Here is a 60,337-nt window from a genome sequence, read left to right as displayed (position 1 = left end):
AGGTTGAAGCTGTTTGCTGTCATTAGTGTATCCCTTCTATTGAACACCATCTTCCACTGAAAATCAAGTCCAAACAGCTGGTGGAAAAACAAGAGACAGAAGGAAAACAAGGCTGAATTGTGAAGTATATGGATGATTTTTCTTATGGTATTAGAGATGACCAAAGTAAAAGGAGTTTCTTTTATAGTTCTGATGTATTTTAAGAATTTTGCACCACAGGCTACATTTCAATTACAGGATCAGAGTGTAACAACAGATGGGACATGACACTTAAAACCCTCCAGTTTTCCAGACAGGAAGTCTCACATCAGGATGGCCACCCATATAGGACAGGGTAAGTAATGTGGGCTGGGGGCCTGATAAGGCAGCAAGAGAGTTAAAAATAAGTGTCTGTCACAGCTGCATGGACTGCAAACTGGAGCTTTGGGCAAGAGAGAACTGCATGCAAGAGTTGGATCCACTGGGATAAGTTGGGATCTAAAGCAGCACCATCTGCAGTTTGTCCACCAGAGACAGTCACTGAGCAGCACAAAGACAGAACAAAGACAAGGAGGCAGATGTGGAGCAGAGAGTACACAAGGTGGTGGTGAGGCCAGCTGTGCTGCCAGGTGTCACAGGGATGCTGAGGTGCATGGGACAATGGGCAGTCTCTGGAATGGACTTCCAAAGTGCATGCAGACACCAGAATGGAAAGATAGTTGAAAGAGAGGCTTTTTGTGTCACTCACTGATTGTGAACAGATTGAGTTACATTGAGTCACTCGCTCTTTTCTGCTTATATCCTCCATCATTTTCTGTACAGTTTAGATTATATTTAGAGTCATTAGAAGATTTATGCATTGTTTGTCTCATTCATACTCAGTTTAGACTGGCCTGATGGGATTTTGGCATTGGTTAAGAGCACCAGTCATAAAATCCAGCAAGAAACAGGAAGAGACAGATAGAAAGCTTGTGGATAAATATCCTGTGTTACTGGGGGGAAATAAAGGAAGAAAGTGCCTGCAAGTATTTAATTAATTAAGACTTAAGATGCCACCCACCAGCCCTGTTCTCTGTCACCTGGCAAAGGCAGATGGCATCAGTGCTGCCTGTGGGCAGTGTGCCCAAAGCCAGGGACATACTCAAAGATACACAGCACAGCCTCTGTGAAACACTTTGCTCCCCATAGCACAGGGCTGTGTGAAAGCAGCCAACATCACAGCAAACCAGGATGAGCAGGACTGGTAGCCTTTAAAGCATTTTTAATGGGAAATGGTGTCTGATAAAGACATCATCTTTCTGGCATGTCATCATAGAAAAATTGCTACAGGCAGCCAGCTTACCAGAACAAGCAAAATATCACAGAAGCTTTACTGAATTTTTCTAAGATTGTTTGTCAACATCCTCATCCCCATCACCTTTGAAAGGGCCAGCTGAGACCTTGCCTGATTCTAATTTCATAATTAGGGATATTAGGAATAGCTCTGCCAAGCAAGGTCTCATACCTAGGCAGAGCTGGGTAGAGATAAAAGAGATAAGTGAAGAAGATAAGGTTTGACAGAGAACAATTCTGAGTTCTAGGAATCTAATTTTGCTTACCAGAATCTCTTCAGCAACAATTTTAGTTGCAGTCTGAGGGGAAAGGAGATGGAGAGGACAAGACAGAAACATTGTCTAGAATGAGCAAAACACTGGGAAAAAAGGAGGAGAAAAAAATAACCTAAAAGCTATATTAAACAGTAGGACCCAAGGGAGAACAGAAAAAAAATGAGATTGTTAACAGAGGAAACTGGCTGGCTCCACTGAGCAAACGTTGGTAAACAGAAAAATTTAATTCTGCAGGATTAAACAAGGCATTAAACTGGTTGGGGGAAAAAAAAAAACAAAACAAAAAAAACAACCCAACCAAACCCAACAAAAAAACAATAATCACATGCTCTCAGAAATAAGTCAAGTGGTTTTACTGACTTAAACACTCAACTGGACTAAAAAAGCTCTTTACTAAAGCAACCATAGGAAATGTATGCAAATTGCTGAGAGCACACATTATAGAAGAATGCACATTGAAGGAGGTATCCTCTGCTGATGCTAATACTTGTCTCTTGATTCAGGCAGCAAGTTTAAATGTCTGCAGCCACAGGCAACAGGATGATGCAGAGAAGAACCCCATGTGTCTTGGATTTCATCCATCCATATCCTTCTGGGCACTTAAAGAATCAACCCTTAAATTTCTCTAGCCATCCAGCCGGGTTCTTCCTAATGCGGTGATGGCAAAGAACATTTTCCCCTAGCAAATGGAAAATAAAATCCAACAAAGGTTATCTTTAAGACCTGCCCAAAACTGTTGAAAGAATTTTTAATGCCCCTGGAACTCAGGCAGCTCTCCTAGCCCTGAAAGGGATTGGCACCACCATGGAAAGATACAGGGAAGCTGTAACCATGTACCACATGTCCCATGTGGAAATGGCAATAGTCACTTCGGGAAATTCTGTGAACAATTCCAGGGTCTAGTTCTGCACAAATTCCACTGGCACAAATGTGGACCAGCTCTGCCAATGTGGCAGTATTATAACTGAGACTCACAGCTTGAAATCAAACCTTGGCAGAGTACTGGCCCAGATCTGACATAGATCAGCCTCTCTGTTCTTGCTGATGCTTTGGCACAAGGTGGCTGAGGAAGAGTTGATGCTACCCATTCAGCTGGAGTTTGGACCCAATGCATTCCTTCCTGAGTGCTGCCACTCTCATCACATGCAAAGTCTTGGTGCAAGAAAGCTGCAGCTTGAGGAGAAAGGTTTCAACACACTTAAAACTCTAGCAAAAACAGGACATTTTTAATCTTGAAGTTCTTTTTAGCATGAGCTGTATGCTGTTATGTTGTAGAGGGTGCCCCATCAGACGCCAGCTGTGCTCCTGACACAAGCCTTTGCCTTCCCTGGGTCACAGCACAGGCTCATGGCACTGGTCTGCAGCTGGGAAGACCCTTCCCTGTCACCAGAGCACTTTCTCTTCTGCTGCAAAGGGCCATCACTACATCCAGCACAGTTGCAATGGGGAAGCTGGAAGTGTTTGAAGTCCATGACACCCTCCCAGGAAACACGGCTTGCTGAACACACAGAGCTGTGAAAAGCACTGCTGAATGTGCCAGCATTTAGGGCTGAATCAGCTGCCCAGCCAGCATCAGTTGCCTGGCAGGCATCACAGTAGAGCCCCACAAATCAGACTTGCATGAGTGCCCTGGGGCTGGTTGAGTACAAGAGGATTTTTCCACCAGAGTTGCACAGTATGGAAGTAAACACTTTCAACCGGCAGGAACCTGGAACTGGTGCACAAGCTGAGCAGAAACAGAGCCAGACTGAGTTTACATTGTAGGACTCTCCTCCACACCATAGAGATGTTTTCCATCACAAATGAGATGTGGGAGGTGAACAAGACCTGAGTTTCTTGGTCCTAACGACACCTGTCAAGGGAGGTATGTAGACACAGAACTTCTGTGCCACTGTTCCCGTACAGAAGCACAAAAATTCACCTGAATATCAAAGATACTTTGCCTTCAGGGACATTTCTAGCACAATACTTCAATTTTTTCCTTAGGTTCAGTGGTACCAAGACTCTTCACTGACACCTTCCACAATTTATAAATTAGCAATAACAATAAAACAAGGCAGCCATTCCTGGCCTGAACCTCATGCCAGCAAATATGATATTCACCTCTTAGCCCCTTAAAACAAGCATCCTGTATCTCTAGTTCAGACACAAAAGCTGCAGGGTACCAGCCCTGTGCTTGGGGTATAGGATCCAGGGGATACTGTGGAAGATTGCCCCTATTCTTTCCTGCAGATGGGACAATTGCCTGTGACTATGGTGGGAGAGAGGTTGTCTTCACCTCTGCAGGAAGCCATCTCCCAAAGTTAATGACGGTTTCTCCTTCCAATTGCTTCACTGAATACCAGAGCAACACTTGCTCTTGTAACAAAATGTCACTTGCTTTTCAAGTACAAATTAAATGAGCTTTCCTGAGAAAATAATTGCCAGCTATTAAAAAGCTACTGTTGGAGCTTGAGAGGACTATTAAAATACAAAGAGAAATGTACTACATTCTTCCTGAATTGATACTTCAAACACAACCTATTTTTGTTTTGAAATGTGGCACTAGAACAATGACCAGTTGCTTTTGTAAAGTTTCAGACTGAGAGCTATGCAATCGTTTTCCAAGAGCAGCATTTCTATGTTGTTCATGAAAATAGTGGGGAAAAAAAATCCACAGGTCAGTCAGTCTCTGTCTTAGTCAGCAGAGGAGTCTCAATCCATCTCTCATCAAGTCCACTCTGGGGAATGTCCTGCTCAGGACCAGAGCAGACACATCTGCTTCTGCCAGGGAGTCATCCCCAGGGAAGAGCCCCCATTTTCCTAACTTCTACCTTCTTAGTCCTCATTACAGCCTCCAATTTTACACCAAACAGAAACTTATGTTTTCTTAAAAACATTTTTCTGTTTTTAAAAACATCTTTTCTGTTTTCTTAAAAGCAGATTTTAAACAAGTATTTTCTCCATAAGAGTCAATTCCTCCTCTTGCCATTTTGAGTGCTACTTGAGATAGAGCATTTTGAAGGATCAGCTTTGTAATATCCACATGCACAGGCAGAATTGCATCAGTAACAGAGCAGAACTACCTCAGGTCTCTTACCTCTAGCATGTCCAATTGCCTCAGACCCATAACCTTGAGAATTCCCAAGAAAGGCTGAGGTAGATTTTCTCAAGCCATATTGTGCTGAACTTACACTGCTGCACTCTCCTTTTGTTGACTTTAAGCATCTGTTCTTTTCTGTCATCACTCTGTCTTGATAAAGGTCTGGATGCGACAACTTCCAGTGTACTCCCATCTCCCAGGAACATGAGGTATTAGAGCACAGTTTCATCTTTGCCACAAAACCTTTGCAGCACATGTTGGCATGAAAGACTACACCATTCACTGATACTACTTACCCCTCAGCCTGAATTACAACCAGGTACTGTGAAATGCTGCCCTAATTACGCTGTCTAGAATAGCTGGGCCACTGTTCATTAAAAGAGAAGTCAAATTACTGAATCTCTGTCTCTCTCATCAATCTCTGTTGGTTGTTATTCCGATGACCAGGTCAGCATTGAGACTGCTAATGAAAAACAGAACCTGGGAGATGGCCTCACCAAGGACACAGCTGCTCCCCCACAAGTCACAACCTCAAACACACTGGAGACGGAGACAAGCAAAGCAAATGCCACTGGAAGCACAAACCCTCATGTCAGAAAGCAGAGGTGAAAGACTTCACAAAACAAATGGTGAGAGGGAGATGCAGCAGCCATCTACTTACTGCGAAGTGTCCAAGGGGTAGTTCCGTCTAAAGAAAGGGCATCCTTCAGGCTACTGTGAAAAAGCCACTCTGGGAGCTCAACTCTGGCACTGGAAGGGCAGTGCCAGCCAAGGCAGCCCTGCTGGCACCAGCTGCAGCAGGGTGGCACAAACAGCAGCTGTGTCCAAATAAGGTGGTGGTGATTCCAGTGTCTGACCAATGCAGGTCATATCCATGCCTTGGCTTAGTAAGCCTGCCTGAGAGCTGACCAGAGCCCCAGAGCAACATCATTTCTCATCCACATGCTAATCACCAAATAACGCCAAACTCCAACTTAATCAGTTTTGTTGATAAAGCAAGTATATATTTTTTAAATCTCAGAAAACATAACAACATACAAGAGAAAATTCTATTCTATACCCCTTAAATTATACTTCCTCAAACTGGAAAACAGGATGAAGAGGATCTGGTCTCCAGACCAGGGATCCAGAGCTAGAAAGCACTATAATTAGAACCAGGACTGAGATTAAAGACCCCAGGTTGTTAGCAAAACTAATTAGCTAATGTCATTAGAAAGCAACAGAGAATAAGCAAGAGCCAACTCAGACTCTACAGCAATCTAAGCAAAGGACAGTTTAATAACTGTACTTACGATATGTTTTAAAAGAAAATCACTTTATGGAGTAGATTTCATCCTGGGCAATATCCATACATCTTGGACTTGGCAAAATGGCTTGGAGAAGAGGGTTTCATCATAGTAAACACAGCTACTTCACAGCAAGATTTATTAATACATCCAAAAGAAAGAAAGAAAATCATTTTGTCACACTATATACAGATAATACATACAGTGTTTTATACACATATTACATCAGTTTTTACACAAGAAAAATATACATAAAAATGTAAACTTTTGTATACAAAAACCCTTAAACAAATTAAACAAGGACCAGATAACAAAAGGAGACCAATCTATTATCATTTAATTGATTTTTTTTTTTTTAAATGGTAATACAGTACATTCATTGAGAAGTATGAGGAACATGTGAGCCAACCTTTCCTATTTAAAGGGAAAGTACAAACACAAGCTTTCCTCCCCGCCCCTGGAATGCTGTCCGTGCGCCTCCAGCACTAGAAGCAGTGGTGCGAGGTGCCACTGCTGCCAGGGACCCTGAAGGAAGGAGCCCTTCTTCTGGGGCACCTCTGTGCACCACACTCTCCCCAAGCGACACATCCACAGAAGCAAGCTGGGCTGGGCTGTTTGTGCGTATTAGCCAGGCTTCCAGCTAATACCATGAGACGGGACGTGGCAGTGCCCGTTTGTATGTTCCCTTTAAGCAGTCATTAAGTGGATTAGCGTTGCTGGAGGAAGTTGCTTATTTTTCCCAATGTATGGTATGCTGAACACGTGTGTCAGATATGAGAGGGAAGAAGGAAGGGGTGTAAGAGACTGCTAATCCTTGCTACCATGCAGTTACTTCAAAATCAGGTACATTTGCAAGCTACAATTCACTGGTTCAAAATACACTGCCTCACCTTTGCTTTCCCACTGCAACTTGTTTACATTTTAAACTCTAGTGACCGAACAACTGTATGAGGCTCTTTGTTACAAGGCTGTTTCTGATATCAAAGCATGATCAAGCTACTTTTAAAATGACACCAAACACAAACTTCTCGCAGAGAGCCTTAAAAAGAGAGAGCATTCCCTCTAAGCACTTCAGATTGCCATTTGCCACCTTCTTTTATTAAGTCTAGGGTAAATATATTTACCCTGAACTGCAAAAAAGATATTGGTTGAGCTTCTGACATCTGTTCTGCTCCACTTGCAGATAAATATTTTTGGGAATTGGAGGGAAAATAGCCAAAAAACAAACCTAAATTTTAAAACCTCAGGCACAAAATAAGAAGGGTATTATTTAACGTGTTGGTGAAAAAACAGTTGCAGAAACTTGAACTTGTTGGAAACAAACAGACGATAGATTCCAATGAAGGCTTCTCACATTAAATAAGTTAGACGGGTTACAGACATCTTCAATAAAAACATCCATCCTCCACAAAGTATGTTAAAATGAAACACAATAGTGATGCACTGGTATTTCTCCTAAAAAGGACAGAAGGACATGAAATCTCCTTAGTGATATCAGTACTATTGAATGTAGGAGGTGAACAATGATTTGTACAAAAGTAATGAGGGGAAAAGAAAATCATCAATCATTTATTATAATTGGACAAAAGGGGGATGGGGCAGAATGCAATTACTCTATGCCTCAGAAACACCTGAAGGAAATAAATACTCAGAAACTCGTGTTTCCATTTCTTTCACCTAAACAAGGGTGGGAATAAGGGCTTGTCTGCTTGCTTTTGATTTTTGTTTCTTTTTTTTTTTCCTTTTTAAAATAACAACCCTTCTAGTAAAAATTCAAAAGACAATTACAAATGGCTTTAGATAATTAAAAGTCTCCTTTTTAAAATAAAACTTTGATAACACATTTCTCCATTTCTTCTATATAATGCAGCTTCAGTGAAAGTAATAAGGGACAGCAATTTGCAAAAAAAAAAAAAACTGTGGAAAAAAATTGCCAACCAAGTTTTGTAACATATACACATGTATATGCAGGACATCTACACTCTATATACATATTTAATATAGGTATGCATGAGTATATATCAGGAGATAACCAACAGGTACATTCTCCACATACATAAACTGAAATAGCGTAATAGGCGTGTGCATATCAATCTACATTATCCACACGCAGTACACAGACATACCCATACACACGCCCCAACATATGTATCATAGAAGTCATGTATGACTGCATGAAAGCTCAGATGGAACAGTACACCAGTTACCTTTTTCTAACAGAAATGCAAGGAAGACAAAATCCCATGGCTGAATTGTGGCCAAGAAAAAATGTGTCATAGCCATATTGAAAACATGGAATCCAGTATGGCTTGATGACAGAACTGGAGCAGCATTCTCCTCTGAAACTGAAGCCTAAGATACACAGCACTTCAATGTGACTGAGCAGGTTGCTGACAGCTGCTTTCTGCTAAAAGGATACAGAAGCTCCATTTAGCCAGAAAACAGAAAATAAAACACTTAAGTCTATAATTTACTTGCATAAGCAGTATTACCCAATACACAATTAGATGCAAAGTGCTAGCATGTTAATGGTCAACTCTGCACTCCATTTAAAAATCTCTTTTATGGTAAAGTGTAACAAACTGTGTTTCTTTTGATATGTTTGATGACAACCCCATTGCTCAGAACAGAGCACAGGGCTGCCTTCTGCTTACTTATGGGAAACACAAAACAAACTTCTTTTTTTCTCTCTAGGGTTGAAAATTGGAAGGCAGTATTTGGTGGGTGCAGTTTTCTCATTTTCACCATTTAAATATAATGCTGGGTTAACCTTTTAATATGCTAGGAAGCTCTGCATCAGATTCCATGAAAAGTTTGTTTTCATCTGCAAATCAATCACAGTCCTACTGAATCACAATTGAAGCTGGGGAAGTTTGCATAAGTTCAAGCAGATGTTCAGGGCCCAATTCAGCTACCACTCCAGTCACCAAGAGAATTTCCCTCATGCATAAGCAGAGCTGGATTGGGCCATTACAGCTGATTGCTGCTAGCAAGAGAAACTGCAGAGATGCAGGGACAAGGAGGAGCTGGAATGGAGACAATGGAGCAGAGAAGCAGAAGAAGTTGGCATTTTGCAAGAGGCCTCAACGAGACTAAATCTAAAACAAAAGCAGAGACATAGCAAGGAAACTCCACTGCGAGGGCAGAAGTAACACAAACCAATGGTGGCCAAGCTCAGATCAGTCTCTGAGTCATCCAGACCCCTCAGAAGAATTTAAAACAACTTGTCTGGCACAAGTGCTTACCTGTTACACATCTGTTACGTGGCTAGTCCCTCTCTTTAGCTCACACACTCACTCATGTTACAGCTAATGTACAGGTGTGTGATACAAGGTATATTCCACTTATCAATCTGTATATGTGTATATAGAGATTTAGATTGATTGCATTCATACATATTTATTGTAACTCACGAGGGCAAGTCCACATTCAGCAAAATGCTACCATTATCTCATATACAGATATATCTCTCTGTACACAAAAATGGGTCTATTCTCCTCCACAAAGGCAAAAGATTTATGCTCCTAATTCCCATTACCAACAAATAAGCAGAAGAAAAGGCCTCTGACAACTTCCACCTCCCTACCCTTTGGCCTATATGCATATGTGCCAGAAACAAATTGTGGGGAGAAGGAAAGGGAGAGGGATGCCTGGGGGAGCATCAACATTATTATATGGAGGGTAATAAAAAACAATTGCAAAAAATTTCAAATTTCTGTTCAATTCTAGAAGCTCTGTTTTTCTAAAAAGGTTTTTAAAGTCACCAGGATCATCATAAAAGTGATACTGTACGAATAAATAACAATTAGGCTACTTTCTCCAGCCTAAATAGAACAATATGAAGAGTAAGCCAATCTGAAGAACGTTCCTGACTTCTCACAATTTCAAGTAAGAGCTCTCATAAAGAAATCTTTCTTCTCCAATTATGAAAAAAAGGTAAGTGGTCACAATCAAATTCAAAATTTCACAGCCTAAATGAAACTCCCTTGACTGAATGCATATTTTGTTCTGCAATCCCACAACAGCAATTTTGGGGCAAAACTGATACACACAAATATCCTCAGAAGAGAAGAAAAATCTATTTTGGAGACAAGATCCTTTTATGGAATGGAGACCACTGCACAAACAGAACCCCTTACAATCGAATTGGAAATCATAAAAACGCTGATTGACAACATTTTCCAAATCAGATCATAGGAGATTCAGGTATTAATTTGCAAAGATACAGCAATTCTCATGCCTCTCCATCCCACTGAATGCAAACCTTCCCATTCAGTTTGTCCTGAAAAACTCCTTTCTTCCATCACTCCTCCCCCATTTGTTTTATTTAAAGGCTGTCTTTGGGAGCTTGGTATTTTCATGGCATTTTAAACAGGGCTCAAAGCAATTCATTTGAAAAACAGTAAAATTGACATGATATCAGAGTTAGCCTTATAACAGAAGATTATATAGTAGAGAGTTTCAGTTATTTATATAACAGTGAGGACATAACAACCCCCTACTAAATAATCACATTTCTACAATACATTCCATCACCTCTTGACTACTTTTCTCTTTACAAAACTATGACCTACATACAATATACACATTCGTATCACACATACATCCCCCCCAATGCATATTTTTTGTGTGTATATATAATACATACATGCACACAAGCAGTCTAATTCTATTTATAAGTCACAGTGGGAATTCCTTTGTGAGGAAAGGAGGGGAAAATTCCTGAATAAGACACTGTAGATTCCTAATGTTCCAACTTTTCAAATTCCAACTCACAGAGCTAACTGGAAATAAATACATTAAAAAAAAGAAAAGGTCTTACAAACTTGGTTCACAACTCCCAGCTACAGTAGTTGGATTTTTAAATTTGATCTATTTACCCTGTAACTAAATTTCTAATCATAGGTACAAACCACAGATAAATTATTGCAGAATGTAACACTCAAAATTTAAAAAGAGTTATAGGAACAATAATATAAGGGTTAAAAAGAGTTCTATACTTGTTGATACAGGATACCATTTTATTTTATTTATATATATATATCTATATATAGATATAGATATCTGCAAGGTAGCAAAGAATAGCTGTACACCTTGACACGGCAAAGATCCAGTGTAAAAAGGTGCTTCACTAGTTTGTTTTTCCAAAAAAGCTTGTATATAATTTTATAGCTATTAAAAACACATATGCAACATAATTCATTACACTCAATACAGCTTTAGTATAAAACTTATAATTTATGAGGTGATGTTAATAGCATAAATTAATATACCATTTCTCTTAAAATCTACAATAAGTATTCTGAAAGCTCATTGGGGAAGGGTATCTTTAAATAAAAAGTTTAAAGCTGAGCGTGATGAAAAAGATTCTGTACGTTGAATTTGAGATGAGAGCCCCGAGAAGAGAAAGCGTCCGTAAGCCAGACACTGTTGACTATAAAACTGAACAAAGATTTCTCCTTCTTGCGCTCTCACTTAGGTGACGCTCTACTTAAATTATTATTTACTTTTAAAACTATTAACTTTTTTCTTTTTTCTCTTTTTTCTTTTTTTTTCTTTTTTTTTTTTTTTTTTTTTTTTTTTTTTTTTTTTTTTTTTTCTGTTAACTGCCCTTATTTCCACAAGGAATCCCTGAGACATACCCAAAACTGTACAGTGAAGGTCATCACTGTTCAGAGAAACTGGTTCAACCCCTTCTGGTAGGATGTAGCTATTTTGCATGGGAATCAAAATGTCCATCACTTCAGAATGAATCTATTTGCACCAGAACCAACTACACTGTTTAAGATGCAGGTTAGAGAGTCATTTCAGGGTAAATCAGTCCACTCCAAGGTAGAAGCCAATGCCATTGCAGTTAGCTACATCAGAGCAATCTGCACCAAAGTTAAAGTTTTCCAGAGGATATCTGGGAACGTTACCTATCCAGAGTTCATCTCTGTGGGCACCAGCTGACAACAACAGAAAGCAGGTTAAACATTAGCATTGCTGGACCAAGTTCAACATGTCTATGTGGTCGACACGTGGGTAACTCTGGACATCTCACTGTGTGTGCGTTTGGGGGACTAGCAAGAGGAAGAGGAGGAAGAATGCCTTGTTCTACAGCAAGTAGAACATGGTTTTATGGTCAAAAGCCCAAGTTTCATCCTATTCACTTTCAGACAGAATTTTATGACCTAGAGTAGACTGAAAAGGTGCCAACACTTACTTCAAAGGAGATAGATAAAGAAAGCCTTTTCTAACTATTGCTGTTATCTTACAGCCATGCTCACTCCGTCCTTTCATGCTTCCACTACATTACCTCATTCCACAGTAGCTACAGAAGGAGCAGAGTAAAACTGGGGAAAACAAAGAACTCAACAACCATAAGAAGTACCAGACAGCAAAAGGAAAATAGTCACTACTGTTTGGGTTTTTTTTTTTTTTTAAGAGGCTGAATACACAAGTGAGAAAATTGTTTTAAGATGCATCTTTTCTAATCCTTCTTGTCCCCCAAACTTTTTTTTCCCAACAACAGTGCTTTTGTCTAGTTTTAAAGACAAGACTGAAATTTCAACTGATCAGAACTAAGGTCTCTTATGACCAGACTTCTCCTGAAGTCAAAGTTGAAGTTTAGTGAACACAAATACAGATTTTTGTCATCAACCCTCCTTACTTTTATTTGGGCTTGAACATATTAAGAAAAAGTAATTTAAATTTTAATTCATTACTTTCTACTGATACACATCTCAAATGAAGAGGAACTTCTCAGAAGGTAAAGTCTTGCTAAAAATGCCTCTGTATTCACTGCTAGCATGTGCACTCCCATGATCAATGTTGTACCCTTAGCACCTACTTCATGACATATTAGCATGCTGTGAAACATCTCCCTACTCACTGATCTGAAAAATACTTTGATCTATTGCACTGTCATTCCAGAATCCAAATATATGTTACGAATTGCAGAAATCGCTCCTCCTTTTCATTTTAGAGTCAAATTCACTCAGAACCACAGATGACTTAGCAGCTGGCATAACTTACATTGGAAAAGTGTCTAAGAATGGGAAAATAGAAGCAAGAATGATGAAGAATGTGGAGTGGAAGGAAATAAAGGAGGTATGAGAAGTAGCCCACAAATCCCCATCATTAAATGTTACCCAGAAGATCAGAAAGACCTTGTGATCAGAAGGTGAGAAAGACCTAAAGATCTGGCCAGCACACTAGGCCTGAACTATTCCTTCAGTTACTATTTCTGCCACCTCTGGACCTTGCAAAAGGTCTGCACAGGAGACTCCCTCACATGCAGAAATACAAAAGGAAAAATACCCCAGTTCCTCCAGGGAAGATGCCTGGACAGTCACACAAATGTCTCACTGCCGAAGGTCACTGCAGGTAACTTTTCTATTGTTTGTCAGCTGAAAGCACCTCCTACCACTGTCCTGCAAGTCTTGAAAGGTTAATTGCAGGTAGCTGCTCTTCTAAATATTTTTCCCTCTGCCCAAAGGCTCATACTGTTGGAGAATTCATGAGTGGATTTAGCTCACTGCAGCACAAAGACGGGAAGAAATACTCGTGGAGGCCTGACAATGCCTACAGGGATATGCACCAGCAAGGAGGCTGCAGGAGCTCAGGGAGCAGCTGGAGCTCAGAAGCAGCATAGGTGGCCACCAGGGCCAGCTTCTCAGGGAAGAAAACTGCCCACTGTCTATTGTACACCTTTGCAGGACTCTCTTGGCAAGCAGATTCAATCCCAGAATGTATTTACATATGGTTACAGCAAGATGAAGCTTCAAACTCAATTTCGCTACTGGTTTGCAGGTTCAGTCCTAGGTCTTTTGCCTTGGCCATACCCCTAGAGCCAGTGACAGCTCACAACAGAATATCCTAATTTTTCAATACTCATCTTCCCTTGGCTTCTCTTTGCTGTTAGGTACAATTCCTCTTTGACAATTTCTTTTCTCTGATTTTTGCCTAGCAGGCAATAAGGTTCTCAGGGCTTTCAGTGCTTTCCAAATGAGAACTGCAAATCCCCATTTTCAGTTGGAAATCTAGCTGATGCCATTTTCCCCACAGTGCCTAAGGCAGACCTGCAACTGTGCTACCTCTCAGCATTATCAATTTAATGCCTTTGGGCTCAGCAATACATAGAAGCATGCTACTAATGAGAAGGGATGTAAGCAAGAACCTGGAGGAACTGGAAGGCAGGAGGAGACAAAGTTCTTGTATCATAATTATGAAGCCAAAGAACAAATCAACTTTGAGGTATCTAAGTGCATATGGTTTCCCTCAAAGCTGGTGTAAGGTCTTCCTAGGTGAAAGGAAACATCAAAGCATGTCTTAAAGAATGCCTTATACACCAGGAGAGCATGAAGCTACTCCTGATAAGCCTCTGTACATTGTCAAAATTCATCTTGTGTTAAGTACTTTGTACAGAGACTAATTGAGGTGCTATTATTGCCAAAATTATGTAAATCATATTCTATTCTAATTTTTTTTCATTCTTTAAACCTCCAATCTTATGTGAAGAAATTAACTTTTAGGTTCAACTAGCCTTATTCCATTTGTCAACATATAAAGGGCACAACAGGTACTGAGCATCTGAAATTGCTACACTGGCTCTTTGGTGAAGGGGTGACAAGAATGCTAATTGCTATAAGAGCTGATACTCAAAAACATTTGAGGGGGCATGGAATCTACTCAGGAACCACAAAAATAACAGCCTCGAGGACCACCTTAACTAGAGCAGCAGGATTTCCCAGAGGAAGAGGTGTGAAATATCTCTGACTACACATACCTCTCAATTAGATCTCCCGCGTCCAACAGTAAGACACTGATGCACTGAAGTCAACAGATTGTGTGGGTGTAGGAACCCACCTGGAATGATCCACCTTGTAAAGCTAAGATCAAGACCCGTAACTGCTTGGCAGCCATGTAACCATGAAATTAGTGGGAGCAAAAAAATGAGAAGTGAACCAGGAAAAGGCAAGAGTGGTGGCCCGTTTCAGAACACCGCGGCAGACAGGACAGGGAGATTCCTATTTCAATTGTATACAAACTGAAGTTTATTTTTGAAAGTGCAGCTTTATTGCAAACTTAGTTTGCTTATGGAAAAATGTAATGCAGTCAGTTTTCAGGGAAGAGTCGTCAAGCAATACACAAAAATTGAAATCTAAGTGGGGGAAGAGACTTGATGTCCCAAACTACTTTAAAGAAATGCAGGTACATAAAGGCCATTGATTTCAAATGGTAATCATGGACCTGCATAGCTCTGACAGCTTTTGAAATTCCCTGTCTAGATCAATGCACAGATTAGGAGCTGGGCTCTGTTCTGAGTTAGACCAGTACAAACTCACTGTGACCTTAGACTGGAAAGCTCCTCTGTAATTTATACCAACACAACCAAGCAGAACTCGGCTCTCAGTTCCTATCCTCTCTTTCCCCCAGCATTTGCCAAGAAAGAGAAATAAGATGTGGGGCAATTATACTCTGCACTAGCTGCAGCTTCATTAGAAGTTTGATGGGCACAAGAACCATTTCAAGACCAAAGTCCTGAAACCAATACATAGAAATTAACACCCTCTAAAATTACATGAATACACAAGCAGATTAAGGAATTAACCATTTGGTATACCAGTTCTCCACTTTTTTTCAGTCAGACATCCCAGCACATTGAAGAAGGTATATGAACACAACAAAAATCATCTGCAAATCAAACACTTGTCTCCTCAACAAAGTATGGGTAACACAATATAAAAATAAATAAAAGCCTTGACAGATTTGCCTCATTCACAATATCACTGGGCATTCCCCAATCAGCAGGACAATCACAAGCAGGATTTCATAGGCTTCAATGAAAGTTTTTATGTGATTTAAAAACATTTAAGTGTTACAAACATATTTAAATCACCACTTAAAATATTCGGCTTATATAATTAAGATCTATTTTACCAAGTATGAAATAATGACTTCATAACAATAGAAGCATGAAAATAATTTTTGTTTTTTCCACCCACATACACCTGCAATTTCAGAAAAAGACATATGCATCATCCATACTCTTTTATATTTAAAGAGGACAGATCATTCAAGAAAAGAGGGATAATATGATTGCTACAATAGTAAGAAGACACAAGACCTATCCCATTTAAACTCTGTTCCTTAGGAAGATGGAAGGAGAGGTTTGGGTCAGATATTTTGGTGTGTGCCTGACTGCTAATGAAATGAATTTCTATAGCAACTAAACTTTATTCAGTGATCCTTTGCTCAGAAAGTTTATTAGGCCTTCCTATTACATGTGCTTGGTTCTCTTAATTTCCTGAAATAGACCAGAATTCACACAGGTAGAATAAAATCCATCATCTACAGTACAAGACTGAAATGTAGAATTTTCTACTTTCTCTCATCTGCATCTCTGAAACAAACCAAGAAGAGTAGAGACTTGTACTAAACAGGAGCTACTTTTACAGTCAAAGTCAGAGTACAGTAGCAAGTTTGAGCCCTAGAGAGTCATAAGCAAATTCCTTCTTGATAAGGAGATGTTAGTAAACACCTCAGAAATTCTGCTGCTATTATCTCTTGGTTTAAAGAATGGTTTAAAATAATTATTATTTTAAGAAATCTAAAACCTAGCTGACTCCTTTCTTTAGGAATTGCAATTACTACCAAAGAGTGAATACTGTCATTAGCAGGTGATCAGCACAAACAAAACCATCCTGCAGACAGAAGGAATTGTTACCTATTTTGCATTAGTGATTTCTCTTTTGGTTAGCCATGACTGCTGATAGGTACCTGCTAGTTTCTTACATATATTCAGTTTCCCAAACAGAGCATCAAACCCTACAAGTGTTGGAAAAACTATATGGCTCTCAGGGGATTAAAAACTGTCCAAGAAAGTCTCACTAGTTTGAAACTTAAAACGGGTGTGACCTAGACTTGTATGGATGGGCAGAAAACCAACCTAATTCTTCTTGTTTCAGCTGGGAAATTCCTGTCAGCCTGTCAGGCAAAGAGTTCTGGACAAAGACACATTTGAAAAGGCAAATCATCAATGCTACAAGGCCACAGTAATTCAGCAAGAAAAGAAATTTCTCACAGGAATCTTCTCTAATCCATGATCTATATTTCAGTCCTTCTGTTGCTTTTTGTTTTCCTGGGCTAACTTCATAACAGCCTTGAAATTTATGGGCAACCAGTCAACTGATCTCTTTGCTACTCAATGAAGTACAAATCATGATAATAAAAACCAAAAATCAGCATGCAGTAAGAACAGTGACCAGTTCTGGAAGGGGACAACTACTTCTTCACCAAAAGAAGAAAAGGAATCACTGCTCCCTGCACCCCAAACTCACACATACAGAGGAGGTCAAGAGACTGTTTCAAGAAACTGCCAAACTCATCCTTGAATCATGATCTTGATTTAGGACTTCAGTGCACCACTCTCAAATCAATGTATGCAGCCAAGTTTTCTGTGCCAAATGCTACCTTTGGAAAAAGAGTAAATTAAAAAAAAAAAAAATCAAGAGACTTCTGCCCACTGAAAAACCTTCTATCAGATGCTAATGGGATGGCAAGCACTGATCCAAACCCTAGGGAACAGTAACATGCATCAGTGATCTGAGGTATCTTCCCATTTCTAGGTCTTACTGCTAAGATCATTTACATCCAGTAACTGTGCTGTAACCTTAAGGAATTACTGGGGAACAGTGAACCTGCCTGCAATAAATGAGCACCGGTGCCTAACAAGCACATGTGAATGCTACAGCAAGGTTCACAGAGGGCTAACCCTGGTCAGTACTGAAGCAGGGGTTTTCTTCTCAACCCCCTCTTAAAAAAAAGGGAAGAGATGACAGACAAAATAAAGAGAAAGGAAAAAAGGAAAGATAGAAAACACAGGTCCCCCATCTACCTGCAGGGAGCCAGGCAGACAAGCTCAGTTGGAGGTGGTGAAGGGCGCAGATGCGTTATTGGTACTGGTAGCGGTGGCACCGGTCACTGCGAAGCCCGTGGGAGGAGCTATGGAGCTGTGGCTGGGCTGCAGGTCCTTGGGAATGCCACTGTGGGAGCTCAGCTGGTGCCCAAAGGCTGCGCTGAACTGAGGGAGCTGTTGTTTAGGGGAGGTGGAGCCCATGAGTTCAGCGGAGGCAGGACCCATGCCACTGAAACTGGTCTGCGGTAACCCCGGAAGCACACTGGAGCTGTTGGGGGTCACAGTGGCGAAGGCAGGCTGTGTGGTCTCTGAGTGCGAGGTGGTAGGTGGTGTGGACAGGGAGGTGGACAGGAGGTGTCCATCTGCACCAAGAAGGTTGCTAAACGGAGAGGGGTCCCCAAGATTGACAGGAAGATTTCCCCAGTGAGTTCTGGGGTTGACCACCCCGCTAAGTGGCACATCCAGCTGTGTTGGGAGCAAGTGCTGTGCCATCATGGGCATCTCTGCTGAGAAGGTAGCTGCCAAGTTATCACCAGAAAAGGATGTGGTGTGAGGGGATGTGATATGGTCACTGTAGGGAGACGGCACATGCTCACTATCATAATGGCTTCCATGGGGTGAGGAGTGTGAATGGTCACTGCTGTATTGCTGTCGTGAGGTGATCAGGTCATCTGCCTTGCTCAGCAGCTGGGCAGGGTGGGGCCTCTGGGAGGCATGGCTGCCATCATGAAGTCCATGAAACTGTCCCGGGAAGGCTCTCTCCCCAAGGCCACTCTGGCTTATCAGAGTGGCAGAAGTAAGGCCAACGTTGGCTGGGGCTGAGAACTGCCCCTGGATCTGCCCTGCCAGGGGCGTAGGTGGGTTGGACAAGGTAGCAGAACGGAGCAAGTTCTCATCCAGCTCCAGACCGGAGAAATTATCGTGTACTATACGCCCATTCAACAGCTCCCCCAGATCCGTGTTAACATCTCGACTCAAGGACTGCATTCCTGGAGCTCCAGCACCTGTAGAGAACACCCCTATCGCTCTATCTGACAGCTCCTGAACTGGCACACCATCTGTTTGTGTAAGTACTCCAATGGTACTCAGGCACTCAAGAGAAGTTACAGCCTGTAGGGCCCGTTCCAGTTCTTCAGCCTCTTCTGTGGTTGGAAGAAGATCTCCATTTTTACCTGCAGAAACAGGGACACCACCAGTTAGTGCACTGCTCTCAGGTGAGCCTGGCCCTAGGCTCAGGATGAAGATATACAGACAGTTCAGTACAGAGCTGCATTGTATGATAACTTTCCAGCATGGCTTGCAGCACACAGAAGGTATCATTCATCAGTGTTCCCTAGCCAGGCAAGGTAAGAAAACCATGAAATTACATCTCCCTGTTCAATGGAAATCCCCCTCTCCCCCTTCTCTTCCACATACTACAATAGGAGATGCCTCTTAAACTTCCTAGATTTAAAAGTAAAAATGCTTAAGTAAGATCTTCTTCAGTGCTGCAATAACACATGGTCCACAATTCCTCTTTCTACTTACCACATTACAGACTGGACCTAAAATTTACACAGACAGTATAATTCAGGTTAATTTCAATTCAAACACAGTCTGATGTCATGTTATATCAGAAAATGACCAAAGAAATCACGTACCCAAGTCCAGGCTGTTCTAATTTCTTTGTTATATGTTATAGGTACAGAGCTTTGGAATGCAGAAATTCAAGCACATTTCTGATCAAAAGCTAGTTTTAAAAATGTACTTAAAGATTTTATTCTCACTATCTTCTCTTTTTATCAAAGGCAAACATTGACTGTGATTCCAGCCCCACTCGATGGCAGAAAGATGCCATTACTGAGAACACTCTTGATTAAACTGTAACACTGACAGGCAGTAAAAATGTAAAATGAATTATTAAAATACTAAACCAATTATGATTTTCAGAGCAGCAATTATATGAGCAAGCAGAGAACTATGCACACAGACTTCTTAAAGTCTGCTTTACTTCAGAGCTCACAAACAATAGAGCAAATGCACACTTCCTTCTCTAGAATTTATTACCTCTGTAGGAAAGCAAGCAACTCCTCAAAATGCAGTTTAGAACACTCACTTCTTCAGTTCACTGACTGTGTTCATGCTAGCATAAAATAAAATGGTACCTTCAAAGAAATCAAAATCTTGCAAGTCATCGGGCAGCCGCGGCAGGACATCAGAGAAGTCCTCCTGATTCAATTCCAAGTCATGTGGAATGTCTGTGATTTCATTGGCGATATCATCAGGCAGCTCATCGGCACTGAGCTCTGGTGTGGAGGGGCTCCTGAACAGAAAGGAACATTAGTCCCTGGTGTTCAACTCTGCTTGCTCCAAAGGACAACTATCAGCGCATATCCATCTACAAAGGATGCTTCCCCACACATTTTTTTCTCCGTTATCTAGGAAAAAGATTCTTTTAGGTTGTTTCTCTAGGAAGCTTACACTTAGGCTACTCATTAACTACTTAAGAGGCAACATCAGGAGCAAGATATTTTACCCATCAAACCCAATCATTGCTCAAATCCAAAATTACCCACTCTAAAGGTTTTTTTCAAGTCTCATGGAGATGCAATTTTTAGCCCTGCTCCAGATGCTGCTTGGCAGCTTTGTACAGAGCTCATTGGCAATGCTCAGGCCAGCAGCGAGAAACTGGGCAGGAACAGCACTGACCGTATGTGGGGTATCTCTACTGGCAGTGAGACACTGGCAGGCATGGTGAGGTTCCCTTGGGGCACTGCAGGAGGAATGGGCTTCTGGGGCCGGCGTGGGCCTCGCCTTCTCTTCTTCTTGTGTTTTTTGGTAAGTGCAGGTGGCTTCGTTTTTTTCCTGGGTTTCCTCTGCTGCTGGTGCTGAACTTTACGGGAGCTGTCCCCTCTCAAGAAATTATCCTTTGGGAGCAAAGCAGTACCAATGGGAGCATATTAAGAACAAGTATTACTTTCCTGGCTTTTTTCACCCTGGTCATTCCACAGACATGTGGAATGTAATGTAAGAGGGACTGTTAGCTTACACCCAGACACAATTTCAAAAACTGAGCTGTTTCTTTCTTCATTGATCTCAATGGCAAAAACAACATAGACCAAATTATGAGATATTGTAAACAGGAGATTGCGCAGTGTCACTTTAAAAATTATCATAGCAAACTCTAACTATATAGTGCAAAACCATAACCTTTAGCAGCACTCCTGTAAGTATTAAAGACAAAACGCTGTTGTGAGGTGGTGTTAATGTGGATAATGTGCAGCAGCTGAAGCCACAATCCTAAAGTGCCTGCTGACATAACAGAAGGACAGCACTGAGGAAACAAAATTAATACTGCTGGACTAGGATAAGGATGTGGGTAAACAATTATGGCCTCATTGCTTCTGAACAGCAACCACTGACACATTAAAAAATAAATCAAACCATCATCGGTCTTCAGTTGCCATCATACTGGGTAGGGCAGAGGATTATTTTTGTTATAGAGGTAAACCTTGAGGGACATACTGAAGATTGCCTAGAAGAGGGGGGAACCCCATACAGATCTGTGTAGCACAAACCCTCACATTTTAAACCAAAAAACTCTATAATTCACAATTACTGGAGAGGCTGGATAAAAACAGTAACAAAAAACTTTTAATAACCCAACAAAACAAAAAAAAAAAGAAAAGAAGTTTTATATCTAATTGAAGGTAGGACAAGAATCCTTGAAGGAGGGGCAGGACAGAAGTGGGTTTGTGAATTATCCTAAAGGTTTTGTTCTGGAAGATTGGTGTCATAAAAAGGAGAGCAGAGGACATCAACTTTATTTCTCCATTCTCTCAGCTTGAGGTAGGCCACTGCTCTTTCTCTGGGATCCATGGATCCCTGAAGGAGGTTAAAGATAAATTCTAATAGTTACTAGAAGGTAAATAAAGTAGCAAACCCATTATTTGCATTCTGGTAATTGCTGTCTACACTGCCTTTAGGAAGTACTTTGGGCCCCGTGTACTGAGACTGTTTAAGATGCAGTGTTCTTAATACCACACTCATATTACACTCAGATCCAAGGACCAGGAGTGACCCCAAATAAAATGACCACAGGACCTCTCACAATGATCTTCTATTTCTCAATTCAAGACAGCAAACAAATTTCCTCCAATGAAGAATATTCCCATGTATACTTTATTATATCCTCAAAACTACATAAAAGATTTTCACAACATACTTTATACTAATTGGGAATGTTTGTCAAGTTTTACCCTTTGAAGAAAAATAATAGTGAACAAACTCTTAAGTTCATAAACTTGCTAGTTATCAAGGAAGACTTCATAGGAAGACTGGGGTTAAAACTCCTGATCATCCCAATACACAAATAAATACAATAATGGTTTTGTACTTACCATTTTTTTGGCATGTTCTTCACACAGAGGTGTCTGATGTGTAATGTCAAAAACTGGCACAGAGCACTGCTGACCATCTGCAAACTTGGCTGTGCAACTCGAGAAGAGCTGCTGAGAACGGTTCAATAAGATATCTGTGCATTTCTGCATCAGGAATAACACAAGACAGTGGTGGAGGAACGCCCTTTGATTTATCAATCTGATAAAGATCAGAGCCTTCAACTCTATCTGTCCATAGATACTATTTTTAATGAGTGCCTTAAATTTGCTATTCAAGTTCAAAGCTAGGTAAGGCTCAAACCCAACTTTTAAAGTGAAAAAACTGCATTCATGCAGAATCTCTAATGATTTTATTATATACTGAGATAGTTTTATAAAAGCAGCCATTTCACTAATGAGTTCTTAGCAAAAAGAAGCCTTTTCCTGGAGCCTTAATCAATAGATCAATAGTAGCAGTTGGAACAGTGTAGTCAACAGGACTATTTCCTTACAGACTAATGACAATCCATACTGAAACATTAAAGAAAGAGTATTTCTTAATTCAATCTTTTAAGGTACATTCTTGGCATTTATCTTTAGAGCACAGACAAAGAAGTTTCAAGATCCTTCCTGCTCCTCTGAAAAAAAAGATGTGCAAGCAGACAAAAAGGTCAAGTAAATCCAAACGTAAGCTTGCTGATATTTCCTTCAGAAAAATCCTCAGCAGGAGTAAAAATGTTTCCAGACTTACAGCAAATCAAACAGGTATTTCATTGTGTCTTTTTTCAAACAACATTAGAAGCACTCCTTCCATCTTGAACAGTTCTCAGACCTCAACATCACTATGTATGTTTATAAAATGTTAAAAAAAAAAAAAAAGGACAAAGAAATGAAAAACATGCAGAACAATCCAGATAGCAGACTTGGATGGATGGGTCAGAACAAAGAACCTATTCATTTTAGAGAAGAAAATGCAGAGAGAAAAAATGGGCATACATGCAAAATCACTAGTCTTGACTACCCTGCTCTACACACAGCAACAAGAGAGACCACTTAAAATTAAAAAATACCCAAACAAAAAAATCCCATCAGAACCATGAGGCAAATCCCAAATACAGCTGTATGCCATGGCGCTCTCTCATAGAGGTTTTGAACTGCTCTGCAGACTGCTTTTAAGCAGCCTGCAAAAAATCAAACAGTAAAAACAAGGTATCTGCAAAACAAAAAGATTGGAATGGTGCTGCAGTCTGACAGTAGCTGAGTACATCAGCAGTAGTCAGTTTTAATACCAAAACCAAAAGTTCCAACAAAAGAAGTCATCCCAACAAAAGCACCAACAATTCTTCAGCTAAAAACAAAATAAACAAAGTCTGCAGAATTTTTAAGTATTACAGGTCATAAGTCTGCCTTTTTATAGTCTTCAGAACCAAAACTCAAATCTATTTTGCTCTCTTCTTTCTGAGTTCTTCAGCCATTGACTTCCAACATTCTTTCCAGGCTTTGCTTGAAATTCCAAGCATAGAGAAACCTTCCTAATCTGGACTAAGAGGTTCTGTGACTCCTTCTATTCTGCTTCTTTAAACAATGCAAAGTATGATTTCCATCTTTCTAGTCAGTGTAAGCCATCTTTTTGTACTATATATAAAAACCTTTTTCCACGAAACTGGCACAGGAAGGTGGTCTATTGGAACACACCAAGAGCTGTCTGAAAGCCAGGAGGCTGAAAGTCACATGACTTGTACCAAGTCATTGTGAAGGATGATCATTTTGTAAATGTTTCTTGCACATACTAAACACAGCTCACAAAGTAAAATGATGCTCCTATTACAGATACCAGTAGCAGACTACTTATCCTCAGTGTCTACAGACCTAAATCACACAGCCAAATTAAAAGCAAAGGAGTTGGTGACATACTAACAAATTGGTATTTCTTTGTGAAAACCTAGTTATCATGCAAAAATCGAACAAACAAACAAAAAACTCCTAAAACAGAACAGCTTCCATGCCTGAATTCAACTCCCAGAGTTAAGAGGATACGCTGAAAACAGTGCCTGGTGAATGGAAGGGCCTTGTTAGTGCACTGCTCTCCCTTCGAAGTCCCACTGCAGGTTGTTGGTTCTGCATCTCTCTGCCTTGCTTGGCTTGTGCTGAAAAGAAAGCATAAAAGAGTTTACAGACAAACCCCCAGTCTTGTGGTTACTTAACACAATTATTATACTGAATGTAGCACAGTAGGATGAAAAATTGTAACACACGTGTGTGTGTCATGATCCAGATGGGTGCACACTTCTACCAAGCTCTACACAGGGACACAGAATAGATGTCAATGACAGGTGAACGTGTGACTATAGTAACAGGATTATTTCTTATTTCACAGGGCCTTAATTGTAATGAGAGGTGCTATGTGCTACTACCATGTAAATATTACGACACCTTGCAACAGAAAGGGCAGCAGTAGGTGAGTGTCAACACAGGCGACCCTCAAAATGAGGTCAGTCTTTAGGATTCAATGTACTGGATATGCCTAGATGGGAGTCAAGTGCACTTCCAAGCCTGTTCATAAATCAAAACATGCCGAGCATCCCCAGAGCTTACATGCAAGCATGTGCTCAGACAAACTTAGACTGAGCTCTGGAGTGGCAGAGCCTGAGCGTGCTCAACATGGATAAAAGCTCTCCTTCATCAACGTGCTACAGCCCAATCCACCAGCAGGTGCCCAGAGCTGGGCGCTTCCCCAGCACAGCCTCTGTGCTTTGAGCCTGAGCTGCAAGCAGGCGACCAGACAGCAGTGTGGACGAGCACTGAAGCGTTACACAGCTCGCTCGGGGTTAGCCTGCTCTCCAGGCATGTGTCACCTTCATGGAGATAAAGCTGGCGATTCCAGGGCTGACTTGCACCTCTGTACACGTTGTTTTCTAGGTTGACAAAAAGCTGTCTGTAGCCTGACTGTTTTCCTTCAGCCATTTCTGTCATCAACTGCACTTTGACTGAGCAAAGTTTTAGCTAGCAGTATTACTCCTGTGAAAAATTTTGTATCTGAAAAGACTCTGGGGTTACTTAAATTGACCAGAGCAGTGATGACAGGCATACCTGGCTTTTCTGGCCTACCCAAAACAATGTAAACTTTTTTTTTTGCTTAATAAAAGGGAAAAATAATAGGGGAAAAAAAAACAGCAAGAGCTTGTCAGTTCAGGTGAACTTTTGCTGTAGCGTTTAAGTTTGGAGAAATTTATACACAACTTTGTAAAACAGTAATAGACTTCTACATTACACCTCAGAGCAGTTCTTCAGAATCAGTCCACCTCCCCAGCAATGAACCCTTCAACTGTCATGAACCACATCCCACTGTCCAGGAACAAAAGCATCCCATTAAACACAATGTACGCTCAGTACCTAGCTCCAATCTGCATCTCACACTATCCACTACACCCCACAGTCACACATCCTGTAAAGCAAAACCCCAACAGCAAAAGGATGCTTCTGATACCCCAAATGTAACACCAGGGTTCAGACTTAGTCTGTTCTTGCACAAGAATGAATCAACCAACTCTCCATATGCTGAGAGCTGGAGGGATGTTGACATTATGTAGAAAGAATTCCCACAGAAGATAACCTTCAAAGTTGTTAGAAGTTATGTATTTTGTTGCCAAGTTTTATTTAATGTTAGATTGAGTTAAATCTAACAAAAAGCATGAGCTTAAATTTGGTTTGCTGGGAAGGTAATTAAGAGGTGGTATAGACTTTTCAAAAAAAGCTGTCTGAAAAACAAAATCTGATTTGAAGCAGTGAACTACAGACCAGACTGCACACCTTCTATTGGCACAGCAAAGGACCAGATATCTGGGCCCAGAAACTGCTGAACAAACCATCCACATTTTGCAACATAAAGCTGGAGAAGGCCTGTCTTAATGGAAAACTCTGCATGCCACGTTTATTTTACTCCACTAACAGGCATTTATGTGTCACGTTTTTTCTGCCTTGTGCGTGACTACCGATTTCAGAGCTCATAATTTCAGCTGCTGGATGCTCAGCCCATGTCCACCCCGGCCCAGCCCCAGGCTCCTGCAGTCACAGGGCAGGTCTAACCTGGTACAAGCACACGCAGCTCTCCGGAGTTCCTGCAGGAGCTGCCCCGCGCGCTCGGGCTCTCTGCTGGCCGCCTGCAGCAAGGCTTTCCGGAGCGTGTGCCGGCATTTCTTCTGGCGGGATTCTGCCCGCTCCAGGCGGCAGAGGTGCTTGTATTTCTGCTGAAAGTAAGTGCAAAGTCTGGTCACCCTGGAACTCCTGTCATCTGCATTGTCATCATCGGACCTGAAAAAGGGAAAATAAAAACAAATATGCTTTAAGATACTATTTTTTTCCCCTTACAAGCTAATTTGTCATTCTAATAGAATTATTAAGTTGACATCCATCTTCTAGCCACACAAATATCCAAATGCTGCAGTCAGGCAGTGTTACTTGAGAAATAGCAAGAGCAGGATCCCTTTTAAATTCTAAAGGTATTTGCCCTTCTTAGTATGTCATTATTAGAGATTACATCAATTTATCATCAAGCCTGACACATTTAAATGTCTAGAGCCTGCTGTTCAGAAAGAAATCTATACTGTTAACCTTTATTTACTGTAAATGTCTCAGCAAATGAGACCAATGCTTAAATCAAAGTGCAATTAATGGAGAAGACAAGGGTGGGGAATTGTGTAGAGGAAATTTATTGAGGAACGATCATGCTGGAGAAGATGGTCAAATTCTAACAAGTACCTAAACTGCTGACTTCTTCCAATTCCTTTTACTTTGCCAGGCAGTATATTCCTTTTTAAACCAAAATACACACTAACACAGTTAACAGCTGATACTGATTTTCCCTTGCTGCAGAGTTGCAGTTGAGTTACAGTACAATAGTAGAGAAGAAACTCTGATTTAACTCAAAGATACTGAGAGAAATATCAGACCAGGGCTCAGCAATGACCAAATGAAGGACTAATCCAACTCTTTGTTGGCTTAAGAAAGCCCTTCTCCATTTATTTTGGCTCTTTGAATGTCCAGGCTCATATCAACAAGATCATCAAACCATGTCAACACATTCAGTTAAATGAAGTAAAAGTCATGAAACAGAAAATCATCACTGGAACTTGTTAAAACAAGCTCCATGAAGCTACTTAGAAGTTCTCCACAACAAGCACTTGTTTGCAGAATGAGTATTTTGTTCATGGAGCAACAAAATACATGTGCTGAATCTAAGCAGACTCTTGTTGAGTTTTTCCTCAAATTTTTTCCTATAGAACAGAGAAACTTTTTGCCAACTTTCCTATCTGTAACAAAAAAAAAAAAAAAAGGGCAGGGGAGAGAAGAGAAATCCAAACAAATGAAGCAGATCAAAAGCTGGCAATGTTCAGAGCCCGTGGGACTGAATGAGCTGACATCCAAACCTGTGCACAGCAAAGGAGGCCACCACTGAGATGCAAGAGATGTGAAATACCAGCCATGATATTTACTAAATAAAGTAAGATCCAGAAATGCAGACAGCAGATCTGTCCCTGAAAGTCAGTATGGTGAAGACCTACTTTCTGTTCTGGAAACTCTTGACTCTATTTACACACAGGCCAAATGGAAGAGACTGCAGCCATCTCCATTAAGGCTTTCCATGAAAACTCAGCAGCAGCAAACACTGCCTTTGACACAAATGCATGTTTTTGTGAAGTTTCACAAAGTCAACCATACTATGTATTTTGTCTGTTAAAACAGATTACAGCTTATTTTCTAGAAGCATATATTATAAGTAATTAACATCTGCAATTACATGCTTAGCAGCAAATACAACCTTGTTAAAAATATTTAACATATGCAATCTTTAGAATATTTTTATATGGAAAATTAAGAGAAAATACACTTTTAAGATCTCTTAGGAAACAATGCTCACTGGGGAAAACTACCTGTTTAGAAAAAAATGACTGTGGGCTATTTAATACAGATTTTCCTTTTCCAATGTATAACTAAAAGAGGAAAACATGGATAGCATATATATTTATTGGTAGGTTTAATATCTTAGATATTTCATTACTGCTCTGGGCCAAGACTTTTAAACAAAGTTACTGATTTAATTTTAAATATGGTTAAAAACTAAGAATACCAGGAGTATTCCTTAGGGGAAAGAAGTTTCTTTTGTGTGGAAAGAGTGTTTTTTAATGTACATTTCTTTATATTTGAGACTTTTTACTTCTCTCACATTGAAAGAGACAGGAAAAAATTACATTGTATGCTAAAATATTTTTGATCTTCAGTTTATGGGATCTTTTTTTAAAAATAGATGAAGACGTGTTAAAGGTATAGAAAGAAATCATGCCTTCAGTGGGCAAGGGCTTATTTTGAGCCAAAATTTCTAAAAGCCTGTTCAGAACTTTGTTCCCAGACCAGTAAGATTAGCCAAAACTTATATGTTCAAACAACTCTAAAAATATCAAAATAAAACCTTTTTTCTTCAGTAGGCATGAAAATGAAAGATATTTTTATTGTTGTTCTTTCATAAACAAGTTTGCCAAATTCTATTTAGTTTATTCTCCTAAGCTGCATATAGAACTTCTGAAGTTCAACTTAACATGTGGCATTTCATTTTTACAAAGATTTCTGAAAGTGCACACAAGCCATTTGATAATCCAAAATGCTTTCTCCCAACCCTTCCCTTTCAGACTGATGTGGAAACATCAGGGGGATTATTGCTGAGTGTTCCTGAAGAAAACAAAGACAGCATGAAGCAGCAGAAAGGAAGAGCAAAAGGGTGAGCAGCCAGGCACCACCAGGGAATGAGGAGAAAATGCTCTCTATTCTGAGACAACCCAGCAACTATACTTCAAATCCCTCCTTACAGAGCATTTTGAAGAATCTTCCCTTCTTTCTTTTACTTATTCTACTTATTGGGAGTTATTAAATCAAACTTTTGACAATACAGTGTTGATATTTAATCCTTTGAGGGAGTTGGTATGAGGAGGGACTCATACTCCTTTTTCAAACTTGCTACTTGAAAAGTTTGCTTTATCTATATTTCAGAGTAGGAAGCGAAAAAATACTTTGTTATAAAGTCATTTGTTTTCCAGCACTTTCTACAATACCAGACTCAGTAATCAAACAATCTAGGGGGAAGCTTCAGTAACCTGCAGCAGGGAACAGCCCCTGCTTTCTCTCCAAATTGCTGCTCCCACATGGGATTCCTCCCACCCCAGGAACCTTCTCTGCCAGCACCCAGCCTGCACTGTGCCCACTGCCAACTCCTGCGCTATTAGAACTCAAACATTTGTGCCTGCCTCGAAGCACTGTGCCCCGAACTCCTGGGACCATAGGAACACATTTTTTCAAAATTAAAGCACAGAATAATAGAAGCAAACATTTGGCCTGCGTTTCTGCGTTTCTATTGTTTGCAACAATATGAATTTTATAGATTAAAAGGCCAGAAGGCAAGTGAACCAAAAAATGTGTTATTGTTGTCATGGTTTAAACTCATCCAGCAACTAAAGTACCACAGTGCTGCATGCTCCCTCTTCCTGCATGCTCACTCTCCCTGCTCCCACCAGTGGGATGGGGAGGGGAATCAGAAAAAAACCACCTTGTGGGTTAAGCTAGGAACAGCTTACTAATAGAAACAAAATAAAATATACTACTACTATTTATTGTAATAAAAAAAATAAAAAGGAAAAATAAACCCCAAGAAAAACAAGTGATGCCCCATACAGTTGCTTACCACCCACTGACTGATATTCAAGCCTACCTCAAGCAGCGATCGGCTCCCCCCAGTTTATGTGCTGGCCATGATGTTCTAGGCTGTGGAGCATCCCCTTGGCCAGCTGGAGTGAGCTGTCCCAGCTGTGCTCCCTCATGGCTTCTGGTGCACCCCCTCTCTGGCAGAGCACAGGGAACTGAAGTGTCCTTGAGTTAGGGCTAGCACTACTTAGCAACAGCCAAACCATCAGAGCATGATCAACGCTGTTCTCCTACCGAACCCAAAACACAGCACTGTGCCAGCTGCTAAGAAGAAAATGAGCACTATCCCAGCCAAAACCAGGACACTGTTAAGACATTAATTCGAAACAAATCTGGTGAATATTTGGTAGTTTAAGAGCAGCTAGAGTATCACACAAGACGTTCAACAGAGGTTTCCCCCACAATCATACAAGCAGAAATGCTGAGAACCAGCTGTCCAGTAAAGCAGAAATTAACTGTTTACTTTCTCTTTCTTTCAATAGTCTATTCTGAGAAAGATTCCTCTCACTGTCTTCCGTGCAGTCCAAAGGAAAAAGACAGAATGCAGTCAGCTGGTGGGGACCACAAGCTCAGATACAAATAAACAGAGAAAAAAGAGCTTTAATTTTACTATGAAACCCAGCAAGTAAATCCCCTAAGTTTAGGTATGTGATTTCAAAACCAAAGAGTTTTACAAAATAAATTCCATTGGTTTTCTGGTAAAATAAGTCCCCAGAATTCAGAACTGTAACAAGTCACTGGCTCACTTTAGGAGTCACCAGACTGTACCACCAGATTAGCAAAACAGAGTCATTTTGACAAATCAAATCTCCCCAGAAACTGCCTGAACGAATTCATCTTCAGCAGCAGGCAGACCACACTGCAGAAGTGTCAAAGTGAAACATTTCAGGTAATGAAAACCAACCACTACACAAGTTTGCAGAATAGGAACTAAAGCTTTAGAAGGCTGACATCAAGTGAATGCTTATCTAGGATCAAAATTAGCAAGGTTGTTGAAGAGCAAACACTGAGCAGGCTGATGGAAGTACAAAAGCAGCCAGTTGCATTCAAAAATGTATCCATCATGGATAGTTAAGACAGCATTTAACTGAGGTGCACAGCATGCTAGAATAGAAAAGAAAATGTCAAGACAAGGTATTATTTTCACTCATATGTGAAAAGAGTAGGAAGAATCCAAAGGAAGTTAAGACAAATAGAAGACAAAACTCACAGAGATGACCTTTATAAGTTGACAAAAAAAAATAGGGATCTATGGAAGAATCAAATCAAATGTGAAAGAGAGAAGAGTGTAAGGAAAGTTATTTAATAGATATATCTGCTATGAAAAATTATGTATGATTTAGAAGTCTGAAAATCTGTTCACAATCTCCCAAAACACTTTATTTACAAGTTGCCTTTTAAGTTAGAAGTAATGTTTGTGAAAGCTCACTCTAAAACTGCTGATGCCCTAAAAAATGACAGTCATTCATAATAAAAAAAGCCCTCTTTATTTTAGAAAAGTGAAGTCTACACTCTGCTTAATGGCTTTGATTCACTGAAGGCTCTTAATATTTAGCATCCTGGTGTGTGTCCTGATGACAGAGATACAGCTTCGTGGTTCACCTTGAGGACAACCTTCAGAGATGGCAGGAAATTCTAGTAAGTTTCAGAATTTTCAGAATGTAACAACAAAATAAGGTTTCATTAACACCACTATTCTAAGTGTGATAGTTAAAAACTAAAAAAAATAGGGAAAAGTTGTAGTATCAAAAAGTCCAGTTGCACATTGAATGAGAGTCATGTTACAGAAACTATAACCAAATTCTAGTGAGATCCCAATTTCTTTGTTAATAACATACAAGAGTATTGTTACAATACTACACCTGGGATGCTTCATTTTAACTGCGCACCTTCAAATTTACATTAGTAGACCTATATTATCATATCCTGCTGTAAGTTTAGATTTGTGACTTAGCAGTATATAGAGAACATCATAAGCCTTTCTGCGCCAGCAGCTAATTCCTGCTCTGCTTATTCTTTTGATCCCATGCTTACAAGTCTCATGCTTCCTTCCAATGCTCACAAGTACTGACAGAGGTTTATTCAACACTTAATTATGAAAAGAAATACCATGGCCTTTTAAAAAGCATATTAAAACAATAGCCTGCATAATTATTACAAGAATTAATGAGTAAAATGTAGCAAGTTTACTGACAAAGTTATTAACAACCAGTAGGAAAGACAAGAAACCAATAGCAACCCCATTTGATTCAAATTCAGGACCTCCAATCATCAAAACACACAAGTTCATGAATAAATCCTACTAAATTCAATTAAATTCAGGCAAACAAGCTTAAATCCTTTCCTGATGCATCCTTCTGATAGCAGACTGCACAAAGGTCTCTAAGTTAGCTGGAAACTGGGACAGAAGGCGACAAGCTGTTCCATAGCTCTTACAAACAAATGAGTTCAAACAATTCTTTGTTTCAGCAAAACACTTGAACAAGTGCTTAGGTTCCACTGACTCCACTTGAAGTGAAGCTCACATTTACATGATTTATTCCATCAAGGCCAGCATGAATACTAAAGAATCATACTCACTCAGGTCTCTCATAGCCGAGGCTTTCTCGGATAGACCACGCAACCTGGTAAGGGGAGGTTTGCTCTGAATCCTCCAACTCTTCTCCACTGTCTTCAGACCAATCCAGCCCTAAGGGAATTGAAAACATGGAAACTGGATGAAAAGAGCATCCACCTTATATAAGCCTCTGAGCAACTTCTGGCACAAAAGATGAATGCATAGTTGCAAGCATAATTATATTTAATTAAATTATGCAGTATTCTCAATTATACAGGAAAAGCTACAGTAACAGCTCCATTACAGTGTGCAAATAGCATGCACTGATTTTTTTCATAACTGAGTTTTCCTTTTAAAATCCTTATTGACTTCTTTATCCATAAACAGTGCAAGAAAAATCACCAACTATCTTACCTGTAGAGAAATACTAGTTTTCATAACCAAGTACAAGGTAAGAGAGAAGTTCTCGTTATGAAGAACAGACTACTTGGTAAATTTTAATACTATATGATCTAAATAAGCCAATTTCATTTCTGTTTATATTCTGACCCCTTCTCTGTGCCAAAACATAGAAGAATATGAAAACTCTAAGACACAGCAGCAGGGACAGAGATAGATACACAGCTACCCAGGATGTTCCTCTGCTCAGTCTCTGTAATTGCCTGCCAAATGCACGTATTAGCACGAAGAAAGAGCTAAAGGGAGAGATATAAACACTCCAGCACTTTCCCCAAGCAGCATGTTTTCACTTAATGATGATGCAGTATGATCAACTTACAGTGTGCTCCAGCAGCCTCAGTTAGTCAACATACAAACAGCTGTTTGGCCAGGAAGCGGCCAGTAAGTTCTCAGGTGGAAGATTTTATCTGGAACTTCATCTTTTGCTGTTTTTCCTCCTAATTCTCCCACATCCAGTGAAATTCTTGCCACTTTCTTGCAGCAGGTGGGATAAAATCCCATTGCTGCATTTACAAGATAGCATTCTTTGCTTTTTCATTTTCTTGTGTGCTCCTTGAAAATTGATAGATTTAAGGAGCATTTCATTTTTGCTAAAACTAATCTAAACAACTGTATCTGAGATGATTCTGAAGTCAGATGCCTTGAATCTGGGAAATGCATCAGTACTTGGTCAAGCACTTCCAGAGTTAGAGACACACACACATAAGCTTGGGATAGAATCATCAGGTAACCTTCCTTATATAGAACCAGCACTTTAACACGAACCACAGATATCAGAAACCCAAACTTTCAGGAACTTCAGCATCCTAAAAAAATTATTTTTTAAGACATATATTTGAACTAAATTCAGATACCTTAAGACATTTGATAAAATGTCAGAATTATACTTTCAACTTAAATGTTTCTTTTTCCTGTTGTCTCTTCCATAAAGGAATGAAAGAAACAACTTAATCATTCCATAAAGATGTCCACAATTGACAACCACACAACAAATTGTTTAAACCCAAAGTGTAAAAACAAAATCAGAAATTGAGTTGTTTTGCTTCTCCTAGGCACTGCAGAAAGGAAGGAATAAAATCTAATCCAGATTCAGTTGTACTGACACTGAAGACTGCAGTTATATTAATAACCAATTACATGGCTCTGATGTTGGTACACATAAAACTGACTTAATCTTTTGAAAGATTCTGTGCAGTCATCTCTAGTGCTGCTCAAATATAGAAAAGATGTCCTGAAATTCTCTGATCTGGCATACCTAGTCTTTAATATTAAGGCTTATAATGAATAAATAACAAATAAATTTTCCACTCTCGCATAATTAATACGTAAATTCCTTTACTTTACCAAATATAAACTGTTCTAAATGCATCCACATAGTTATGCACCTGCCTAACTGTACATGTATAGGTCTAACTGTTTTTTATTTTTACTATGCCTCTTTTTAAGGAGCATGCATTCTCTTCACCAGTTGAGAATGTAGAACATGAAGCACAGAAAGGGATCTTTGTCTTTCAAATTTAGAAATTTAGGAACCTGTCTTTCAAAACACATGTCATTTTCTAAACTATTGAGGTCTGTGACACTCAGAAATGCCTCTAGAGTTACCATTTCTCTAAAGATCTGCACTATATACAGGTCCATCAAAGCTGTTTTCTGAAGAACAATTTCCTTTGGAGACATGCTATGGGATGCTAATTATCTCCTGAACAAATAGTCAAACTATCCCATGAGTGCCAAAGAGCAGATCTTAACAGCAAATTAAGAAAAAGTTAATTGAAATAGCAAAAAATTACAGATGTTTGCAATTAAGTAAGACATTATATAGGGAACATCCGGGTTTATCTGAAGTCTTTTTTTGTTTTAAACATCATAAATGGTGTTCCTACTTGTATCACACACATTTCCTTTTCCCTGCCAGTATTTTACCTGTTAGAAGTGTACAATCAAAAATTAAGCAGAAAAGTAATTTGGGAGGGTGAGGAAGATAAAAAGGACAGATAGGTGTGCCTAGGTCTATATTCATAAACAGACAAAACAGCCATAAGGTCAGTTGCATTTTCAAAGCTTACAGAACTCTACTATCATAGCACCAATTTGGTTATATTTGCTTATATTTCACAAGCAGCTATTGATCATTTTATGTAAGGGGAAGACTATTTCTGCATGGTATGCAGACAAGACTTCACCCTTCCAACTATCTTCTGTAACAATGCTGCTCTCCTGAAGTGGTCTTTTCCTTCTGTTCTTTCATATTCTATACATAAATAGGGCCCAGTCAAGAAAAATTCTCATGTGTTCCAATTAAGTCAACTGGAATTTTGAATATGCAGAGATTGATGGCCAAACTGCCAAACTTTTACTTATATTCATTATGGCACGTGCACTTATCACACACCTAATGTTTCAATCTAACTTTGTTCACTCATGTAGGTACCGCTAGTGTCACATTTACTACTCGAGTTGCAAACCTTCTACATGAGGTCTCTATAATGCAAACAATGTTTTCTACACCTCAGTATGGTTTCTCAAATGGTTAACAGAACATTAAGAAGAATAAACAACCAAAATGCCACAAACCATTTGTGATGGGTCCAGGCATTCCCTTCATAGACAGCATGGCTAAAGAAAATGCCAAGAGATTACCTAACTCAGGGTTACTTTGTAAGTACCGCACAGGAATTCAGGACAGGGCTAGGAAGACATTCCCCTTCAGTCTTTTGGTTTCAGGTTAAAAAATACAGCTGCAGTGCATCTATTACCTACTCACCTAAGTGAGGAAACAGATCAGTGTCCAGCTGCTGTTTTCGAGTGCACAGTTTCACCAGTCTCTGGAGCCGGCTCATGCAGGACGAGTGTGGAGAGAAGGCTGTGGCTTTCATGAGGACCCGGTCAGTCCTTGGCGGATCCGCGACAGGAGCCCTGGCGGGTGGCAGGAGAGGCAGAGGTCTCTTGTTAGACAACTGCCGCGCTTGTGCTATAGTGTGTGTGGTGGGTGCCACTCCCTGCATTGGTAGGCTGGTGTTCAGAGGTTGAGGTGACTTGCAGACTATGCCCTGCGGTAGCCCTGTCGGCTTTAACGAAGCTGATGAAGGTGGCAGATGGGAGTGCTGCTGCTGCAGAGGCTGCTGCTGCAAAGGTGCAGGAATGGGGCTAAAGTGCTCTTGGCGAACTTTTAAAATCTCTGTCTCTCTCTGGCGCTGCCGGTTGTGAGCCAACTTGCTCTGCAACTTTTTCTTCACCGTTGCCCCTTTCTTTAGGTCATCATCCTCCTCATTGAAAGCAAAGGGGTCTTCTAATTCTGCCTCCAGGTAGTGGAGAGGAAGCCTTGCCCCTGGAGGGGAGAGGGACATCCCATCCAGCCCATTGGGCATCTTCAAGGCCAGGGTGGGCACTGTTAGACCGAAGGCCATAGCATCCATCTGATGCCTGACCTTTACCTCCTCTATGGGATCATTCTTTTTCTTCCTCTCCTTTTTCGGTATAAAGCCAAGTACCTGCAGGTGGCTGTTGCAGTACCTTTGAAAAGTAAGAGCAGTCAGTTATTAACTAAACTTCTGTAAGTAAAATCTGAAGGCAAGACATCACTTAGGAGAAACTCACAGATACATTTCAAGCAAATATAAACTGACGCAGAAGAGGTTTTATAAGAATTGTACACAACTGCTTCTAATACAACACATAACTGTGGTGCTCTCAAACCAGCAGGAAAAAACTTACACAAGTGACTATTTCTAATCTTAAGATATAAGATTCTTCATTGTTCATAAGAAAATCACATACAGTCATTCAAAATCTTAATTCTCTAATAGGGTAAACACTCAAAATCCAAAGTGAACAAAACAAATGGACATACATATGCTGATACATAAAGCAGCAAGAAGGCAAGCCATTAACTGATCAGTTCAAAAGCTCCTAAGAAAAAGTATATTGAAGACTACTTCCTTTCATTTGCCCATTCTTTCAGTGGAAGTAGTTAACATTTTCATCAATGCACATATTATTATTATTACTATGAATTCCACTGTAGTAGGGAGCAGTTTCTTATAAGGACAATCTCAGTACATATCTATCTGCTATGAAAGATCACTATTTCCACTTACTGAACAAGTAGCATAAATACTTAAATTCTGTTTTAGTAGTTTAACATGATGAATTTTAAAGCCAGAGGATTAGCTGAATATTCTTCAATAAAAATCTATCTTAAAACAAACTCTCTGCTGCTAGAAAGCATTTACACAATGCCAGAAATACATATATATATACACTCAAAAAGCACGGATTTTAAGTTCTTCTAATATCAAAAACTTTCAAAGTCATGCTATTAAAAAAAAGAAAGCGAAAAGGTCTTTGATACCCTGTCATGAAAGTAAAAATAATTACAACTTATGCCACAGATGACATACTAAAAAGTAAGCAATTAACTTTTGTTTGATTGGAATATGTGACAGAAATTTAGGAACCATGATGTGATCCTTTTCCTGTACGCCACAGGCGGGCACTCCTGTCTCTGTAGAACCCACCAACAATCAAAATTTGCCCTTGCATAATCCCATCTATAACTTACAGCTTATAAATGACCAAAGATACAGGGAAAGAGTGACGTCTGCATCAAGGAAATTATGGACAAGATAATTAATAGAATACCATGAAGGTATTCTTTTAAATTGGATCAAAGTATGAATCTGAGAACAGTAAGTTTAATTGAAAAAATAGGTTAAAATTATATTATTTCTGGTCTTCATGGAGCAAAAAATGGCAGAAAAGCCCAAAACAACCCCCTCAAAAAGGTTCAGCACTTCAGTTTAGTCACTTTCAACTTGTCGACCCATTTCTAAAGAGACAATGTGTGAACAGCTCTAAAGGGTCCTTAAAAGGGAAAAAAGAGAAAGAAAATTCATATATGTTCTTTAATGGTCTCCATATATGTAGCTTCTTGCAAGACCCACACTCCTAAGTTTTCACAAATCAGAAAAGGCTGAAAAGCACTGCTACTTATTATTGCCTAAATAATTTCTTCATTACATTATGTTGTAAGTAATAAATAAACCTAAATGAGGCAAGCTAAAAGCCAACAACTTGTGCAGTCCTTATTAGAACACACTGGAATACTGTAAATTCATACTGAGAGATGCACTTCTAAAAATAAAATTATATAATGAGGGCTCAATAAAGCTTCCCTTAAAGTCAACAAGCACTGTTTCCATATTTAAAATTAAGCCCTTTTAAAATATGTTGTTTGAACAGTTACCACAGCACTTTTAGCACTACAGAAGAAAAAAAACAACAAACAGACTAAACAAACACAAGGGAATTTTTTTCCCTCTTATGCCAATAAAAAGAATGTTCTGCTCAACACAAATTCTTCCCTTATATTGTTCAGAACTTAAATTATTGTCATCCTGTGCTTGTATTGATGTGAGGAGGTAGAACTGCATAGTCTATTTTCATTGCAAAAACAGTAAGAAAAGAAATAGAAAAGGTGAATAAGTCTGTGGAAAGGTAATAAGCTTGCTAAAATTGTCAGAGTTTTAGGCTAGTAAGAGTTTGTCTTGCTCATTTAACTCTAACAGAATCATTTTTATATGGCAGAGAATAAAGCTTGGGCTCTTACAGCTGACCATACTGCATCACTGAGAACCAAACGGCTCCACTGGACACAAACCCACGGATGCCAGGCTACAACATTCAGATTCCAGTATACACTGACTTGGCTCTGTGCTGCAGGCTTTGTCAACTCCCTGTCTTCCAGTATAATCAAAGCTGTTACACCTTGGACTAACAGGAGCAAGAAGAAACCAGGAAGGGCAGTACAGTCTTCTCTGGGTAAAGAAGATTGCACACAAGCAGTTTTGGCTAGACATAGTTCTCATTAGCACCACTTCAGCCTCAACTGTGTCAGGCTATTGCTAGCCCTGCACACAGCCAGGGGGGTATGCACCCACATTTCCCCATCCTCCACATTCCAGGATGGCTTTTTAGCTGGCCCTGGCCTAAAGTGGCTCTGACTTCACATGGTGCTGCAGAGTCTGCATTAGTAGTTCAAGCTCCATGGAAGTCAGATTACTGGGAACACAGGAAACAAACCTGCAAATAGCACAGTGCTTTTCACACAGCTCTGAGCACAAAATCCATTAGGGTCAAGCTGGCCCTACAAAAGCCAATTCTGACAAGCCTGTCTGAGAGGCTCAGTTTTTCACTTCTATAACCTGTCTGTGAGCTCAACTGACAGTATCACAATAAGTATCTAATACAGGTGTTTTCCCTTTCCTCATTCAGCACCAAAGGCACTTCTTCTGTGCAGGTAATGTCAAATTAAGTCCACAAATATGGCAGGTTGATATCCATTAAAATTAAAATCATAACATGAAGCACACACAAAATGTGATGGGCTCTGAAGATTTCAGCTGGACGGTTTCCTGCATCCACTGGGAAAGCAAGAATTCAGATAGTGAGGTTTTCTATCTACAAATGCATTCTGCTTCTTAGTACACCCCAGTTTGGTATCAACTTCCATCACTTACTTAAGACCCAAACAAACTGGGGAGCAGCTTGTATATTAACAAAGAATTTAAAGATTCTCTTAAGTGAGGAGAATTAGAGACAAAATAGTGTTTAACTCAACTAAATTGTAGTAAGCCTATACTGAGAAATCAAGTTGCATTTCATTATCTTTGTGTGTATCTGGTTAAGGAAGAAGTAGGAGATGCATTCAGAGAAAAGAGATATGTGTGTATCATCCCACATATATATATTCTTTAAAAAAAAGGATAGTGAATAGAAAAATCAGACTTCAAATAAGGCAGTGAAGTCATGCACTATTAATAGATTTAATCTGTAGAATGTTAATGGTTAATAAGAACTTTAATAATATGGCATCATATTATTTTTGTGCCTGGTAGCATCTCATTTATCTGGGGTCAAGTGCTAATTCTTAATTAGCTGTGGACAGACTATGAAGCTTTTGCATCTTCTTGAAATACTTTTTTTTAACAATCTCTAAAAGTATAAAAGAAGATAGCTGTCAGAGCATCATACAGACTGCTTCTGATCCTGTACAGTTCTGTGTCTAAACTGTGACAAAATGACCATCTGACAGTAATTCAGTACACAGAAAATGAAAAGCTATGAGTGAAGAACTCAGACACTGCAAACATCTTTATATTGAACGGAGTGTGAAAAAAGTCTTCTAAGAAACAGATACAGGTTTGCCTGCCAAAAAAAAAAAAGTTTAGAACAGCCACAGTCTTATCACTAGCATTCATTAAATGCTATTGTTAAAATTAAACTCTGCCCTGAGAAACAGTCTTTTAAAATATTCTTTCAACTATCACATCCTCTCATTTGAAATTAAAAGTTTATTTTCTCTTTCAGACACCTGCTGTCCTCTTCAAGTACTGTAATGTGACACTCGACATGCAATTGAATTATTCTAATATATCATACACCAGATGTCATGACCACACTTCACTCTAACTTGAGAAAAATCAAAAAGAACAAAGTGTGAACTCAATTCAAGGTGTAAAGAAAAATCACAAATTCCATGGGAACATATGAGATGTAAAAAAGTGTCATTAAGTACTATTACTTCTATTGTTTTTCAGTATGACCCCTGGTAAACAGGAACTCTCTCAGACAGCTCTTGCATCTGAAATTACAGCATACCATTTGTGCTAACTATTTCTATGATCATTTCTGTGAGCTTATTTCCAAAGAGCCTCAATTGTACAGCAGCAAAGAAACACTCACTGACTGTCAAATTACAGCTTCAAGTTATTCATCTTGTGTCATTTGAGCATTTGCCCTACAGCTTTTGACAAACATTCATGGTTTTTTTTCTCACTTCATCAGTCTCCTCAGCTGAAATGGCAGGTGAAGTGCAAGTTAATTTAGAGCACAGTCCAACTGTTGTTCCAGACAAGAGAGGGAGCTGTGGGCTGAGAAGGAAGTTATATGTAGGGCACAGTGGGAACACCACTAATAATGCAAAAGGTTAGTGAATGGCAGCTAATAATGTGAAAGGTCAGTGAATAGTGGCTTGATTTTTTTGGCATATGTTATTCATATTTTAGGTTTAAAAAAGCATTTCTATGAGAACAAGCCTCAGATAGTTAACATACACATTAATTAAACACTGCCTTACTGGCAAAACCTGCAATGACAGCTCTGAAAAATGAAGTCATATAGAGATGGCAGACAAGATTCGACAAATTCTGCTATTTCGGCCCAAGCAGCACCAATGAGACTGGTGTTCAGGAAGTCTTAAAGAGCAAAGAAGAATGCCCTTGAGGTTACAGTATGGGCTGCAAGTCAGGAAATCTGCTTTTAATTTCCAGCTCTCAACAAGTTCAAGGACTATATTTTGCAAGGAATTTAATACCTGGGCACTCTGGGCATCTTCTTTTGGGCAGGGAGGAGGAGAGAAATAAGGGAAGCAAAGAAGAAAAGGAGTATGTGGCACTTTCCCAGCTGGCTCATCTGTTATCAAGTAATATTTATTTTATTCCAGTAAAACAACACTACAGATCAGTACCAAAGCACCAACACTGAATTGTAATTCTGGATTTGTCCCTATGTGTCACTGCCCCCCGTGTCCAGAATATAAGCATTTTCAACTACTTGTCCTGAAAAAGCAGATGGAAGTGTGCTTTTGGCACTGCTGGCTAAACAAGCAGGCTTTTCTAAGAGCATGTACTGTGAGTGACAAAGCAAATGAGTTAGAACAGCTGATATTGTGTAGCAGGTTTGATCCACAGTTTATAGCAAATTTGTGAAAAGCAGTGAACTCTCCCATAAACTTCCTTGGGATTAAGTTACTGCCCTCTTGCTGAGTATTGGACTCCCACAGAAAAAAAAAATAAAATACTGGTCTTAAAACAAAATTCTCAAAGGAACATCCTGGAATACAATTCAATCAGACCAGTTCCTCCCTCATCCTGAAACCAGGCAACAACTTAAATAAAATGTCCCAGCCGCTTCCCACTTTGCAGAGAGGAATCCACAACTCACCTACGGTCCTCAGACTTGGGGATGGGGTTGGTGCAGCGTTGGCTGTTGTACTTGGCCACATATTCACATTGCTTGAAGGGGGCAGTCTTGTCCTCCAGAACGTGTCTGATACAGAAGGCGTAGCCGTTAAGTCGCCTCTGCTTGCACAGTTTGGGGCTATATGAGCACAAGGGCTTATTGTCAACCTCAGAGAAGTGTATGTGTTTGCCTTCATACATCACGTGACTCTATTCCTTGTGAACATCAGCTGAAAGAACCAAAATATTGAGAAAAATCACATAAGGGAAGAAAAACTGCATTCAGTTCTAGATTGTGTGTTTCATTTTGGCCGGAAAGAAGGATCCAAAACAATACCTGATTTTAAATCTTCTGTACCATGTCAGTGTTAAGAGAGAGCCCCAAGGACACCACTATCTTGGAATGATGATGAACCAAGATGAAGCAGATTGTCTAAGGAAAATATCAAAAGGGTCACTGTCAGTCATTATAAAATAGATATTACTACAGTAAGTAAACAGGCACACATAGTCACCAAGCCTGTGGTTCAGCTAGCATCCAATAAAACAATAGCGCAATAGTTTTCAATCAGTAGTCACAGATCTTTGGAAAACATTAAAGAAATTACTGGGGGAAAGAAAATTCTACTGCCACCACACTTAAATCACTTTAACAGAACATCACTCATCTACCAGAAAGTGATTAGAAGCTACAAGTTGAAAAAGGTTAAGTGTCAGATTAGATCATTTATAAATGATCTTTCATAAATCAAGCTGAAAGATGATTAACCCATTTGATTGCAGAGGGTTTACTTCAAGGTATCTTTGTTTACAAAACCACCACAGACTGTCTTTGTGCTGCAAAATTATTTTGCCAGTCAGTGCAACAAAGCTTTTTTTTAAGAAAAGCTTTTTTTACCACACCTGATGACCAGTCTTTCAGATTTGTAGCTGCTTACAATTTCTGCAAGCATCCATATGCATTCCTTCCTGAGATCACCACAGTTCTTCAAAATTTATCCTACTTCACTGTACTTATTTTAGGGAAATGCAGGCATTAATACCAGTCAGTACTCCCATGAATGCCAGAAGGGCTGAAATGTCAATTCAGCAAGAGTCTTGGTTCCTACAGTGGTCCCCACAGTTGCTAAAGAAGGCTCCTACAGTGCAAATCCATGCAACCATAAGGTACTTTTTCAGTTCTCAACATTACAGAGATCTTTGGCAATCATCTTTTAAAAAAAAACAAGTAAAACCCCCAAACCATCCCAAAGCAGCTTCAAAAAAAGTAACAGTACATACATTCTGCAGCTACTATGATACACTAAGCTTAACCTGCAACAGGTAGCTTTTATTCAGAAAGGTCATCCTGAAGCACTGGAATGAACTCTTTTGAACACTGTGTGTACATTCAGTACTCAGGTCTGTTTCCTATATGTTATACACCAAGGAAAGAAATATTCATAGAGGTAATATCCAGGAAATACGTAATAAATCAGAGGCATGTGACAAATGCACAGATTACCACCTCAATGAAATTACTTGTTTCCAAGGTCCAAAATGGCAAGAGCAGAATTGCAAGGAGGAAACCTACACAGACTTTGCAGGAAGGATGTACTTTCCTCTTGCAAAGGTACAAGCCTCCACTTTCTGCTGTAAAAAAAAGTACCATGAGAAAATGACAAAGCACTGTGGCACTGGGGGATCTAGAAAAACAATTCTAAGTCACTAGGGCAAAACAAAACACCCTATCCCACAGAGTAAACAACATAAATCTGGCCTTCATTAGCATATATCTAGCTGTAGATGCAGAAAGACAGAAGAGTACTAAAAGATTTAAAAACACACTTAAAATTCTTGGAACAGCTTGGTACATGCACACATACAGCATACAGAGCAAACGAATGGAGACAGGTGCTACAGAATATAACTACTGCAAGCGACCTGAACAATCATTTGACAATAATGGTAACTTTGTATTTCCTCTTGACACACATTTTCCCTTTCCATGCACACAGGGAAGCAGCCACCCCCAGAGGCAGGGGTCTCTCACTTTGCTTACACCAGAGAGCCACAACATACACACAGACACTTAGTCCAGTTTATATATATATACATATATATATATATATACATATATATATATATATATAAAAGTATATACATATACATAAAACCAACCAATCACTGGAGTATGACTTTCCACAACATGTCAGTCTTAAGAACAAGAAAGTTCACTGTTGACTGTGCCTTTCAAAAAGACAGAATGGGAAAAGGGAACAATCTCTTTAGCATGTTAAGAACCAAATATTCCTTTCAGTCACCTTGGCTCAGGCAGATACTGACATACCCTTCAGTATTATTCAGCAACAACATGAAGGAAAAACATAAATCCCATGGGAACACGACCCATACAGGAGTTGTTGTCAGTGTCTGTTTCCCATAATTTTGAGATATGGACTCCTCTATTACTATGGCAGCAAAAGTAATCAAATGAGTCTTAACTACTTGCATCTCACACACACAACAGGCTGACAGAAAGCCTTTTGCTGGAGAGTCTGCTTCTCTTAGTTTATCAAAGCTTGGATTAGGTGGCATACTGGACTGGACATAAAACTTGAAAGACCAAGTTTATCTTCCAGCTGTGGTGACCCACAAGTTGCACTCTATTTTCTTCTGGTACATTTATCACCTTCTTTTAAACTACTACTATCATGCTTTGCAGACTTTCTGATGGATCACTAACTTTCTCCTCTTTTGTACAACCCAGCTGTATTTCTTTTCTGAAGGTTAGCAAGTAACAAACCAAAGAAAGAGTTTCTTAGGATGGTTCCAAAGTAAACAGTGAGAAATGCATACCTTATGTGCCTGAGTTAAGCTTCTGTAAAGAAACTGCTCCACAGCTCCCAGCCACTATAATCCTAGTTTTATTCTTGTGGCCACAGTCTTATTTTTGGATTTAACTCATAATTAAGTCTTATTTTTGCATTTAACTTGACTGTGTCAAGGCAGGCATAGTATTTCACTTCTCATTTGTCTGAGAGATACAGGGCACAAGGACAATGCCATATGAAACATTCGCACAAAAATACTGACAATAATCCCCAGGGAAACCAACGAGCATGAACGTGAGTTCTTGGGTCTATATATACACTAGAAGAAGCTCATGCAAATATAACCATGTTAAAAATCCTGACAGTAATCAATTACTGCAACTACAGTGCAAGGAACAAGAAAGCCAATAAACATGGTAGCCAACCAATGTTATATTAAAAAAAAACAACACAGTAATTTTCTCAAACTTGCAATTATAGCTTTATTGGTAGATTCTTAAACAGACTCCCTAAAAGACATGTCACTATGTGGATACATTGCCAGAATCAGAGACTGAAGCCGGACTTAATCTAAACAGAGCATTTTTTTCTTCACTTCCATTGGATACCATATAGGAGAGTGTGTGTGTGTATAAATAAATAAATACAAAAATAATGAAGACACTTAAATCCCTTCATTCTGATTTCATCCGATGCAGTGTTTTATTTTTAACAATTTACAGGAGTTCTTATCAGAACTTTTTGCTGCTACGTAAAAAGTAGCACATGCATGGAACAGGCACATGTCGCTTAGCTGAAGAGAACTGAAACTACACTTAGCTAAATAGTGGGTGGGGGAGAAATTATTTTTGTCCCACAGGATTCAGTAAGAGATGACGGAAACATGGACTTCCCCTGGAAAAAGCAAATGCTTAAGCAGCTGTACTTCACTATAAAAATATCAGAATACAAAACTTTCTGGAAGCTGTTTTTGTTTTGCATTTATACTCTACATTGAAGACGTAGGAAGGTTCAACAGGAAAAAAATTATGCCTGAATATGCTCAAACTAACTTTAGCCACAACCTGTGAATGAGAAACCCGAAGCTGCTTCTTGAGGAACCTAGATTTTCCTCAAACAACTGATTCTAAATAAAAGATTTTGCATTAGTAAGAAACAACAGGGCAAAGAACAGAAGGGAATCTAAAAATGTGTGCCCTTGCCAAATGATGTAATACATGACTGAGGTGTAAAAAATCATGGTAAGGGAATAAGGTAAATATAGAGCAGCCATACTAGATCACAAAATATTGCAGCTAGGGGTACCTGATGAAGTTAGCAAGAGATTGACTCAAAACATATCAAAGAAGTAGTTCTTCATTTTTACTACTCACAGGCAGTGAACTGCTGGAGCTTGCAGTCACATGAGACTATGGAAGCAAGACAGCACCATCAGGTTCAAAAAGGCAATAGAGAAGTTCATGGACAACGGGGACATAAGTGATGCACTCGCTAGCATGACCAATTTAACAAATATGGGTGGTGGAGGAGTAGGAGAATTAAGCACAAAAAAAGTGTCTGGGCTTTTAAAACACTAAGTAGCATCACTTATTCCTACTGCCTGAGACAGAATATTCGGTTGGATCAAAGCTAATCTGACTCAGCGGGGTATTTTTCACATTTTTATGAGGTTATCGCTAATATTTGTAACTTCGTAACACATTCACTTCTCCCCTTGTCCCATTTTTTATTCTTGAGCAGCTGACTGGAAGAAAATCTCCTCCCTCTGGCTAAAGTCCTACCTGGACATGTGAAGAAGAGTAACAAACTTAGCACCCCATCAAGGCTTTACAGCAAGGACAGAGCAAAGTCACACTCTGAGACATCAGCGCTTAAGAGCAGAGCTATTTGTCCTGCTGAGTGTAGCCACTGGTAGTCCATAAGACAACTGAAGGTGGTTTGCACAGAGATTGCAAAAAGAGAAATGAAAGATTTCAATACACACAGGAACACACCTGTCCAACTGCCAATACCTACTACCAGCCTCTGGAAGAAGCCAGCTTCCAACTTGCTTTTAGTACTGGCTTTTCACTACAGTGAAAAAGCTCCCTTGCAGTGCACATCAGCTCCAAAGACAGCACAGTTGTAGCTCTGCATTCCACATACCCTCTTCCAAAAGAGCTTAACAGTCCTTCAGAGAGGCTGGAAAACAGTGCAGCAGCAAACTTTGGAGGACGATCTTCACTATAACCATACCCAAGTAGCAGCATTATGCCATACAGAAATCTGGTACGTGATATCGTGAGTAGTCTACAGGGAAGGTAATGGCTTACTCACTCATAGAAAGCCCAAAGCACTAGAGCCTCAAAACTCAGATCGGCAATTTTGCGCAAATGCTGTGCTGGAAATATTAGAGCATTTTAAATCATGTGGGTTGATACAGTCTTAAACATATGCTCAGAACTTGACATTCAATGTACGTAAGACCCTTTTAGGCAATGGAATCCCCAAATGCATTGTAAATTGCAAGGCAATTATATGCTGGTGGTTAAAAGATGTATAATTAAGAGGACTGAGCTCAGAGCTTCACACACTGCATCCAAACAAAATCCACAACTACAGAAGTGTTTACTGTGTTGTTTGCATTTGCTAATACTAGCCTAAATTTCATGTTAAATTACTTGGTGTGCTCATGACATCTCACACACAAGGTACAATCATCTCCGTAGGTTCCCAAAACCATCAGCTTGGGGCCAGAAGTACAACATGGATCTACAAGAATCTCAGCTTCTCCACAAGCACAAGTAACATAAATAGTAGTTTTGTCATTTCCTCTTGACCAAGAAAGAACAAGTACCTGTCATTGTCAGATCCTTTTCCTGAAACTGAGCAAACACACAGAGTGCAAGATGTTTGGAAACACGGAATTTCATCCACTCCAAGATGAACAGAAGCCATAAAGTTCATGACAAGTGCATGCTACAAAAAAGCTTTAAGTGCAAAAAGATATGCACTAAAGCTATTTTATAGGAAAACTTTTCAATCAATGTTAATAAAAAGTATACTTCTAAGTATGAATTTAAAACATTCATTTTCTCTATTTTATAGCAACTAATACCTCTCTTTGAAATGTTTTGTGCTATCAAGAGAAGCTGTACCACATCTAATTGTGACCAACATCAACACCACAAAGTTGTAACTTCTGTCCCTATGCTGTGATCTAACCATAAGTTTGGCTTAGTTCTAGTCTTTTAACAGCTCAATTCTCTACTACACTCAGCTACCAAATCAAGAATGCTGTAATTGTGGAAACAAGAGTCTTTTTGTCAGTAAAAGCACTCAAATTGAGACAGAGGACACTGGGTAGCAACCAAAGTTAGCTACAAGAGTTCCTGTACAGAACATTTTTACTAACTACAGTACAGTCCTTACTCAGGAAGGCCTCTGAAATACAGGTACTGTAACACACATGCAAGTACCCTGACAGATCAAGGCATTCAACATGTTAAGATCTCACAAGATATTTTTAGTTACCGCCTGGAATCGCATTTTGGACTACTTTTTTCATATGTTAAGATCTACCTAGGAAGAAAGAAGCAATATTGTCCTCATTCTGCCTTTTCAAAAGCTTATTACTTCAGTTCTGGCAAAAGGCAGTTTACATTGCATAAGGATGTCCAATGTATTAACAGAAAAGCAGCAGAATGCTTTAGGCAACACTGGTAAAACAGATTATGCTTTAGAATATAACACAATAAATACAGAATTAAACTTAAGCATTATTCCTAATAATAGGAACAGCTAGAGAACTTACAGACTTGTAACTGGTTACAATCAAGAGCAGAAAACATAACTATGAGGAGCAAAAAAGTTTTTGCTCACAAACTGAACAGGTTCTTTTTGTTTTCCTATATCAAATGAACTTAAGCAGGAATTTTCACTTCAGCTGATTCACTCATCTGTACCTCATAGTATCTTAGAGAAAACCTGACACAGACAGCCCAACCCTAAAAAACAACAAACATTTAAGACTACAAATTTTAGAAACTTCAGAGGATTTCTAAAGAAAAAAGAACTTACATAGGAAAATTTATAACTACTGCCAAGAGTACATTCCTACAGATTTCAAAAATAATTTCCTAAACATGGCTATTCCTGACCTAAGGTTCAAGATGGGCTCTGTATCTTGAAAGTCTTTTGAACAAGGATTTCTCTATTTGAGCAGAAGGTCTCCAGGCCCCAGTCCTCTCACCCTCACAGGGAGGTTGTCACTCATGGTTATTTCAATGCAGTTAGAAACAGGCCTGGGTTTTGCCAGAATGAGAAGGGCTGCAAAGAGGCGGCCTTCAGATACAGCAACAAATGGACCCTTTATGACATTGCAACATGGCAGAAATGTACTTTAAAAATCTTATCTCAAAATACCAAAAGCAATATCCTGAGATAAAGTAGAGATTAAACATACCACAACACACCTTGCATCTGTACTTGGGGAAAAAGAAGTAAGTCAAAGTCTTTTATTTATTTAAATAACACATAGCCTGCCTTTCCAGATGAGATTAAACAAAGTATCTTTGTCTTATTTTTAGTCCCAATACTACAAAGACAAACAAACTTATTTTCTCACAATACAGTATCATTCTTGCTTCAGTAGGAATACTCAATAAAAACCAATAGAGCTCCTCACAGAGGAACCTTTCAGCAGGTATAAGCTATTGGAGTTTCAGTGTGGTCTTAAAATAAATTTGTACCTCCTGATGATTTACCATACCATGAGAACATGCTACACGCAGTTCTGTAGGACCAGGTCCTACACACAAATTCAATCACTCATCACAAAAATACTGAACATCAAAATAACCCCCAGTATGTAAATATTGCGTTGCTTTCTGTAAATAATTTAGCTTTACAATTAATAAAACTTGTGTGATCTTTGTATATATTACAAACAGTTCATGCGAAAGGCTGAATGTCACCAGTTTGTAAGAGACAGCTTCACGAGCGCTCCACTTCGGCCATCAGCAGTGGTACCTGGTATGGCCTGAGCACGAAACACTGCCACCACAGCTGAGCCCATAGGAGAGGGCACCTATCTAAAGGGGAACAGTGCATTGCCCTAATTTTGTCGATTTTATTTTTAAGTCTCCCAACCCTCAAAAACTGAAAGGCTGTAAAATAAACCTGTATTGCACATTGTTGAGTAACAAAGTTAGAACTAACTCTATGTATTTTAATCAGATGGTATAATATAAGGCTTTAAGGTGAGTGTCACTGTCACTTCCAAAATTCATTTGAGGTTACTTGTATAAAAAGCCATTATAATTTTGACCTAAAAGACACATTAAGGAATATTTGACCAAAACGTGCCACTTCCTGCATTAGAAACCGGAGCTATTTCACCTGTGCGGGGTGAAGTGTGATGGTGGGTCTTCCAGTGCACTCACTTCACAACTACCAGACGTTCTTTTCCCTGAAAAAAAGGATCCTTTCATTTTCAGTCCTGGGGGGCAGCAGCACCTGACACAGACGCCGCAGCCCAGCGGGACCCCAGCCCACAGGGACAGTTTGGGTGCCGACAGGGACATGAGAGGGGACCCGACACAGCCCCTGCCGTGTAGGGGCTACTGAGGCGAACCCCTCCCCTGGCTGAGGTGCCAGCGGGCTGTGGCTTCTGTCCCGCTAATGGGTCCTGGCACAGTGGGATGGCCGAGGGACCCCAGCCCGGCCCCGGCAGGGCTCAGGCAGCCGCCGGCCCCGGCACGTGCCCGGCACCGAAGGTGCTGCCAGGGCAGCCCCTCGCCCCTGCCCCTCGTTCCCTGCTCCGGGGGCCGGCCCGGCGCCCCACGTGCCGGCAGCATAGGGGGCGGGGGGGACACTCCGAGGGCTTCCCCGCACCCCCAAAACCACCCCCCACTACCTCCCAAAAAGTTGTGCGGCGAATCCACCGGCCCGGCCGAAGGGGGTCACGGACGAGGGGAAAAGGGGGTACGGGACGGGCGGGGGGGAACCTGCGGCCGCATTCCGAGGTGCCCCCGCCCCGCCGGCACCGTCCCCACGGCTGCGGGCGGGGGGTGGGCGGCGGCGGCGGTGTGGGGGGAAAGCACCCCAAAAACGCTGCGAAACTTTCCAGGCCGCGGCCGGCGCAGCCCCGCGGGACCGGCACCGCCTCCGCCGCGGCGGCCCCGCACCGGGCTGGGGGAGGGGGTGCTCCCCGACCCCGCCACCGCTCATTAAAAGTCATTTCGGCAAATTAATGCCGCCCCCGTCCCCCCGTCCCGCGGCCCCCTCGCCCCGCGCGGGGGGCGGGGGGGCTTGGGGGGGAAGAGCGGCCCCAGCCGCGGCGCCCCCACGGCTTCCCCCCAGCCGCCCGGCCCCGCCGGCGGCGGGGCTCGGCCCGCTCTGGGCCCGGGGCCCGGCGCGGGGGGCCCGGCGGGGCGGGGAACGGAGCGGCCGGGCCGCGCCGCGCCGAGGCCTAGCGCCCCCCCGCCCCCGTTCTCGCTCGCCGCCCTTCACCTCCCGGGCAAAGGCGCCGCGCCCCGACCCTCCCGCTGTGCCCCGGCGGCCGTCTCACCCCCCTCCGGCGCTCCTCCCGGCGCCCGAAAGCTTCAAAAACCCCCCTGGCTCCCCGCACCCCCTACTGCGGCCTACACCGCTCCGACCGATCCCCGGCCTCGCGTAGCCCGCCTCCCCGCCCGCCCTGCACCCTCCGCACCGCCTGCCGCGCTACGCGAGCCCGGGGATGCAGGCCGGGCCTGGCTTACCTTTCCAGCTGCTTTTTTTTCCCTCCTCTCTCTCCTCTCCCCCCTTTCCCTCTGTTGGGCTGACAGATCAGAGTTTCCTCCCCAGCAGAGGGACTGGGAATGTGCTCGGGCTCTGTGCTGAGGAGCTGCTGCCCCCCTGTCTCTGAGAAGATCCTGCTTTTTGTGGGGAGGAAGCTTTGGGGGCTCTTTTATTATTTTAAAACTACAAAGTGCTCAGAGGGTAGGTGATTATTAAGGGGAATCCCTGAATATATTCTCCAGCAAAGAAGGCAGGGCTGCTGGGGCTGCTCAAGAAGAGAGCCAGCAGCCTCCTATAGCACCACTACAGGCACTGAGAGGACATAACATCAGAGAGCGGCTCCTCTGCCCTCCAAAACAACAACTTTCCTACCATCTTGAAGGTAGTAGCGAGGGAGAGAGGGAGGGGGAAAAAAGTACAGAAGGTTTTTATAAAGTGTCCATTTGGAGGAGGGAGACAAATGGCCAAAACAAAATATTTTATCATTTGTGTGACTTTTTTTTTTTTTTAATAAAAATAAAATACAATGGCTCTTGGCTGAAGAAATATTTTTTTAAAATAATCTGTAAAGATCAACTCCCTGGAAAAAAAAAATTAAAGGAGGTATGGTAAAAAATATATTTTTAGTAACTTCGTTGTTCTTAAAGCTATGTAATTTTTTTCTGTATTTTAAAGTTGATAACTTTTTTGTCATTTTGTGATGGTTCTAAAAATTAGTGTGTAATTGTGAAAGTTTGTGTAACTTTTTTTTGGTATTCCTAGTCTTAGTAAACAGCTGAGATTGTTGTCGGATAGTTTGGTGTAACTGTACCATAACGTCTTTCTCTCTCTCAAGGCATTGTAAATAAAAATGGATATACAGGCAGGAAAAAAAAACCCCGTATCTTTTAAATTTTTACTTTTTTTATTTCTTTCTAGAGTAAGCTATGTAGAGAAACAATGGAGGATTTAATGCGAGTGAGAGGAACCTATGATAGATATCTGAGACGTTGTGCTGTCATAAATTTAGCATTGTCTGCCCTTAAAGGATGGGATGTGAAAAAACAGGACTCATAGCAAGAAATTTGGGGGCAACAGTTGAGTTTTGTTCTTAATGTTTTCAAAGCACTTTGCAGCCTTCTAAAAATCTGGTTTGGTTATTTTTAAGTTACTGTTTTGATTTAAGGGCTTTGTTCTTGATATTTATGAATATTATTCCTAACTTATAATCGAGAAATGCTATAAATTTATACTACAGTGTCTTGTAATATAAATTAATAGTACTTTTCTTTGTTGCAGATTATTTTACTAGATTGTAAAAAATATATTAAATGCTGTCAAAACAGTGTCAGATGCTGTGGTGTATCTGTAGGTGAAGACACTGATCACTGTATTCAGCAGATGTGTGATAATGTTTCTTGAAGTAGTATTATCCACAGTCCTATTCAGAGATGAACTGCAAAGATGTCTTTTTATTTGTCCCGAAGGAAGAGGAAATAGTTAGGAAAGTAATGAGCTATACATTATGTTTTTTCCATTGTAAAAATTATTCAGGTGGTGTAGACTAATTGAACTGCAGTCAGACTAAGGTCATACGGATGAAGTACTGAATTACTTGGTATATTATCAACTTCTTCCTCTCCCCTGCCAAATCTGAAATATATTGGTTTAGTTCAGTTCTTGTAATCTTAAAAAAAAAATTAAGTCCCATATTTTAGGTACGACCGCATTTCAAAACATACTTTGAGTTTGCCCAGCCTGCATGGTGAGTGTATTTTGTGTGTTCATAGTGGGTTTTTCATTTAGATAAATAGGTTTCAATTAAAATATAATTAAAAGTCAGCTGGCCTTTGTGTCAAACTGTTTTTGTTTAGCAGAGTTTTTGTAGATTATGCTTAGTCTACCTAGCTCATTTTTAATAATCCAGAGTGTTGCATTCAATGGAATTATTGCATGGGAGGTGTTTTTCTGTTGTTTTTTTTCCCCCCCCATTTTTCAGTTATTAATCTGTTAAATGCATAGTTCTGCTGATGTTAGGAAACAACAACAACAACAAAAAAAAAAAAAAAAAAACCCAAACAAATATGTTTCTCCTGTATTTCAAAAGAGTTTGTATTTTGTATAGAAGTAATGCAATCATTAGGGTCCTTCATCATTTTACTAGTCATTATTGTATGCTTCAGAGCATGGAAGTATGATTATTCTCTTTGTAAGCTGTTCCAGCAAAAACTACTTTTATATCCTATACCTACAATTCACTACAGGAATGAGAGATTACAAACCTTGGTCGGGTATAGGATGACTGAAAAACTGCAAATCCTTTGAAATATTGCAAATAAATTATCTTAATTTAGGAATTCAACAAATGCAGCATAAACTAGTATTTCCTTTTCTTTTATTCTAAATAGATAGATAAAGGGCCAAATTCTCAGACCCCAGTTTTGCAAATGGTTGCAGGCCTTACTAATTCAGAAGTGCTTGAAGGATCATAAAACTCTTACCAAGTTGGTAGGATTTTGCTTGAGTCCCAGATTCCAGTTTCTGTGAACTGATTTCTTGTACCAACCATTGTGTTAAGAGAATTGCTACTTTCAGCTTAATTCAGTAGTTCAGTATAATTCAACTACAGTTCAAGTTCTCTTCATTGGGCTATTAAGATGGTTTTTGTGTTTCAGGAAGAGAGGCACACCGTGAACAACTAATCTATGCTGTATCTCTCTGTGGTACTCTTAATATCTGTACAGCACACTTAGTATCTTGGAACTGTATTTTTTAAAATGGGATGCAGGTGATTCAACATTTTAGAGAAATGGCTATGAATGCACTTGAGAAGCTGAACACAGAAACAACCTTTTCTTGGGCTTATGTGTTTGACTTTGCAGATACTGACTTTAATCAGTATTAATTACTTGCCTGCCTAAATTTAAACATGCATCATGGTAGCATTACACATTTTGGTGACATCATAAGATCTATTTGATGTGTTTTAATTGTGAAGCCAGAAGGTTAATACCAAGCAAAATGAGAAACATTTTGAATCTGGAAGTTTGGAATAGGAAAACTTGAAATGGGAAACTTAGAGTATCTTGTACCAAAAAAAAAAAAAATTCAATTTTTTTAAGGAGGAGAAAGTAAAAAGGAAAAAATTGCCAGATCTTGGTTGTGTGGACTATGGTATAATCATTCAACAGAGAAATTAAAAATTTGTACTTCATGGATAGATAAATTTATTTAACAAAACTTTATTTACCTGAGAGTAACTTGCTTTTCACTAACTTACTAAGAGATGCAAATATTATTTTAATTGTTTTGCTGAAAATATAATGTTACACGGTAACAACCTAAAGGAGCAGTCTGCTAGCTTTAGTAATGTAAAATGAAATTATTTTTTAAAGAATATTTGCTTATCTTTATGGACAAGATGATTGGAACGTAGATGATTTTGATGGGTAGAGCAGTGCTCTGAAATTACACTTCTGTACAATGTGTAAACCCAAAACACAAAAGGTCCCCTGTACAACATTCAGAATTTTATTCTAGAACTTGCATTTCTTCAGAACGGGTCCATCTGCCTTGATTTATATCAGCCTCATCCCTGGACCAACTGCTCCATCCAGTAAACTTATTGTACACTTGAGCACAGAGTGGTCAGAGAACATTCATGTTCTGTAAATCACAGGTTTTGGCTAATGAGGCATTCTGTGCTGATGTGTCTCACTTGTGTTAGCAGTGAGACAGAGGGCAGCGATGCAGTGAATAAGCTTTGTGAGTCTAATAAGGCAATGAAATAGGTGCTTTAGGTTGTACACCAGTTACTGGAGGAGGCTGCATCAAGAAATGAACCTTGACTCTCTCCCAAGGTCGTACGCACCCCAAGTGCAGACTTCAAGAATTTCTGGAGCATGACTTAGACTCTGTGCATGTGATGCACAGAGTTCTCCACAAATAGTGTTACAATGTCAGCATCTTGGTATTATTTCTTGAAAGACACATACTGAGGAAACAGTACCAATGTCTTCAAATGCATGCTAAAGGGATTAACAATTTATTTAAAATGCAGGTGAATGTTGTTAAGGGGAAGAACAACTCTAAGTGATAGCTGTTAATTCAAGATTTTCTTATCTGAAGAGCCACATTTGTATAGAATATCTTGTCTTTAGGCATTTAAAGACTGAAAAGGGCGAAAAATTAAATAAAACCCGAAGTTATGATACATTCTTCTAAGCAATGTCTTGAGCAACTGTGATGTGGTATTAGTTTGTGTAATAGTGACAGTTTCTGGGGTAAAGCTAACCATTAAATCCCAGCATATTACTATTTTTGAAAAATGCTTATTCTTATTTTTCAACAATTCTTTAACATGAAAATTTCATAGCAATGGTTGTCTCTTGTGTATTTGGGTTTCAGTTACTCTGCTGCAGTTGTATGTATTTGATAACCAGCATGCTTTTTGCCACTCTTCCAAACCACAGAGTCCTTATGTTAAAAACACTGTCCATGATCTGAGGATTTTTCTCTGGGGAATATACCCAAGTTATGGCATAAATTGAGCTTTTTAATTCCGCTGCTAAACTCCTTCAAACCTGTGCTTTAGTGCACTCCTGTGTGGCAGATAGCACAACTGAAACTATAGGACAAGCCCTACATACAACAGAGTAACTTTGCTTTATTTCGTTTAAAGCCCCAAATGCTAGCAAAGCAACATGACGTGTACACGACTAGCCTTGTTTTCCTGAGTGTTAGGGGCTTCATTAAAGCTTTTTTCAGCAATGGGAATTTTGCTGTGGGTTTCAGTAAGAGTTAGGAGTATAGCTGCAGAAGTATTTAACCAATTGGGAACAGATGTATGCTAGCTATTATAATATAATTAATTGATAGTGAACTGTACTGAAAATAGTAATTAACTAAGACTTCACTAATCTGTTCTTCATTATCAATGTGTATTTTAATCTGCATTAAATAAATGGTATTGTCTTCCTTAAGCTCAGCAAAGACAAAACAGTAAGACTGTTAATTGTGGGAAGGTTGTCCAGAGTACGTTGGGCATCTGTGGAGACTTTTAAATAGAGGACAAATTAATGGAATAAGCTGTCCCAGCAGAATGCTCTAATACCGTCCCATTTTACTGGGAAGCCCTCTGTTAATTCAAAGTATACTACTGTATTTTTACTATCTGCTTCTGTCTATTGATATTTCATTAACTGTAATTGTAGTGGTTAAGAAGCTCCACACTTTATCACCAGTCCTCTCTGCTATTAGTCCAGTTACTCATTTACATTCAGGTTGCCGAAGGTCTTGGTCGCTACTGCAGGATGGAAAGATGAGAATTCCCACTCTGGACCAAATCAATGGTCTCTTAAGCCTTCCAACAAAGGTGTGGAATATCCTGTGATGGATAATTGAGAAATAAAGGGCATGCAGGACAGGATTTTTCTAAAATAGTTGGAGCTAAGCTAACATCAAAGCATAAGGCTTAATTAGTGTCTAGGGTCATGGGATTCCAGCGGATTTTGAAAGTTTTCAAAAAGTTTTTTGCTCTTAGTATGTTTCTTTTTGATACATGGTTCTCATCTCTGATCTATTTCAAACATAAACATAGGTGTCCAGATGATGACAAGAAGAAATAAAACTACTTCTTTGAAATATTAGTTAATTATATTCAAAATTCAGCATTGGCTGAGTGAGATGTCTCTACTACCTCTTATGCCTCTAAATCTCAGTAGACTTCTCAGTGTTAGGCACTGTGAATAGATGTGTACATGTAGCTGGAGGAAAACATAGGTATTAAGAGTGTTTAGCATAGCAGGCTTTGCTGATTATGGAATCACTCATTTTGTTTGAATTACAAGGCTTTATATATGTTATTTATGTCTCTCTGTGCCATCATTCCATCAACTAATATGTGTTACTGTAAAGTGCCTTTTGGATAAAACCTTACACAACAGAAAGGACCATGACTTGTGTAAGCCCACACACACAGTGAAGGATTTGGTGTTCATTTCTGAACTAAGTTCTCCTTGTGACTCTCTGTAGACTTCAGTATTTTATTCTCAAAGGTACTTGTGCCCATTTGGCATTTTATGAAAAATAATAATAATCTGTTAACATCTGTTAATAAATTGAAAATTGTGTGTTGTGTTTGGCTTTGGGGTTTTTTTGGTTTTTTTTTTAATAGGAATTTAAAAACTTCTCAGGTGATTCTGAGAGAACTTATGCACTTTGACATGTTGTGGGGTTCTTGTACTCCTTATAGAAAGCTTACTGCAGTTGTCAGGAAAGTCCTTAGCTTTTAGCCACTCTTCAGAATTCCCCATTTACTTATTACTTTTTTCCATTTTGGTAGTCACCTGAAGTCCTCTTCTATTTGCTGCTCTTGCTTTCTCTGTTTGTCCTGTCAGTGCCTTGAGAGAGTCATCTTCCAACCCTTCAGCACTAAAGGTGATTTCATCTTACTGCATATTTGAAGGTCAACACAACAAATTATTAGGAGATTGTCTTGTTTTGGGAGAGGATGTTTTGGCTTAGCCATTGTTTGGAGTATTTTATGAGGAGATGTGTTGTGGGGACAGAGAAGTTATATTACCTTTCCCCTTTGGATTAAGGCTGATGCCAGTCTGCCACACTGCTGAACTATTTTTCTGTTGGTTTCAACATTAAAATACAGCACATCCCCCAGTCAAGCATGTAGCAGACTGTCTTGCAAGAATCTTATCAGCCTCAGAAGAGGCACTGATCCAAAATCTTGTACTTCTTGGGGAAATGCTACAGACACCTTCTTTTCTGCCTTGAGCTGTGCTTCAAAATACATTTTAAAGAAGTCGGTTCCAGCTATTTTTATGATTGGCCTAATTTTGCTGGACTTTTCATCTGGCCTAAACTTGCTTGAAAGTGTAACTGCATAGTATGGGTCTTACCTTGAATTAACACACCCTCTGCCTTCTCTACCTCCCCACATCCACCTGCTGAAGACAAGATTACAAAAAGGCAAGGTTTAATCTAAGTCACGTTTGGGGTTAATAGTTTGCACACAAGAGCCTTGTTTACACCGGGCTGTGCTCAGAGAGGAGGATACTTAATGACCAACCCCATCCATCTCTCCTGTTCCTTGGCAGGCTGTACAGGCAGGAGTGCACAGCAGGCGAGATGAAGGTTACTGCACCTGAAGGTAACTGGCGATGCACCCGCTGAGAAGTTCTGCCAGTTGGCCACCAGGTGGAAGCAGGGCTGCACTCGGGGAATTGCAGGAATTGCAGCTCCTCCAGGGCTGCGCTCAGCTCCAAAACAAAGCGTAACAAAGCTCCTGCCACCCCAGCAGAGTCGGGATAAAGACACTCACCAGCCTTGCATGAGGAGTGAGCTGCATCAGCACACTGACGGCTCAGGCAGTGTTATCACCTGGCTGGTCAGCCCTTACTGTAACTACAGGAACAATACTAAGAGCGTGTTTACCTCCCACCATCCCAATTCTTCAATGCCACTTTTTCATAATTCTCTAACCTGAGGTTGCAGCTTCGGGACCAACAAATAGTAGCACTGACTGTAAACTTTGTCTTTTAAATAAACAGAGGTAAGTTGTGTAAATAGCCCTGTTTCTGTAATTTTTGTTCAAATATTTTGCCTAGCCTATGTCACTTCCCTGCCTTTGCAGACCTCTGTTATACTTTTGTCACTAGCTGGGTAAAAGTCCTCATGTGCACCAACTGTCCAGCCACCAGAGCAAACAGAAGAGATAAGGGGTGGGCTACAATCTAAACTCAGTGGCTAAGAATGCTAATTTAGATTTCTCTTTCCTATCTAGTTTCCAACAGTCAAAGTTATAAAGAGCCTTGTTGCTATTACCAAGTTTGGCTGAAAAACTCTGTACTTGACTAGTTAGGTCGGAAAGAGAGTAGAAACAGGACAGAGAGCACCACATGTACTTCTTCCCCTTCCTGCCTTTCTTGATAAAGGCTGGACAGTTTTTGAACAGAACAAGAATCTACTATGCATACTAACTGAAGGACATAGAGCTGTCAAAAAACCAAAACGCATGCCAGAGCTCCCAAAGTAATGCTACAGCATTTAAGGTAAAAAAAAAAAATCTAAAGCTTTTGAACGTTTTTAAATTCTGAAGTGACAACTAACTTGTTGCACAGCTGAAATTACTCCCCTGTGCTTGTACAACATGGGAGTGGGGGCGGGGGGGTTGAAGAAAAGGTTTTCATCTTAGGCGCCTGAGAACCAAATGGTTTTCTGAATACAGGATTCAGCTACACTTTTTCTTCCTATTTTTGGCATATGTCACACATATTTTTGTTTTGCTATGTGACAATAAACCCCTGCTCCTGCTAAACAAGTAACATTCCACAAGGACAGGAGGAAGGTTTCATGCTGTACTTGGTCCTGTGAACTGCCACATTAAAACCAGACTTCAGTCTCCCTCGCTGCCTCGCTAACATGCCTAGCAGGATCTCAATAAAATGAACAGTTACCCTTTTCTGTATCACCATGAGAACTGACCCTGTCCCTGTTGGTAACTGGAGATGGCAGGCTGAGTAAAACCATGTCCAACACTGAACACTTAACTCGTGTGAGGACACTGTGATATACCAGGATAACCAGGAAGAGTCTTCTTCCTGGGCAAAAGGAAAAAAATGCTTTAAAAAGTTACGTGTTTCTTACTGAAAAATTTTAAACATGGAAGAAAAAAGGAATTTTGTAAAACTAAAGACTTCTACAGCAGACCCCCATGCACTCAGTATTATTCTACATTGAAAAGGGTAGCTTTTCCTCATGCAAAATTAA

General features: G+C 40.0%; 1 protein-coding gene across 3 annotated transcripts; it reads right to left on the bottom strand.

The window, feature by feature from the left end:
- Positions 1-5,670: 5,670 nt before the first annotated feature.
- INO80D (INO80 complex subunit D) lies at positions 5,671-51,594 on the bottom strand. Of its 3 annotated transcripts, none has more exons than XM_053948475.1 (13): positions 51,556-51,594; positions 50,195-50,264; positions 42,340-42,435; positions 41,986-42,232; positions 35,747-36,495; positions 32,544-32,652; positions 26,301-26,525; positions 24,252-24,361; positions 22,236-22,369; positions 20,545-20,762; positions 20,001-20,158; positions 17,836-19,028; positions 5,671-7,409 (listed from the first exon to the last, which is right to left on the bottom strand). In XM_053948475.1, the coding sequence occupies exons 4-12, from the start codon at positions 42,201-42,203 to the stop codon at positions 17,860-17,862; spliced, it is 3,090 nt and encodes a 1,029-aa protein (XP_053804450.1). In that variant the 5' UTR covers positions 42,204-42,232; positions 42,340-42,435; positions 50,195-50,264; positions 51,556-51,594; the 3' UTR covers positions 5,671-7,409; positions 17,836-17,859. The 3 variants fall into 3 exon arrangements, with proteins under 3 accessions (XP_053804450.1, XP_053804451.1, XP_053804452.1); XM_053948476.1 differs by lacking the exon at positions 51,556-51,594 and adding an exon at positions 50,712-50,774; XM_053948477.1 differs by lacking the exons at positions 50,195-50,264; positions 51,556-51,594 and adding an exon at positions 50,712-50,732.
- Between the last annotated feature and the right edge of the window lie 8,743 nt (positions 51,595-60,337).

The sequence above is a fragment of the Vidua chalybeata genome, chromosome 7 (genome assembly GCF_026979565.1).
Source record: "Vidua chalybeata isolate OUT-0048 chromosome 7, bVidCha1 merged haplotype, whole genome shotgun sequence".
NCBI lineage: Eukaryota > Metazoa > Chordata > Aves > Passeriformes > Viduidae > Vidua > Vidua chalybeata.
This window is presented reverse-complemented; position numbering and strand designations above follow the sequence as displayed.

Excerpts from the sequence above, each read along its gene's own strand:
- INO80D (XM_053948475.1), bottom strand. The coding sequence starts at position 42,203 with ATGTATGAAGGCAAACACATACACTTCTCTGAGGTTGACAATAAGCCC. Across the intron at positions 20,159-20,544 it reads GTAGAGATACCCCACATACG|GAGCCCCTCCACACCAGAGC; the intron begins GTCAGTGCTGTT and ends CTTTCTGTTCAG. Across the intron at positions 19,029-20,000 it reads AGATTTTGATTTCTTTGAAG|GTAAAAATGGAGATCTTCTT; the intron begins GTACCATTTTAT and ends CTGTTTCTGCAG.